Source organism: Chenopodium quinoa, unplaced genomic scaffold, assembly GCF_001683475.1.
Source record: "Chenopodium quinoa cultivar QQ74 unplaced genomic scaffold, ASM168347v1, whole genome shotgun sequence".
Classification (NCBI taxonomy): Eukaryota; Viridiplantae; Streptophyta; class Magnoliopsida; order Caryophyllales; family Amaranthaceae; genus Chenopodium; species Chenopodium quinoa.
The window spans coordinates 1635444-1707532 of record NW_018745024.1 but is presented as its reverse complement, the minus strand read 5'-3'; the positions used below and the strand labels follow the sequence as shown (position 1 = coordinate 1707532).

The window sequence follows — 72089 nt, the reverse complement described above, 5'->3', positions numbered from 1 at the left end:
GAGAAAGGTCTTTGAAACTCGCAATTTCGCTATCAAGTGGGTCGTACCATGGTGGAAAATAGAAAGGATGGTTGGTGTTAACAAGAAACCTTTCTGCCGTCTTCCAAGCTTGTCTCGTGTGACTTATTATTACCCCTGTAGGGTAAAAATACAATACGACTTGCTTCAGAATATTCCTTCCGGGGATCTTCGTCCTCCCTATGAGTACCCTGTTTCTCAAGAAGTAGACAGATTTGATGCTTACTGGAGTGCTAGACCTTTATGGGAAGTGATTACCCAAAAGGTTCCTCCTTCTTTGCCCAATGATGTGAAGAAGTGGTTGCTGAAGAAGCCTTCGAAGGATTCGAAGAAAGGTCAGGGTAAAACTGATGTGAAGAGTCGTCTAGGTGACAGGGTGACTTCTGCCAAGGAACGCTTAGTTGCAAGAGTTGAATTCAAAACACCTGCAATGCCCAGGAAGAAAGGTGTCATCAAAGATAAAGGGAAAAGGAAAGCTGACACCACAGATAAGAAGACTTGGGTGGAAAAGAAACATGAAGTACTAGTTGAAGGGGAGACTATCTATTCTAAGATTGAATGTAGGTCCTCTAAAGGATGCCTACTAGCTAAAGTTATGGATGAGGAGGAGGCAGCAGATAAAAATTAGAAAAGAGCTAGAAAAGAAAAGAAAAGATTATGAGCATTGCTTAACTTTCAATTTATTAGACTTAGTTTATTTTTCATTTAAAGTTAATTTATTTCATCTTTATTTAAATTCCATCAATAATGTAATTTTATTTTATTAATGAAATTTCAGTTTTTAATTAAATTATTTACTTTAAATTTATTTTATTAAAGCAATGAAAACCAAAATAATTGATTTAACAGAAATTCTTCGAGTACGAAAGTCGAAAATTTTCCGAAAAATACCGAGATTTGCCCAGGATTTATTTTCAAATTGGCGCCGCTTATTTGCAACTGGCGCCTGCTTACTCTGCAACGCCGATACTTCGCCGATTTTTTGTCGAATTTTTAATTTAAATCTGGGACGCGAGAATGTCGAAAAATAAGGTGGCCGCACCCGTAAAAGGTTGCCTACGTATCCTTTTTTAAGGAATCAGGCCGAACGTAGCTCTCTTGAGTATCTTACTCAAGTAATTATGGGTAGTATTTCTTAAGTTGGTCAAGATTTGTCATGTTCGAGAATTCATTGCCATCCATATCAGTTAGTTTTGTTGCACCTCCTGGCAGGATTGTTTTGACAATGTAGGGTCCAGACCAATTAGGTCTAAATTTACCCCTTGGATCTAAAACATTTTTCCTTAGTGCTTTTAGCACCAAGTCTCCTACTTTGATATTTCTTGTCTTAACCTTCTTATTAAAATTCCTAGTCATACGAGTCTGGTAACACTGAGTGTGATGTAGAGCTTCTAGTCGTTTCTCATCGAGTAGAATTAATGCGTAGAGATGGTATTTCTAGTTCAATAGCTTGTACGGCATCCATTCCATATACCAAGGAAAATGGCGTATTTCCTGTTGATGTACGGATTGACGTGTGATAACCCCACAATGCGAAGTGAAGTTTGTCAGGCCAATCTTTATTAATTTCGGTCATTTTCTCGATGATAGTCTTTAAATTTTTATTAGCTGCCTCGACTGCTCCATTTGCTTGAGGTCTATAAGGGGAAGAATGATGATGTTGAATGCCATATTTTTGTAGCAATTCTTCACATTCGGCTTGAAAGTGAGTTCCATTGTCACTTATCATTTCATGTGGGACTCCGTATCGACAAATAATATTTCTCTCGATATATAGTGCTACATATTTTGCAGTGAGTTTAGCGTATGATTGCGCTTCGACCCACTTTGTGAAGTAATCGATTGCTACTAGGATTTATTCGTGGCCTCCTGTTCCTGGGGGAGTGATTTTGCCAATGATGTCAATTCCCCATGTAGAGAATGGCCATGGCGATGTGTAGGTGTAGAGCAAAGATGGAGGAACGTGTTGTAAATTGGCATAAATTTGGCACTTGGGGCATCTTTTTACGTATTGATGGCAATCCCTATTCATCGTAGTCCAACAATATCCTTCTCGCATTATCTTTTGGACTAACATTTTGCTATTTATATGTGTTCCACATATTCCTTCGTGGACTATCCTCATTGCTCTTTGTGCGTCCTTCTTTCCTACACATAAAAGAGCTCGACCCTTAGGTATCCTTTTATGTAGCTCGTTGTCTATGAGTACATATTGGGAAGCCAAAAGCCTTAATGCTCGTTTTGCTCTTTTGTCAGCATAAGGAGGGTATTCTCCTTTGGTGACATAATTGAGTATGTCCGTGTATCACGGTGCTTCTTCTTCTTCTTCTTCTTCTTCTTCTTCGCCTTGGACTACTTCGTCGTCTTCTATAGCCTGGACGTATGCTGGTTTGTGCCTTTTTTCTATAGTTAGAGGCATTTGCTCGATTTTCGTGGGAATCCTAACCATTGAGGATAATCTTGCCAAGGCATCAGAAAATTGGTTTTCTTCCCTAGGTAGATATGTGTATTTTACCTTCTCTAACTGATCGGTAAGAGTTTCCAGATAGGTTTGGTAAGGGGCTAGGCTTTCGCTCCTTACTTTCCACCTTTTAGATATCTGATTGATGATCAAAGAAGAGTCTCCGAATATCCTTAACTTTTTTACTCCCAATGCCAAAGCTGTTTCAAGGCCTACCACGCATGCTTCATATTCAGCAGCATTGTTGGTGACGTCGAAATCAAGCTTTATGGAGATTGGAACATGCTCTTCTTTAGGTGATACTAGTAATACTCCAACGCCACATCCCTTTTGGTTCGAGGCTCCGTCGAAGTACAAGGTCCAAGTATCATCTTCAGTGACCATTAAGTCTTCATCTGGAAATTCATTGTCTTGTATTGGCGTCGAGTCTTCTATTGGAAAATCTGCTAGAAAGTCTGACACCACGGATCCTTTGATAGCTTTTTGTGGCATGAACCTTACATAACACTAGGCTAGATTGACTATCCATCTTGATATGCGTCCATTGAGTGTGGATTTCTCAAATAGATACTTGAGTGGATCTAATTGGGAGACTATGAAGACGGTATGCACTAGCATGTAATGTCTTAACTTAGTTGTGGCCCATACTAAGGCGAGGCACAACTTCTTGAGCGGTGTATAGCGTGCTTCGTATTTGAGCATCTTCTTGCTTAGGTAGTAGATTTCATTCTCTTTACCTTCTACTTCTTGTGCTAGCATAGCTCCCATTGTCTCTTTGGTAACCGTCAAATATAACCTAAGAGGTATTTCGGGAAGTGCTGGTGCTAATACGGGAGGATTTGCGAGATAGGATTTGATCTTTTCAAAGGCTTTTTGACACTCTTCATCCCATAATACTAGTACATTCTTCTTGAGTTTCTTGAAGATTGTTTCACATATTGTCGTCAGTTTTGATATGAACCTACTTATGTATTGCAACCAGCCAATAAATCCTCGAATCTGTTTCTCAGTCTTGAGCGGTGTCATTGACATGATTGCTTTGATCTTGGTTGGGTCTACCTCTATTCCTCTAGAGCTTATGACGTAACCCAAGAGTTTGCCTAAGGTGACTCCGAAAGCACACTTAGATGGATTCAACCTCATATTATATTTTCTTAGCCTTTCAAAAAATTTCCTTAAGGATACTTGATGGCCTGGACAGTCTCTTGACTTTACAATCATGTCGTCGACATATACTTCGACTTCTTTATGCATCATGTCATGGAGTAAGGTAGTTGTTGCACATTGGTAAGTAGCACCCGCGTTTTTCAACCCGAATGGCATTACCGTGTAGCAGTATGTGCCCCATGGTGTTATAAAAGTTGTTTTCTCCATGTCTTCTTCTGCCATGAGAATCTGGTTGTAACCTGCATATCCATCCATGAACGAGACGAGCGCATGATTTGTCGTGTTATCTACCAGAATATCGATGTGTGGCAAAGGGAAGTCGTCCTTTGGACTTGCCTTATTTAGATCTCGATAGTCGACACACATTCTTACCCTTCCGTCTTTCTTCGGAACTGGGACGACGTTGGCAACCCATTCGGGGTATTTGGATACCTTGATGAAACCTGCAGTTATTTGTTTTTGAACTTCTTCTTTTATTTTAAGAGCTACGTCAGGTTTCATTCGACGTAACTTTTGTTTTACGGGTTTCATTCCCGGAATTAGTGGTATAGTGTGTTGAGCTATTTCTCTATTAATGCCTGTCATATCTTCATATGACCAAGAAAATACATCGATAAATTCTTTAAGTAAGTTAACCAAATCGGTTCTTTCTTGTTTATTCAATGTTAATCCGATTTTAACTTCTCTTTTATAAGTTGAATCTTTTGAGATATCAACTGTTTCAGTTTCTTCAATTACCGGTGTTTTCTTTTCGAGTGTTTCCATTTCTTTAATAATTTCTTTGTCTTTTTCATTGTTAGTTAAGCAATGCTCGTCATCTTGGGTTAGAGAAGAACACGAGAAGTAAGGAGAATGAGAAATATTATTATACTCTGAGATCATTACATCAAAGAGTGATATGTCCTCAGGGATTGGATCACTTACTATCTTATGAGGAGAAATAGGAGGGGGAGGTGTTACTACGAAAGACTTAGAAGACTCTAAAGGGAAAGACTCTAACTCAGACTCAGACTCATACGACTCTTCAAACATCGGTCCTTGCCCTGTCGTGATGGATATCTTCCTTCCGCTTGGGGTAGTCACCTTGATAGTCTTGCGCCATCCATGTAGGGATCCTTCAGCTGGAGTGATTAGCTTCGAGGGATCAAAGCTTTCGCTTTGTAGAACTGTTTGAATGAGCGAGGAGTTATCCTCTTTATAAGTTGGCTCATTCTTTTCTTGCCCAAACAGTAATCCCATGACGTTAAAGTCAAAGCATGGGGGTGCTTTCTCCTTGTAGACAGGAGTTGGGATTTCACCAGTGAAATAGCAATCCAAGAAAATCTCGAATCTCGGTTGTCTTATGTCGTTTACAACAAATGGCTCGGGAAATTCATGGCATGGATAGTCCTCTCCTTCTTTAATAAATTGACCATTAAGCGTAAGAGGGTACTGATCCATTGGGATTGCTTTCTTTTGAATGCGAGCCTCCCTACGTGCTTTTGACTTTTCCTGGGCTCGCTTGAGATCTTTCCCAGTCGGTTCGAAAACAAGTCTGAAAGTGTCTAACTTAGGGAGGCCAGGTGACTCCAGCGGTTTTGCCATTCCTTTCTTCTTTCCTAGGGCCATCCTAGGAAAATGTCCTTGTTTCTTCAGCATGGCATTGACAATCATGTTGGAATGGGGGTCATGGCAAAGAGGGGTCCTTTCATCCTCCTGGATTAAGGAGAATTCTTCATTAAAGCCCCATAAATCTTCATCGTCCTCATCGTGCTCCACATAATGATCGGATTCTCTATAGATTTGATCCTCATAGGCGAAGCATCGATGGTGATTGGAATTCCTCCAACTATAGCTTTTACTTGTTGGTGGAGAGATGAAGGGACGGCCTTTAGATCATGAAGCCAAGGGCGTCCCAACAACAAGTTGAACGAAGCTTTAATATCTACTACTTGGAAAGTAGTAGCATGTTCTATTGCTCCTGCCGTTACATTTAGGGTAATCTTGCCAAGAGCTTGACGACGAGTGTTGTCGTAGGCCCTTATTCCTTGTGTAGACGGAGTTAAATCTTCGTCCCTAATGTCGAGCATCCTCGCAGTTCTAAGTGGACAGACGTTGATGGCCGATCCATTATCTACAAGAGTCATAGGAACATTCATCCTCTTGCAAACTACTGTGAGGTTTAATGCCTTGTAATGTTTGTAACCTTCTGGGGGTAAATCTTTATCAGAAAAAGTGATCAAATTAATCGGACTAGGAAGGTCACTTGTGAGGAAGTTGGCTAATCCCTCAGGAGTAGTGTCAGAATCTATCCCAATTTTGTCCAAGGCATTCATTACAGCCAACCTATGTTCTCGAGATGTTGCCAGAAATTTCCATACATTCATCTCAACCTTTGTCTTCTTAAACTGCTTAACAATATCATTGTCTTCAATGATAGGTATGGGAACATGTTGTGTGGTTGGCATAGGTTGTGTTGAAACGGGATGTTGCGTTCTCCCGGATCTTGTGAGGACGTCTATCGATGAGTGTTCTTCAGCCCAAATGTCATATGTGGTGTATAACACAGAAGGTGTAGCTCCTACTAGGTCCTTTAGATAGACATCTTCTTCATCACTGTCCCAAACTCCATTAATGGTTGCATCCTCTTCTTGTTGAACTTGGACTAGTCTCTTTTCATCAATCATTTTCTGAACCAAATCCTTGAATTTGAAACAGTTTTTTATAGTGTGACCCCCTGATTGATGATACTGACAGTAATATCTATCTGTTCTTTTCAACGATTCGAATGGTCTTGGTTCGAGAGGTTTGATCTCACCGCTCTCGGAGAGCATTTCAAACATTTGTGCGTATGGGATCCCGATTGGAGTGTAAATTCTATTGCTCTTCTTGTAAGGGAAAATGCTTTGCCTCGTAAGTCGTTCTCACTGGTGTGAATTCCCTTTTAGGTTCATCTTTCGGAAGTGGAACCTCATCACATTTCTTTTGGGTTTCCTTTATGGCCTTGAGAGCTTCACGTAGTAGATGTGATACCTCCATCATAGACAGTGTGAGCAATTGTATATCTTCCTTACTTGCCAGCTCTGGAAGGTTATCCTTGACATCGAAAAAGATTTCCTCTTCCTTTTCTATGGCATGGCTTTCTTTGACAGGTCTAATGAGAGATGAAGGGTCAACCTCGTTTTCCTCATCAGAGATAGCCAAGGTATGAGCGAGAGGTGCATTGTCAATGCTTGGCTTCTTACTGGCAGGGGGCAACGGCAGCTTGTTGTTGACGATTAAGTCTTGGATAACTTCCTTAAGCTTCCAACAGTTTTCGGTGAGATGGCCCCTACCTTGGTGATACTTGCAGTATGCATTGGGGTTCCAATTAGCCGACCTCTTCTCAACTGGTGGGTCCCCAAATGGTCCAATAGGAATTATAAGACCTTTTGCATTTAATCGATCAAATGCGGTGTCATAACTCATGCTAATAGGAGTAAAGTTCCTCCTAAATGGTTTCTTCTGTCCTTGATTGTTCATAGCAAAGACTTCCCCTAAATTAAAAGTGCTAACGTTGTTTGAGTGGGCGGTTTTGGAAGAAGAAGGATTGTCGTTCTTCTTTCCTTTCCAGCCACTGTTGGAGTTATTGTTGGAAGCTTTTAACTTACCCAAGTCGTCTTCAATATTGATCCCAATGTCATAAACGACCTTGGAGGTATGGAGATTATTTTGATATTTGAGATGCTTGGAATATTTTTCTTGAAGATTTTTGATGAACAGCTTCACAGACTCTTTTTCACTTGGCACCTCAATCATCTTAGCTGAGGTTTCAGACAGGGTAAAGTCGTATCCCCTAATCAAAAATAATTACCTAAATCCTCTAACTAAGGTAGATAGTGTTTGGGGGTAAAAATACCCCCTATATATGTGTACCAATGCCACCTCGACACGTGTCCGCAAGCTCAGCGCTCAATGAGCCAATTAGAGCATGACACGTGTCACTCAATGATAGAAGGGTGAAAATGGGCTCTAAGCCCACAACCCTAGAAACCGTAAAACGGTGGGAAGCCAATCTACTTAGGTTAAATAACCTAAGAGGCACATATCCCAATACTCTATAAATACTGATCATTACATCAGTTTCAAGGGATCCAATTTCTCTCTCCAAGGGCAATGCCCCCCACAATTACTCTCCCTTCTCTCTACTTTCTCTCTCTAAAATACATTATTTCGATCACTGACTTGATCGTTGGAGGCGGACCTCCGCCCCCCCCCCCCCGGGGTTTTGCAGGTGACTGGGCCGTTCGAGTGTTGCATTGCAAATCTGTCTCCCGCGGGACGTACACACCCTCCATTCGGGTACGTACAAAAAACCCCAAAACATTTGGCGCCGTCTGTAGGGAGACACATTTGTAATGGCACAACGGTAGTGGATCACCGACTCAAGAGGGTAGCCTCCTTCGGGAGACAGCAATTGTCATGAGGCCGGATGTCAAGTACAACAGGCGTCATGAGGCTGAATGTTGAGAGTCAGGCGGCCAAAAAGGCCTGTTAGACTAAGATATGCATTTTTTATTCTCACAATGGAAGGTTAAAGGGCAATGTCGTTTGATCTAAGTTGGGGGGATGATACATTAGGGGTGAGACGGCTAAATTGGCTAACTCCACTACCCTAATCCGACCAATCTAATGAGTCGGCCGCATGCTTCACAGCCGGATGTATACATACGCAGCCGCCTGCTACTTTATCTATTTATTCCACTAGTTTTGATAACTAATGGAATGAGCTAATCCATTTTTTGTAAAAAACAAAAATAAAAAATAAAGGAGTGAGCCGGTCAAATTGGCCAACCACACTATTTTATTTCTTTAGTGAGCTGACAAATTACATCCTCACTAAAGAGCTACTCCCACCTTTATAAGTAAATGACAGCTATAACATACTTCATTTACTAGAATCCACTAGTTTATTCAACTGATGGATCAAGCCAAAGCACATCACTTGCAAAATATTAAGCAGCTAGCTTAGTTGCAACATGATACTTAAACGGCCAACTAGCAAGTAATACATGCGGCATTATTGTAATGTCTAATCTTTATCAAACAAATATCCATATATCTAGATATATGAAAAGCCGCATGCAGCATTTGCGTTTGAGGTCGAAAGTCGCTATTTCATAGAAATGGAGTGTCATCTCTAGTTCGTGAGACGTGAGTATGTCTTTCAAATAAAAGCAACCAGCCGGCCCAAGCTAACTCCATTATAAGCGGCAAATATGTCGACTTATATAATGGAGTCAAGCGGCACTTAGAAGGTGGATGCCTGAGTGATACAGCCGGTCAGAGCTATCAATGGTGGCAGCCGGTGATCACTGTGAATGGTGTCAGCCGGCCCAACCGACTGCTCTGTTCCACAATCAAGCACCTTGCTGCAGGGGCTGCTGTTGTTTTACTTTGTTCTCCAAATGAATCCGGCTGTGTGGCTGCCTTGTTAATAAAATAAGGAAGATTGCGGGCTGCTTGTTAATAAAAAACAATCAATCAAGACCGGCTGTGGCATCGATTCATTGAGCTCAAGCCCGACTGCCATAAAGCCCGTCTGTAAGCTAAAGCTTGAAGCCCATTATGATATCTGTTATACAGGCTCACCCCTTTGAAAGCTTACTCAAGCAGCTGCAAATAGGTGAAGAGCAACTGAAAATCAAACGATTGCCAATGCCGACCAACCTTTGAGAACTTGTGTTTGAGCTTGTATGAGTTAGCACAGGCGGCAAATTAAGTTCAAGACAAGCGGCATGAAATGACAAATGCCGCATGGTACTACATCAAGGAGCTTGTGATATCTCCGGCTCCGATTCTTAAAACTTTTAAAGCAAATCAAAGCCGCGCCAAGCATTGAATGTTTGAGGTACCAGTATAATAAATTACTGATTTATTCCCTTATAATAATAATTATAATGAATTTTCATTATAACCATTATTATTATTATTATTATTATTATTATTATTATTGAATATTGATTTATTAATTCAATAAACTAAGTTTGGAACTTAGTAGCAAATTCAACGTCCAAGTGACGTGAGGCCAATGGCCGGATAATAAACTAAGTTTGAAACTTAGTAGCTAAACTAACGTCCAAGTGACGTGAGACCAATGGCCGGATAATAAACTAAGTTTGAAACATAGTAGCGAATTCAACGTCCGAGTGACACGCGGTCAATGGCCAGATAACTAAAATAGGCACAAAACCGCTTAGTGGCTATACAGCCGGTCTCAACCTAGACCAGAGGCCAATGGCCGGATGGTTGCTTTTTTCGTAAAATCGTCTGTCCCAACATGGACAATGGCGTCCGGCGACACCCCTCCGGGTGCAATCGTCGTAGAAAGCACTCTATCGTTTGTTTTACGTACGCATGCAGGCGGCAAAAATTGAACGACCTCATTGGTCAACTCATAGCCGCCTGACCTGGGTAATCTAAAGAACGACCAAGTCTTCGGGAACCGGATGTCCAAAAGACGTCAGCCGGTGATCGACCAAAGTTCTAACCTAGATTACCTTCCGAAATTATACAAGTCCTCCCAATGGGGTAGAAGGACATTGAGAGTATAATTGGATTACAAACACCCCAGGCGGCCATTTGCTTCCTGCCCTATGAAGAGTCAGGCGGCCATTTGCCTCCTGCCCCCAGGCGGCCATTTGCTTCCTGCCCCATGAAGAGTCAGGCGGCCATTTGCCTCCTGCCCCCAGGCGGCCATTTGCTTCCTGCCCCATGAAGAGTCAGGCGGCCATTTGCCTCCTGCCCCCAGGCGGCCATTTGCCTCCTGCCCCCACCCTGTGAAGAGTCAGGCGGCCATTTGCCTCCTGCCCCCAGGCGGCCATTTGCCTCCTGCCCAGTGAAGAGTCAGGCGGCCATTAGCCTCCTGCCCCCAGGCGGCCATTAGCCTCCTGCCCCAGGCGGCCATTAGCCTCCTGCCCCAGGCGGCCATTTGCTTCCTGCCCCATGAAGAGTCAGGCGGCCATTTGCCTCCTGCCCCCAGACGACCATTTGCCTCCTGTCTTATGGGATGTCAAACGTCTCAAAAATATTCTAAGTCTCCCAAAGGTCATATGACCACCATAGTGGGGCTAAAAGAAATAAAAGTCGTCATCTGTCTAGTTCAGGCGGCAATCACTATTATGATTGATTAACTTAGAAAATACCATACCATTTAAGGTATCAAATTTTCCAAATTAATCAAATCCCTCTTTTATTGAACTAGACATATGCCGCCCATAGAGCTTTTGAACAAGCGAAAAATAAAGCCTTGATTTCGAAAGGAGTAATTCCTCTTGAAAGAGAAATTACCCCTTCCGAGGGGCTAATGTTTGGGGGTAAAAATACCCCCTATATATGTGGACCAATGCCACCTCGACACGTGTCCGCAAGCTCAGCGCTCAATGAGCCAATTAGAGCATGACACGTGTCACTCAATGATAGAAGGGTGAAAATGGGCTCTAAGCCCACAACCCTAGAAACCGTAAAATGGTGGGAAGCCAATCTACTTAGGTTAAATAACCTAAGAGGCACATATCCCAATACTCTATAAATACTGATCATTACATCAGTTTCAAGGGATCCAATTTCTCTCTCCAAGGGCAATGCCCCCCAAAATTACTCTCCCTTCTCTCTACTTTCTCTCTCTAAAATACATTATTTCGATCACTGACTTGATCGTCAGAGGCGGACCTCCGGCCCCCCGGGGTCCGTTGTTTTGCCGGTGACTGGGCCGTTTGAGTGTTGCATTGCAGATCTGTCTCCCGCGGGACGTACACACCCTCCATTCGGGTACGTACAAAAAAACCCCAAAACAGATAGGGAAGTAGGGTCGAACTCCACAGGGAAACAGGTCTTTTTAATTCTAATTAATTAATATAATCTAAATTATCTAAGTAACCAATATTTTTATGAATAAAATCTAAACTACAGAGAATAAGGTCGAAGGAAATAAAGTAGGGAGAAAATCAAATATTAAAAGGCCTAGGGTATAGGTTCACTAATAAACAATATTCCAGGGCAATCATAATAAGCAATCATCAAGCATTGGTTAATCAGATTATAAAGGGATTTCGCTACGTATTATAACCACAGAGTTAATTTACCGGTATTAAATCTCATCTGTCGAATCACGACTTAACCATTTATAAATTAATCCGCCTATTGAAACTAAGCCTAAATATCAATTCTCATCTGTCGAATCTCGAATTAATATTGCTAAACTCATACAATTAAATCTGGCCAAACCTAATTGCATAGCATTTAATCAATCAATAGGAAATCAACCAAGCATTGATAATTAACAAACACAAAATTACCCCTTCATATTATTTATTAGATCCCCATAAACCCTAGAAATTAAACTACTCACAAATCATCATGACTAAACTAATCAAGCAATTAAATAAAAGCATAATCAAGAAAACAAATAAAATAACTGAAATTAAAAGAGAAGAAATTGTTACCAAAAATAAATCTGGAATTAAAGGAAGAATTAAGAACAAAATTTGAGAGAGAATTTAAGAGAGAGAAAAATACTAAGACGAGAGAGAAAGTCTAAGAAAGAAGGTAATCTAATAATTCCGTACAAAATCGTATTTAAATGTTTTCTAAAACAAGAATTAAAACTAACTTAATCAGGTCTTCTAAAAACGCGCGCCCGATCGGGCGAAGGGTCGCCCGATCGGGCGCGCCTTTTTCTTCGCGTTCCTACCCAGCAGCATCGCCCGATCGTGCTAGATGCTCGCACGATCGGGCGCGCCTTAGCATGCACAACACTATGGTTTGCCGCGCCCGATCGGGCTAGAGGTTGCCCGATCGGGTCTTTGCTCCCCTTGAGGCTTGGACTTCGATTGGGCTAGATTTCTCGGCCCAATCCGGATTCCCTCTCGGGTCTCGAATACTTGGTCCAAATGCCTCGGGATCCCAAATTACCGAGCCCTTAATCACCGGCTCTCCGCGATCATGGGCTCCAAAAGTGGTCGTGTCCTTCTAGCTTCCGTTGTTGATCCATAAAGCCCGGGAAAATGCTCCAAGAGTGCAATTTCCTGTAAAATACAACTAAAACTACGAAAACACTAGAACACACAAATTAGTAATAAAAGTGGCCCGAAAGAGCCAAAAACACTACTAATAACGACCAAGGGACGGGGGTAAAACACTATATAAAATGGACATATCAAACTCCCCCAAGCCAAACCTTTGCTTGTCCCTAAGCAAAGAGCTCATCAATGAACATATAAAACATACTTCACCCCAATAATCAAATCAAAAACCAACTATTCAAGGCAAATCTAATGAACATGCTTCAACATCAATCAATCTTATTCATCTAATCACCCTTCCTCCCCAACAATTGTCAAGTAGAGCAAACCACAAGAGCATATAGAATTCAAGACTAGTGCTCACACACTCAACTCTCATTTATGTGGCGAGTAAAGGATGTACTCGATCTCTCTCCAACCAACCCCTTTAATGTGAACAATGCCCTCCCAACTCACACTCTCGTGTGTATAAAAACAATGAACGCTCATCCTACTAGTCGACTCGAAATATGCCAAGTCATAACTTGCATTGATAAACAACACTTTCACATTTACATAACTTCTATGCACAAGGTCGGAAGGTCTTTTAAGCTTGTAATGTACGGCTAGGGTAAAGAACTAGTAGAAAAATAGTAATAGGCACCCCCTATATGGCACCGGTTCAGGCCAAACCGGTGGCCAAAACCGGTCCAGAAATGGGCGGGATTTTAGAAGAAGAGAAAAGGCACCGGTTTGGCCTGAACCGGTGCCTAAAATTAAAAAAGGCACCAGTTTGAACCGGTGCCAATTGAACCGGACCCAATTCAAAAAAAAAATCGCGGCTTACTTCTCTTCTCCTTCCTCTCTTTCTCTTTCATTCCTTCATTCCTTACTGTTTCATTAGAGCTGGGTTTCGAAAACCGGCCGCCTTCAATCCTTCAATCCTTCCTCTCTCTCCCTCCACCACAGTCGTCACCTTCACCGGCGGCCACCAGGGGTTTCGAAAACCGACCGCCTTCAATCCTTCCTCTCTCTGTTTTCCCTTTCTTTCTCTTTCGAAAACCACCTACATAGTTCGAAAAATCCTTCCACCGCCCTGAGGTTGCTCAACCACCTAGCCGCGCCACCCCCTGAGGCTCCTCTACCACCGAGCCGCGCCACCAGCCTGAGTGTCCTCCTCCATTTGCCGTGAGTGCCAGCTAGCTGCTGCCCTAATTTTCTCCTCCACCACCTAGCTGAGCCACCCCCCTGAGGCTCCTCCACCATCGAGCCGCGCCACCGGCCTGAGGGTCACCACCGAGTCTCCTCCTAGCTGCTGCCCTAATTGTCTCAAGGTTTATTTTTAATTTTTTTTTTTACATTATTTTCCAATTATATAATTATATATATTAATTTGTTTTGCATTTTGAACCATTTTTAGTAAATTAAAATTTAGGTTTGAATATAATTTTTCTCAATTTTAGGTTTGAATATAATTGGAAAATTGTGAAAATATTAGAGATTAGTAACCTTGTTACTCAATTAGTTGGATTTTATTATGTTTTAATGGTTAATTTAATGTGTTTTGGTGGATAATTTTGAAATAATTATAAAAAATATATTAACCTTGGTACTTAATTAAATAGGTGAAATTTGGTATTTTACTTTTAATGGTTAATTTGAAGTTGTTTTGATGGATTATTTTGAATAAGTTAGAGATTAGTTAACTTTGTTATTAAATAAGTTGAATTTTGGAATGTTTAAATGGTTAATATTAAGTTGTTTTGATGGGTATATTTGAATTAATTTGAGATTAGTAACCTTGCTTGTTACTAAAGTAGATGAATTTTGGAATGGGTGAATGGTTACTTTTAAGTTGTTTTGATGGGTAATTTTGAAAAAATTAGAGATTAGTAACCTTGTTAGTTTAGCAATTGTTAGTTCAATGAATGATGTGTTTTAGCTTATAAATAAATTAGTGAATTGACATGTTATGAGAAAGAAATAGTACATACCTTATATTTAACCTAATTTTTGTATATTGTTTTTTTTTTAACAGATTTGTGAATTGAAGCACGAGTTTAATTAGCTTGAGGACTACATATATATTGAGCTCAAGTGGGTAGTTGCTATATTGGTATGACTTATAAACTTTACTTAGCTATATTTCTTTCTATTTATCCATTTAATAAAATTTTATTCATGAAATTAAAACTTTTGTATTGTTTAATTGCAAATAAATACAACAATATATAGAATACTTGAATTGCAGCATCATATGCCTAGATACTCGTTCAAGGCTTTCTCATTAGGAGAAAGTCTTGAATAGTCCCCGGTTGGGACTGTTCTTGAATGTGTACTCTCACTTAGGTGGTGAATGTATGTTTTCTTTTCGATTTTAAGGAACATCTTGGCTTACCATTTCCTCACTATGTTCTCTGGGTACATATGTGGGTAATTAATTATCTACATCGTGTACTTGGAGAACTAGGGGGAAATGCTGCTGGATTTTCCTTAAAATTGGAAAGTTGACATACATTCACTAGTGAGAGTAGACATTCAAGGATGGGTTAGGTTGGAGTGATAAGGACCCTTTGGAAACATGCATTTTTTCACTATATGAATGGTATATTCACGTTTTGTACTTGAATTTGATTTACATAAAATATGTAACACTTACACATTATAATTATATGGTGCTATATACATTTAGAGACAATTTACTAAATGGAGAAGGATCGTGGTTGGATGTATGGTAGACGCGATACATTGGAATTTTGGAATGGGGTTCAAGAGTTTTGCGAGAGGGCTTTAGCTTATCAACGCAAACTGGGAGGCAAATGCCTTTATTGTCCTTGTGTTGATTGTAATAATGTGAATGTGGTCGATAGTGTTGAAATCATTAGAGATCATGTATTATGTCGTGGGTTTAGGAAATTATACCATGTGTGGATTTGGCACGGAGAAAGTGGAGAGTACAGTGGGGATCTTGATCGGAATGATGTGCGTGTTAGAAGCAATGAGATTCATGTGGACGAGGAATACGAGAATGATGAGTATATTGTTGATAATGGTGAGGATGGAGCCGATGAAGATCAGGCGGATGAGGTCGAGGATGAACAAGTGGATGAGATGTTGCATGGTGTTGAAGGTGAAGTGTTTGAATTGTTATCGGAGGCTTCCAAAAAGCCTTTGTATCCTGGGTGCAAAAAATACTCCAAACTATCGGCCGTGCTAACACTTTTCAACATTAAGTCGAAGCATGGGTGGACGGACATCAGTTTTACTTCTTTGTTGACCACATTAAGTGATATGTTGCCTGATGGGAATGAAATTCCTAAGTCTTATTATTACACAAAGAAGCTCATGTGTCCCTTTGGTTTGGAGTATAAGAAGATACATGCATGTCCTAATGACTGTATTTTGTATCGAAATGAGTATGAAAAACTGCAGGAGTGTCCACGATGCAAGCGGTCGTGGTACAAGCGCATGAGTTGCAATCCTGGCACGAAGAGACCTCCTGCTAAGGTGTTGTGGTATCTTCCCATTATTCCAAGGTTTAAGCGTCTGTTCTCAATACCAAAAGACGCTAAAAACTTGAGGTGGCATGCAGAGGGAAGAAAGAAAAACAGAATGCTGAACCATCCAGCTGACTCTTCACAGTGGAAGAACATTGATTTGAAGTTTGAGGAATTTGGTAATGAAGTCAGAAATTTAAGGCTTGGGTTGTGCACGGACGGGATGAATCCATTTGGCACTCTTAGTACCCAACACAGCACATGGCCGGTACTTTTAGTGATTTATAATTTGCCTCCTTGGCTGTGCATGAAATATTTTCTTCATTTCTCAACTTATAAACTCCTTGCATCTCAAAAAAACTCATAATCACATATTTATAAGTGTTTGTCATTTGAAATTACATAAAAATTGCCAAGTTCTAAGTTTTTGGGTCCAATTCATCAAAATAAAGCCATTTTGAGCCGAAATGGCTACTCACTTGCCTATTTTCTTCATTTCTCAACTTATAAACTTATACATTCTCAAACCATATCATAATTACATATGTATAAGTGATTGTGAGTTGAAATTTCATAAAAGAAGCAAACTTCTAATTTTTTTGGAGCATTTCATCAAAATAAAGCCAAATCGAGCCGAAATGGCTACTTACTTGCCTATTTTCTTCATTTCTCAACTTATAAACTCCTTGCATCTCAAAAAAACTCATAATCACATATTTATAAGTGTTTTTCATTTGAAATTACATTAAAATCGCTAAGTTCTAAGGTTTTGGGTCCAATTCATCAAAATCAAGGTCATTTGAGCCGAAATGGCTACTCACTTGCCTATTTTCTTCATTTCTCAACTAATAAACTTATACATTCTCAAACCATATCATAATTACATATGTATAAGTGATTGTGAGTTGAAACTTATTATTTCTCAAATTATTTCAGATTTCGAATGGAAGCAAAACTTCAAAGAGAAAGAGGGTGGAGAAGCCTAAAAGAATTGATCAACCTAAGAAGAAGCTAAGTGAAAAACGGTCCAAGAGTGAACAAGCGTCGAAGTTGCACTCTTCGAAAGGTTCACACATGCCACCTACTCCACTTGTTGAAGACATTGTTCTTCAATCGCTCTCTGCTGACATGACCTTTCTTCACAACCGTGCTTGTCATTTGGTCGATCCCATGGAAGTTGCACTTCCTAAGGCAATGTTCCACTATGATGAGGATGCAATTGCATGGATCAGCAAAGAAGATGTGAAGGAATTTCTACGTGGTGCAAAGCTTAACATTTCCCTCATTCAAACATTCATGAGGTACTTCAATGCCCACATAATCTATACTTTTTTCAAGTTATTCAAATTGATGGTGATTATCCTACATATGATAAATTATTCAATGTTCATGCACGCAGAGCACTACAGAAGCACTTAACTGACACTGATTCTCCTTGTAAAGTTGGGTAGTTATGCCCCGAGCAGTTATCCACTACTAGAATCATAGGCAACCCCCATGACGTGTTGTACTATGTTGAACAGAGTATAAGGGAATCAGCGCGTGCGGGAGATAAGTTCATATTCGCCCCATGTTATAGAGAGTAAGTCTAACCATGTCAAATTCAATCGATTTGGCCTCATTATATGTTGACTCCTAAATATTAATTACCTTGTCTATTGTGAACTTATGTAGGGAGCATTGGAGCCTCATGGTGATTTGTAATTCCACTAACACAATTTATCACCTTGATTCAGCTAGATCATCGGAGAAGTGGCTCGTGAAGTCTATATTGCAAAAGTAAATATACATAGCAACCTAGTGATGATTATTGCTAATAATAACTAATTTAGTAATCATACGACTAATCAAATTTGAATGTACTTTTTTTTACTACAGTGTTATGAAGAAGCTACATTGTCGTGCTCCAAAGGGTCCAACATGGAAGACACCGTTGGTAATTTACATGATATTATGATTATCTTGAAAATCTATGTTAGTAAATATTTGCTCATTTCCTTTGCATGTTTCACTGATGTGATTTGTTTGTCATATGCTAGTGCGCACAACAAGAGAATGGACTTGATTGTGCTTTGTATGTGATGAGATTCATGCTTGACATTGTGACTCATTGTACGGACACTCAACAGCTTGATGAGGTAAGTCCTAAAACTTATTGAAATGCTATATTGATGTGATTTCTAGCCTTAGACACCTAATATTATCCAACAATGGCATGTTATGAGAAACAAAAAGGCTATTTCACAAGAAAGGTAGAAAATGGGCTGAATAGAAGTCATATGGGCCATATAAGGGCCATTTTGTGTTAATATGCTCTTTTGATGTGATTTCTTTCTTTATACACCTATAAATAGATAATATTTACATGTTATGAGATAAATAAAGTTCATTTAATAAGAAATGTAGGAAATGGGCAAAGTAAAGTCATATAGGCCATATTCGGGCCATTTTGAGTAATAAGCGTCATAAACCTTAATAAAATTCTCTCCTATACAATTTTAGGGCTTACACACATACAACTACCCAACATTGACATGTTATGAGAAAGAAATAGTTCATTTGATAAGTAATGTAGAAAATGGGCTACATAGAAGTCATATAAGCCCTATTTGGGCCATGTTGAGTAAAATGCGTTGTTAAACTTATTGAAATGCTATATTGATGTGATTTCTATCCTTAGACACCTAATATTACCCAACAATGACATGTTATGAGAAACAAAAAGGCTATTTCACAAGAAAGGTAGAAAATGGGCTGAATAGAAGTCATATGGGCCATATTAGGGTCATTTTGTGTTAATATGCTCTTTTAATGTGATTTCTTTCCTTATACACCTATAACTAGATAATATTGACATGTTATGAGATAAATAAAGTTCATTTAATAATAAATGTAGGAAATGGGCAAAGTAAAGTCATACAGGTCATATTCGGGCCATTTTGAGTAAAAAGCGTCATAAACCTTAATAAAATGCTCTCCTATACAATTTTAGGGCTTACACACATACAACTATCCAATATTGACATGTTATGAGAAAGAAATAGTTCATTTGATAAGTAATGTAGGAAGTGGGCTATATAGAAGTCATATAGGTAATATTTGATAAAATACATATTGTTTTGCCTAATTAATTATTTTTAAAATAATGTTTTTTGTATTTCAAGTTTTGCAAGGTCCAAAAGGATGGTCCGTTGACAATCAAGGAGATTAATGAAGTTCGTGACATGTTAGCGTCTTTTATCACCTTCAACATGTAAATGGCATTGTAATTGTAAATTATTTATGTTAACTTTTGAACTATATAACTTATTATTCATTATATATGTACTTACTATTATTTGTATATGTAAGCAACTTTTTTTTTTGTATTGCGTTTGGGAATATTTATATCTATATATATAATTGAATTCATGTTTTTAATATTATTTTTGTATCTTATTGTAATAATTAATAATATTATTATTATTAATTATTATAATAATAATATTATTAATTATTATATTTAATATAATTGCTGGAATTACAGGTTATTATTATTGCTGGAAACAGGTTTTTTTTTAAATACTATTGCACGAAAATTGGAAAAAAAAAACAAAAAAAAAAAATTGGTGAATAGGCACCGGTTAGGCAGCAACCGGTGCCTAAAATATCTATCACAAAAAAAAAATTGGCGGGAGAGCAGTTTTAGGCACCGGTTGACCGGTGCCTATGTTACCCTATGGCACCGGTTTTGAACCGGTGCCAAAACGTTGGTTTTTGGCACCCCTCACTTAGGCAGCGGTTCAAACCGGTGCCTTAGACCGGGTTTGAACCGCTGCCAAATGCCTTTTTTCACCTAGTGAAGGTAGGATAGATTTGAGATTATGTGAGAGAAAAGCTATGCATTAAGGGAGCCAAAACCTAATAAACCCATGATCAAAATAATGATGATCATACATCTCCATAAACATAACCAACTCCAACAAAAAACCACCAAATACAACTCTAATTATCATAAACAAACCCAACACTCACAATAATCACTCATAAAAATATGATAATGTAGAACTTTGAGTGAAAAACAAACCTTGAACTCATTCTTTTTTTTTCTTTTTTTTTCTTTAGAACAACCTTCAAATAGAACATTTGAGCATTCATTTTTTTCTTTTGCTCTTTTTTTTTCCTTTTTAACTCATATTGGAAATTTCAACTTTGAAACTCAACATATCCATATTTTCCAATCAAAAATCAAAGAACAAAAACTCTTCTTTTATTCCCACAATGTGCAAATAATATGCACACCACAACTCCCTCACCTCACCAACTAATAGCTCCCCCAAGCCAAGCTTGGGACTAGTAACCAATGGGGCTCATATAGGCTTGTAATGTGGCTAAATAAACAATAAAAGGGCACAAGCAACAACATGGGTAACAAGAAGGGAACAAATGTATCTAATACTCTGAAGGCCACCTAAAAGAATGAACGCCTTCGTCCTCCTCATGTGCATAATAATAAGTCATGAAACACTACTCATAGTTGCAAATCAATACTCAAATTCATTGACATACCAGGAATTATGGAACTATCACACATTTCCTAACCAAATCAACTAGTCAAGCACTATATTCACAAGTAGTTGGGCAAGATTGACTCATATTTAGGAATCCAAGCAATTAAACTTCAAATCATGACCAACAAATCCACAATTCTCATTATCAATAACCAAGAATCAAAACAAATTTTTTTCTTAAGTATGGGGCACAGGGAAGTATGATTCATAATTCATTGGAACGTATTTTTCAATTTTTTATTTTCCAATTTTTTTTTTATTTTTCATATATAAGAAAGCAATAAAAAACTACACTAGGAAAGCAATAAAAACTATACTAGAAAGAAAATAAAAAGAGAAAAGGAAGAGAATTACCAAGTGAAAGAACACCCCCCCAAGCCAAATCAAGCAATGCCCTCATTGACTTGGGAGAGTAGCCTACTCCTCATCCTCATCCATCCTCGAATAGCCCCCGCCGTGGCTAGAACCGGCTCCTCCATGGCTAGAGCCACCACCTCCATACCCCGAACCACCTGCAAAGTAGTTAGGGTCCACATTCCCCCAAGCCCACCAAAAGGAACATCGGTCCCATAACCATGGACCGATGAGTAGTCGACGTAGATACCAAAGGCACTTGGGTTCGTATATCCACCCTGCGGATATTGGAACCAATCAGGGACAAGTGAATCGGGGGGAATAGCCCCCCGACGGGCGTAGTCATCATACATGGGGTATAAACCCCTCCCTAGGTTCCTCTCCACATGACCTACCCTTCTATCTAGAGACCCTACTCTAGCATCCAAATCCCTAAACAAACCCTCAACTCTCCCTTGCCCCGTCTCAATCCTATCTAATTGGCTCCTAAAAGCCGAGAAGTCATAAGGGGCGTTAGGGTCTATGTTGTAGTTGGTAGAGGAAGTGGGGATATCGTATGTAAAGGGTTGAGGTGGTGGATAATGTGGTGAATGGTGAGGAGGTGAGTGGTCAATGGGAGAGTGATGGGGTTGAGGTAAAGGGTGAGGTGGTTGCACCTCACCTTGACCGTTAAGCTCAAAAGTTTAAGAAGGCTTCCCCTTCTCAAATTTGGTCAAGGTGGGGTAGGGTAAAGTGAAAGCATTATCCCTCCTACCCGATTCCCGTTGAATCACCCACCAAGTATCCCCTCCCATGACATTAATCCAATTAAGGCTACCTAGATAGGGTAAGTCCATAAGAGTTAGGTCGGCTACCTTACCATCATCGTTAGGGACAAAACTAAGGTGTTTGACCGCTATATGTGTATCTAGGCCACCAAAATAAATAGGTACCCTAGACCTACCCGCCTCGGCCGCATTGGCCACCCGTTGGAAGTGGTTGGCCATTTTGTGGACTATATTGAGCTTTTCACTCCTAGGGATCATGTATGACCCTAGTAATTAAAGCTCATCGCGCCTAAAATTGGCGGGTTCATGCCTTCCAAAAATCGTAAGGCCAACAAACCGTTGCCAAATCTTTGGCACGGGATGTTGTATCCAAGTACCTTTAGCATGTTGGAGGTTCAAGTTAGGATCCCTCGTAAGGGATTGATAGACAACGGCAATGTTGTCTTGGGGTGGTTCAAGAGGCCTATCAGATTTCAACTCAAAAATTTTACCAAACTCTTTCAATATCAATCTAATATCATTATTGAATAACCGAAATTGAACATGAGAAATTAAGGCATTTGATTTTATGACATTAAAACTAGAAACGAATTCTAAGGTTAAATAATCATAAGTATCGTAATGCATGTTAAAGAAACCGCTCATGCCAACTCCTTTGAATAATTTTTCTACATGCTTATCAATTCCTAGTCTATTAAGGGTAGGGTGATGAATGAAACGAGTGGGAATTACCTGTCTCGTGATGAGGTTAAGCATTCTCTGTTTTTGCTCTTGGGTGGTGATGACCACCCTCTCCCATCCCGGAATTTGCAAATCCGGGTCAATTCTCGCCTCTTGGTTCCTTGAGCCTTCCCCCCTCACCGTTCTTGACCTCAAGCCATTGATGGTAGAAAGAATAGGAATTGAGGTTAAAGAAAGAGGTGAAGCCTTCATTCACTTTCTGCTTGAGGATTTCAAGTTCCCTATGGTCAGTCTCGACTTGAATGTTGCACTTGTACCTATCAACGAAAGCGTTTTCTATGGACTCTCAGGTAGAGGTCTTTTCTTTCTCGAGAGAAAAGAACCATTGTTGGCAAACGGTCTCGAGAGATAGTGAGAACAGAGAAGGTAAAACCTTCTTATCAATACCCTTAATACTCATTATTGTTTCGAATGCTCTTAAATGAAAGTAAGGGTTGTCAGTTGCTCTGAATTTTGGGATGTCGTTGGCATTGAACTTCTGCGGAAGAAGATCTTTGTCCACCGAGACCCCTTGTGATGTAAGTTCTTGAAATTTGTAGTCGCTAGACAACTTGCTTAGGCTCTCTTGCATGAGGTCCATCTGTTGTTGCTTCACGGGATCATCGATCTTGAGTGCGAGAAGCTTCAGTGTCTCAGTCACGGTAGCCAGTTGGTTCTTAAGATCATTGACTTCTTCTTGTGTTGCCATTATAGTCTTAGCTTTTCTCTTACGACCTATGGGTTTGTTGAAAAGTTGGACTTGTACGAAGAGGTTGTGTAGACACCCATTTGTGTCTCCCCAAAATCAAACCCGATGATTAGTACCTTTCACGTCGAATCATAATCGAATGAAGCGAAAGTGTGGAAAGTTTAGTGTTGCAGATAGTTTTAATTTATTTTCTCTTCTCTCTATTTTTGAAAACTTATTTTAAGAAAACAGTCAATCCAGTTTGGTTGGACCATGATATGGGTCCAATAATGGTGTAGTTGGATGGGTCTTGCAAAGACCTTTCCAACGATATATTATAAGCCCAATTCCGATGAATATTGAGGAAGTTATGGCCAATTTACCAAACTGGGCCCGATTTGAGCTTTATATGCGGCCAATGATCTAGGGGAGGGCCTAATATGATTTATCATTCCTAATGCAATTAGGAATGGTTTTAGTCTTCTAGATTCTTCTAGAAGGTTCTTTTCATTCCTAATTCAATTAGCATTATAAATTGACTTTTGTTGACTTTTCAGAGTTTTAATCAAAATCAAATAGCATTTTCGAGGAAATTATATGATTTTATCCTCCAGTACGGCAGACTTATCTGATTTTCGAAAATGCGTTAAAATCAGGCTTGGCGCCTGACCCAATGCATTGGCGCCTGGAACCAGGTATGGCGCCTGGCGCTAGCCATTGGCGCCTAGCGCTAGTGTTGGTGCCTGGCGCCAGTTAGCCAGGGCTTGCGCTAGCTCTGTTTTTTGTGCGTCAGACTTTGTTTTTGTTTATTTTATCTTTTTGGCTGATTTTCTCTATAAATAACGTATTAAAAACTCCGTTTCATTCACCAATTCTCACAAATATTTACCTACAATCAGTTTTCATTCATCATCAATTCTCTTTTCATTCATTCATCAATTCTTTCTTTCTCTTTTTCTAAACCTTGCTTTTCACATACAAAGTTCCGCATTCATTAGATCTTGAAACACCTAGCCATATTCGAAGTTTCCTTCGCCCTAGACGTGAAAGGTTTAATTTCTGAGAGTTTGGTCTCAAATCTCTATTTCAATTATTTGATTTAATTGTTTTTTTATTATTTTCCTTGAAGTTACTAACGTGTGTATTTTGTAATTAGAAAGAGGTACGAGGCATCAAAGTAAGTACTTTAATGGTTTTAATTGATATTATGATGTAGAAATCATGTTTATATTGTTATTATGATATTCCTAGTATCATGTTTAGGGAAAAGGTTATAATATTAAATATGCTTATTATGATTGTTACGATGTTTCTTATGTTCAGCCTAATATTTATGATTGTTAGTATCATGTTAGGGATAAAGATTTGATTTTTATTGTTTAGTGACATGCTAGGGTTTGTTATTAATCTTGTTAGTATCATGCCTAGGATCTTGCTATTATTATGCTTTAATATTAACATGAACATGATTATGATTATAATTGTTAAAATTTATGATGATTATGAATATTATTATTATTATTATTTTGATGATGATTATTTTTTTATGATGATATTATGATTAGTATGATTATTATAATTATTATTCATGATATTGATTATTTATCATGTTGTTTGATATATTTTATTTTTATTGCTTGATCACGCCTTTTATGCATGATTAAAGGGAATTGGTACTTGTAACCACGCTTAATAAGATAATTAATAATCTTGTTAGGGTTAATTTGATTATAATTTCAAGTGATCGCCAATAATAGTTTTATTTGTGCATTAATATTCAACCAACATAGATAAACAGGTTTAGGTTAATCCTATTGATTGCATGTTAATTAAAAAGCGCACATGAATACGATCAGAATAAAGTAGAGGCCTATTATTAGGGCAGGTTCAATCTCTTTTAGGTTGGATTTGTACCTTCATCCCCGAACCCTTATTTGGTTCTAGACCTTATGGAGTTGACGATCTCTTGGATCGTTAAGAGGGGTGTAACCTTCACCCTGTGAACGGTTTACAAGTTCCTAAAACTTGTTGGCGACTTTTTTGCTCTATCTTCTTCCCTTTTGGACGCCACCGTACTTTAGTGTATTATCACAGTGGGGTTCAAGTTAGTGGGATTTAAAGCTTGAAAAATATTCCCTACAGGTTGTCTTTGATTAGCCGTCCTTCCTTTCTTGACCACGCGCTGTAAATTAAACCATTTTGCGTTTTAATTACTTGACTCGAATCAACTTGACTTTACGGTTTATTTTAAGGAGAAAAAGAGAAAAAAGGGTGCATATTTTTGGCAAAAATAATGTACATATTTTTAGGGAACTAAGTATAATTTTTTTTTATTGGAGGATTAATATCCGACTTACCCCCTTAAAAAAATGACAGAAAAAACGCGCACACAAGACTCTCTTAAGCATGGTCAAAGTATATGTATTGGTGTGTGCGTTGAGTGTAAGTGACATGCTTGAACTCTTGTGTAAGACCATGGGACTTAGTGCCTAAACTCGATCATCGACTCAAATCAGTACTATTGACAGCAAAATTTAACCGAATTAATTAGCAAACTGATTAATTAGACTCTAGGTGATGACTCGACCAATAATCCGAACTGTTGTCCAGACGACAGGACTGGCGTCGCACCGTGGAGCTTGGCGCCAGACGACAGAGCTGTCGTCAGGCGCTACACTTCATAGTGTGGCGCTACAGCTCAGATCTTGGCGCCAATATTGGAGCTTCGATCTAGGACTGTTTTCGGTGTTATTAGTCAATTGGGGTATGCCTAAAGTCGTACTAGGTCAATTCCGATTAAAATATTAGACTTTAATGACTCAAATTCATTAATTAATTAATTAATTAATTCGGCAAAGTTCTTTAAGTCATTAATTTATTTAATCTCAACACAAGTCAAACAAACGGTTAAGAGAAACATAGAATATATATACGCAACAAATAATGCACAAATAGTCAAGTAGGCACAATATGATGCAACGCGTTTGCAACCTAACCATGGCTCTAGTTCTCTAAAGTTCGGGATATGGTTTAGTCAATAGAGGGTCCATGGTTAATTGTCCGGATGCACCGTGCGGAAGCCTAACCATGAAGGGTTGGCGCGAGTGGATGGGACACCGCGAGTTTTAGAAAAAACTCGCTTCCATGGTTTGGTGAATTCAACATCTCGGATGTACCCTTTGTTGCACGGAGCGTTTAATCGGGTAGATGTAGCATGAATTCCCAGAGGATTATGTCCATATGTAGAACACATATGGGTTTCAGAAAAGTGAGAAAAAATACAATCAGGAAGTAGGATCGAGCAAACAACACGAAAAACCGGTCGAAATTAGAACGCATATTTCTGGCTCGGTATTGGGGGAAATTAGCGCCAGCAAACAGAGACTGGCGCCAGCTTTTAACTATAGCGCCTTGCGCCAATACTAGCGTCTGGCGCTACGACTAAAATGTTGGCGCCAAGCTCTGGCCCCTGACGCTACTTCCCACATGCCTCAGCACCTTTCTGTGCTCGATAAAATTTTTCAGTTTCGCGCGGTGTCATTTTAATCCTAGTTGTGAAAGATATTTCTCAAATTTCCTACGTGTAAAATCCTATGTTTTTAACTCATTACGGATGGTCTTTCAAATGAGAACTTTTTTATGCATATGACAATAATATTAATCAAAATTACGCACATGAAATACTTAGAATGTTTCGAGTCTCATCCACTCATTCTAAATCATTGCCGAAACAAATTCAGGAATTAAAATAGAAATCCTCCCCAGCAGAGTCGCCAAAAACTGTAGGGAATAATTTTAAAGCTTTAATCCCACTAGCTTGAACCCCACTGTGATCATAAACTAAAGTACGGTGGCGTCCAAAAGGGAAGAAGATAGAGCAAAAGAGTCGCTAACAAGTTTTAGGAACTTGTAAACCGTTCATAGGATGAAGGTTACACCCCTTAACGATCCAAGAGATCGTCAACTCCATAAGGTCTAGAACCAAATAAGGGTTCGGGGATGAAGGTACAAATCCAACCTAAAAGAGATTGAACCTGCCTTAATAATAGACCTCTACTTTATTCTGATCGTATTCATGTGCGCTCTTTAATTAACATGCAATCAATAGGATTAACCTAAACCTGTTTAATCTATGTTGGTTGAATATTAATGCACAAATAAATCTATTATTGGCGATCACTTGAATTATAATCACATTAACCCTAAACAAGATTATTAATTATCTTATTAAGCGTGATTACAAGTACAAATTCCCTTTAGACATGCATAAAAGGTGTGATCAAACAATAAAAATAAATATAATCAAGCAACATAATAATAATCAATTATGATAATAAAATTATAATCATCATCAAAATAATAATAATCATCATAAATAAAATAATAATCATCAAAATAATAATGATAATCATCATAATCATCATAAATTATAACAATCATAATCATAATCATGTTCATGTCAATATTAAAGCACAATAATAATAGCAAGATCCTAGGCATGATACTAACAAGATTAATAACAAACCCTATCATGTCACTAAGCAATAAAAATTAAAGCTTTAACCCTAACATGATACTAACAATCATAAATATTAGGAAGAACGTAGGAAGCATCGCAGGAATCATATTAAGCATATTTGATATTATAACTTTTTCCCTAAACATGATACTAGGAATATCATAATAACAATTTAAACATGATTTCTACATCATAATATCAATTAAAACCATTAAAGCACTTACTTTGATGCCTCGTACCTCTTTCTAATAACAAAATACACACGTTAGTAACTTCAAGTAAAATAATAAACAAAACAATTAAATTAAATAATTGAAAGAGAGATTTGGGACCAAACCCTCAGAAATTAAACCTTTCACAGCTAGGGCGAAGGCAACTTCGAATATGGCTAGGTGTTTCTAGGTCTTGTGAATGCGGAATTTTGTATGTGAAAACAAGGTTTAAGAAAGAAAGATGAATGAATTAAGAGAGAATTAAAGATTGCGAATGAAAACTGATTGATGATGAGAATTCGTGAGAATTGGTGAATGAAAATGGAGTTTTTAATACGTTATTTATAGAGACAATCAGCCAAAAAGATAAAATAAACAAAACAGAGTCTGATGCACGAAAATTAGAGCTGGCGCGAACCCTGGCTAACTGGCGCCAGGCACCAACACTAGCGCCAGGCGCCAATGGCTAGCGACAGGCCTGGTTCCAGGCGCCAATGCCTGGAGTCAGGCGCCAAGCCTGTTTTTAACGCGTTTTTGAAAATCAGATAATTTTTCCGTACTGGAGGATAAAATCATATAATTTCCTCGAAAATGCTATTTGACTTTAATTAAAACTCTGAAAAGTCAACAAAAGTCAATTTATCAATGCTAATTGAATTAGGAATGAAAAGAACCTTCTAGAAGAATCTAGAAGAATAAAACCATTCCTAATTGCATTAGGAATGATAAATCATATTAGGCCCTCCCCTAGATCATTGGGTCGCACATAAGGCTCAAACCGGGCCCAGTTTAGAAAATTGGCCATAACTTCCTCAATATTCATCGGAATTGGGCTTATAATATATCGTCGGAAAGCTCTTTGCAAGCCCCATCTAACTACAATACTATTGGATCCATATCATGGACCAACCAAACTGGATTGGCTGTTTTCTTAAAAATAAGCTTTCAAAAACAGAGAGAAGAGAAAAAGAAATTAAAACTTTCCGCAACACTAGACTTTCCACACTTTCGCTTCATTCGATTATGATGCGACGTGAAAGGTACTCATCACTGGGTTTGGTTTTGGGGAGACACAAATGGGTGTCTACAACCCTCTCGGCAGACCCACCACCAAAACCACCTCCCCTACCCAACCCAACTACTTAATCCACCTCCTCTACCCATTTTTCGCCCACCACCGAAACCGTCCCTTTCCAATATGAAGGGCTGCTATTATGGGTTCCGATTTTAGAGCTAATTTGTGGGCGTTTGAAGAGGTTGGTTTGTGGTGTCTTCCGGCGGTTGTTGATGCACTTGTGGTGGGTGGCTCGGTTTATTGTGATGGTGGGTTCGTTTGGTGTTTACGGCGATGAGAATGCTTGTGATGTTGTTGCTAATTTGTGGGTAGTGCGATTGCAAAGGAGAAGGAGGAGCGACAGCGCTGCAATTTCGGTGGTTTCGCGGGCTGTTGCTGGGGTCGAGTCGGCCAAAAACAGGGAAGGAATGGACATAATTGGGAAGGGGAAGGATGTTGGTGGCCAGAATCGGGGTGGGAAAGGAAGACAGTGCCGGAATGGGTAGGGGGCCGGTGGTTACGTACTGCCGGAATCTGGGTTCATTTGTTTTTTTTTATTTTTTATTTTTTATAATTTTTTTTTATAATTTCATTTCTATTTTTTTTTTAAATTTGACCAATCACAGGATGACACATGTCTAGTAACTTGTAATAACAGGTTAAATGACCGGTTAGGACCATTTAAAGAGGATGAGGTATAAAGGTAGGATTATTACAAAAATAATCGAAAGATAGGATTATTTTCGGCAGATGAGGCAAAGGTCGGATTATTCCGAGAAATTTTTCCAAAATTTTAAGGGAGAAACTGAATTGAGTGTTGATGGTGTTCCTATTGAAAAAATTGTTGAATCAATTGTGGGTAAAGCTTCCAAAGTTTGAACCAACCATAATATGTTTTCACCTATTCAAAAGCTGCTGTTTATTTTTGTTCACCTAGCTATCATTCCAAGAACCCAGCATAGACACGAGGCTAATCACCTTGATGTTGTGCTTATGTATTTCCTTGAGAATAAAACTCAGATAAACTTTCCATCTTTGATGATCCAGCACCTCACCCACTGTCTTGCCAATCATTTAAAGGTTGGGTATGCAAATTTGATAATTACTCTTCTTGAAAGCTGTGGAATTTCCATGACAAACTATGAATCCCTTAAGCTTAAAACTAACCATTATGTCCAACCCAAAACACTTGAAGCCCGAAACCTAACTGTTGTTGAGGGAACTACTCAATTTCTTTCCAAATCCCTTTCTAAGCCTAAACAGGATGAGAGTAGTTTGAAGAAAAAGGAAGATGAAGAATTGGATAAGTGGTTGGAGGAAGAGGACAGTGAGAAAGAAGGTGAACATAAAAAGAAGGAGGTGATTGTGATGTCAAACCAAAAGGGTACTCAAAGCTCTGGGAAGAGAAAGAGTACTAGGTTGGCAATAAGGCCAAAAGGGAAGGACAAGGCTGAGTCTGCTGCAGTTGTTGATCTGAGTGAGGAGAAAAACAGTGCACCAGGGGATTAAGGGATCCTTGAAGAGAAAGCTGGTTCTCAGGGGGAACAAGGCATACCTCAAACCTCTGTTGAAAAAACATTTCCTACAGGTTCAGGTTTTGCTGCCTTCAGCACAGTGAGTTCCACCTTGGAACTTAAAGCTCTCAAGGAGACAGTGCAAAAGCTAGTTGATGTCCAACCAGGTTTGGTTCAAAGGATTGAAGCTCTTGATGAGAAGGTAGTGTCAGACTTGGTGAAAGCTTCCACATAGCTCACCTCAGCAATGCACCAGAGCACATCAACTCTCTCTAAAGGGCAGGATGATCTTTTATTTGAAGAAATTGGAGGACTTGGTCATTGAAGAGGTGCCAGAGAATGATGCTGAAGAAGAGACCCAGTCCTCCGCCCCTAAAGCATGATGTTTTTCCTTCTGTCTTAGCTCTAAAACTTTATCTCTTTGTACTTGGTCCGAATTGAACTTGTTTTATTTTGCTTCTTTTGGTTTGTAAACAATTAAACAGGGTATTTTCTTTTGTTTTTGATGTTTCTAGAGGAACATCAGTTTGTTTTTATGGATGTTGCTTGCTTGCTTTATGACTATTTGCATACTATTTCTACCTATATGTGCTTTGTTCTATGCTTTGGACACAAACCATTACAATGGTGTTGTGTTTAGATATATATGTGCATTAATTTTTATGAAAGCCAAAAGGGGGAAAAGAAAGGCAAACTCAATTGTTGACAAGCTTCTCCATCCATCTGCATACTAAGGTATATAAGGTATATAATTTAAATTCAGTTCCTTGTTATTTGATATGTTCTAGTTAAATATTTTTAGTTCTGTTTTACTTGATTGTTACTTCTTTATTTTACTGAGTTTGCTTAGGTTTGTCATTCATCAAAAAAGGGGAATATTGTTGACCTTATATGTTTTGATAATGACTCAAGGAACCTAAGCAAACCTATTACAAGTTTAACTCTCGTTTTTAGCTTTGATTTATGACAAGTTTATGCTATGAAATTCTTGAGTGAGAAGGGAGCATGGAACAAGATCAGAGCTAGATATGGAAGAATAAAGATATCAATCAAGTCGTGTTCCTTGAAGAGAATTGAAGCTCCAGAGTTGAAGCTTCAAAGGAAAGTTCCTTGAGTGAGGAACTGCAGCTTCAGAGTCGAAGCTTCTCAGAGTATCAAGGAGTCTAATGTATTTTATCTTTACTTTAGGCAACTTGTATTTGTGTTAAGTACATTACAATTGATAGGATTTAAGTGGATTTAATTTTATTTGATAAAGATTTTATTTTCCATATTTTAACTTGTTTTAATTTAATTTCGAAAAATATCTTTTGAGTTAAAATATCTTGTTAGTTAAAAAGATTTTTTGTTCTAATTCCATCCTATTATTTTGGAAAATCTGATTTGGAAAATATTCTTTATAAACGGTTGTTTTACTTGGTCAAGGAAGTTGAGAGAAAATAGGAAGTTGTAAACCACTTCCTTGTAAAGTGCTTAGCTTGCTGCCCAAGCACCCACGAATTGCACTTCCTTGTTTTAAAGGAGTTGTGGTTAAGTGGTGATTAAGGCAACTACAATTTAATTGCCTAACTCTTTATAAATAGCCTCGGTTTTCAGTTGGAAAAAGTACACTTGAGCATTACAGTCTTTTAGCTTTTAAAAAAGAGTCATAATCCACTTAAGTCCTTGAGTGTTTTTGTACTTAGCAATTTAGAGTTTAATCTTTGAGTTGTATTGGGTTAGAATTTGGGGAAACTCTAAGGGTGTTTTATTGCTTTGAGTGAAGCAAGGAGAAAGAGAGAGAGTTTGAGAGTTCGACTGATTGAGGGATAAGTTGAAGGGAGCTTAAGTTCATAGAGGAACTTGAGTTTAGAGTCTTAATTTGTAATAGGTTGTTTGCCCTATTATTATTAAGAGTTGAGTTAAAATCCCTTGTGATCGTGGTTTTTCTTCTTGATTAGAGCCAAGAAGTTTTCCACGTAAAATCACTCTTTGCACTTTTAGTTTTTATTCGAGTTCCTTTATAAATTCCGAAAAAAATTACCCTAATTCCTCCACAGTAGAATTCACCCCCCTCTTGTTCATTCCAGCCTACAGTAACAACTATTGAACCGCAGTTGATTCAGACTGACGACGCCCGATTGCCAAGAACCATCATCAATCATCTTCCATGGTCGACATATGACCTCTCAACTTCCCTCCTTTCCTTCTCGATTCTTCACAATTCTCAATCGTCGTTTGTTGCTTCACCTTTTCCTGACTTTGACATCTTCCCCTACCTCTCTCCTCCCTTGTCGTTACCCCATTTCCATCACCCAGTTTCCGCCATTGCAGCACCTTCAGCTTTCAGGTAATCTCTCAATTGTTCAATACCCGGATCAAAATCATTCACTTTTCCCCAAATACTTAATGGGTTTTTGTTAAATTACGAATTAATCGATTTAACAGCTGAAAATAACGAAATCCCAGAAAAATTATTGAATACCCAGATCATAATTTGTGAGAATTTCCCCTTTTGTGGGGGATTAATTGTTGGATTTAATGGAAACTTGTTAGTTTATATGATGTTAGGTGCCGTCCAATTAGGTGTATTGGCGGCTTGTATAGTAGTTCTTGTTCCAATGGCGTTAGCAGGGTGGCATTTGAGCCGCAATAAAGTGTTGTTCTTTAGTGGTGCTCTATTCATTTCACTTGCTGTTGCTGTTCATCTTTCTCCTTACTTTCCTTCTCTTACCGACTTTTTCCCTGATGTTTCATCATCATCATCATCTTCGTCTTCTGATGTTTCATCATCATCATCATCTTCGTCTTCGACATTAGTTGTTCTTGAGAATCGTGAGTCTTGTATTTCTTTTCTTCATCGGATCCAGTGGAAAAAACACCCTAGAAATATGAATGTGTCTTCTAGTTGGAAATGGATATTGTCAGATGAGAATGTGTTAGCTTGTGATTTTCAGAAGTTGGGTAGGAAAGATGTTGGGGATCTGCTTAATGGGTCTTGGGTGATGGTTGCTGGGGATTCGCAAGCGCGGTTATTCGTGCTTTCGTTGTTGGATTTATTGTTGGTTGAGGAAGAAATGGTGGCGGTTCGAGGGAGTTGTTTAAGAGGCATAGTGATTATCATTTGGTGGTTGATAGAGTAGGGTTGAAGTTGGATTTTGTATGGGCTCCTTATGTTAATAATTTGACTCACTTGGCATTGGAGTTGAATAGGAATCATAGCTGCCCTGATGTTCTGGTTATGGGTTCTGGTCTTTGGCATATGCTTCATGTGAATAACGCGACTCATTATGATGCTTCGTTGCAGCTTCTGAGTCGTTCTGTGATGCCATTGTTGGTGGGTAAATCTCAACCTCATTTGTTTTGGTTGGGGATCCCAACATTGATACACTCAATGCTGAATACTGAAGAGAAGAGAGAGAGAATGACTAGCGCGACACAATTTGCTTATGGTTTAGGAGTTCGTGGTGCTAAGCTTTTACGGCCTAGTGGCCCGTTTGTGTTGTTGGATATTCAGTCTTTGAGTGGGAATTGTGGGGAAAGATGCACAGAGGATGGAATGCATTATGATGGGGTTGTATATGAAGCCGCTGTTCATGTCATGCTTAATGCTCTACTTATCCAGTCTCAACAAAAATTGTAGTGATGGTTTTGTTATTTAGCTGGCCGTTCTCTGACATTGATCACAGATAGCATCTTTGATGGAGCGTAAGCTTTTGGTACTTTGTAAGAGATTGCTTCATCCCTGTATCTTTGATGTATCTTGGGTGATTCCTGATGTATACTTCTCTACGTTTTGGATTAACTTTTAGCATGAGTTTTGATTTTCTCGTAGTGGAGAGATCAATTGCTTGATTTTTCTTATAGCTTAGTCAAACATGTATTAGTATGGTATACTTACAAAACTTGTATGCTATAGGCAAAGGGGAACCCTTAATGTTTTTCATTCATTCGAGTTAGAAGCTGTATAAGTATGTGGTTGCACTGATGGAATAACAATCAAGAGATTTTTTAAAACCTTTTTTCACTTCTTGGAGATCTCCCTGTTCTGGCGTTCTTTGGTACTGTATGACTGTCACTAGCATTGCAAGCCTGCTTGATATTGCTACAATAATTTAATAGTCTTGGATGATGTAACAGAAATATTTTGCTATCCGTTGAACTTGCCGGAATCTGTCGTTTGTAATTGTGACTTGGAACTGAGCATTATATCTTCTCTGGTTGCAATATAAGGATGGTGTGGCATCAAGGCGATCAATCACATCAGCCATTCTGGTATGTTGTATTTTTAATTTTTGCTCAGCTTTAATGGTGCCAGTTTAGTAACGGAGGTTATGCATGTCATTAAAATGTTAGATATTTCATGAAACGGTTGTTGAGTACACTGAAATTATATGATTATACTAGAAATTTGGTAATCAAGAGCTCCATTGACTCAGAATTGTGTGACAGTGCATCCACATGATGCATCTGTAGAATGTTCTAATATTTTCTACTGGAATTCAAGTGCAGAGAGAATTGTTTTTGTCTTTCTTTCAATTAGCATAGGATGATTAATCATTTACTTCCAATCTGAATTTCCACTATTTCCTGCACATCCAAAAGTTAGAACAAAGTTTCAATGATCTAGAGCAACATGTCAACGAATGATGTTAAGAGTAACTCCATGACTAGTGTACTAGTAATGACAGATAAATTGGGCTAATTCTATAAGTTAGCAGTAAAAGTATAGCCCTTGGTATCTAATTGGAAGTCATGCAGTTTGTGACACCCTAATTTTTGCTCTAATGTCACATTCATTTCCCACATTTATGACAAGTTGTAGATGTAATTAATTCTCAAACCTTCAATCAAAAATTGAATCTCTCCTTACTTTATGTATTTGGTCCTGTCCTAAATATGGTTAATAAGGGCAAATATACATACAACAGATGGTGAAGGACACCTTCCTTCATGAATGAAATCTACAAGGGTTAGGAGGAGGAGCATTGCCTAGGAGGAGAGTGGAATTTTTTTTTTACTGTGTGTAATTTTTTATGCATCCCTAATGTGAATTACGAAATTTTATGATTATTTGTGGAGGACCTCCTGAGCTTGGGATATTTTGCATAGTATTTGTCCTTGTATATTTATCGTAAATGTTCATCCACGTATCTTGCCTCTTGACATATAAACAGAACATCACATACGTAGCTAGTATTCTATCGTTGCAATGGATAACTATTTTTTCTCTTTTGTTTTAACAGAAATGTCTATGAACATATTCCAGAAAAACCAGATTTAAACTTATCATGAGTTGTGTTATTGCTGAACTTGACATATGTTTTTTTCAATCAAAATAAAGGCAAATGAGACTGACCTATTGGCCAATTTCTTGATCAGAGCCAAAATATTAGTGACCCCGTTTTAATGAGTTGCTGAAAAAGAGTATAAAGATACTGCCTACCTTGTTTATGGTATGGTGTTAATTGTTGTTGGTTTTTTGCCTATACCAGGCCAGAGGGGCAGACCTTAAACTTGATTCTGCATCTTCTAAAAACTCCTTTGTTGTTGGATAAACATACATTTTAGATTTTCATGTGTATGTTATTTACAATATGAAATGTACTGTATAATTTAGTTTGAAAAAGATAATACATATGGTCAAGTTCCAGGAACCCTTCTTCAAAAAAAAAAAAAAAAAAAGGAACCCTCTTACTGGAAATGTTTTGCTGAAAGAGGCCTACTAATGGCATGTTGAATTGCATCTTTGAATGTCTTTGCTAAAGCAGCTTTGCTTGGAAGCTTGACCTTGGTGATCAATAGCAATATGATTCTGTAGACCTCTATCCTCATATTGCACTTTTATTGCTATGCTGAGTACCAATGAGGATGTTGATGATAGCTTTCGATGAGGGTAAATTTAATTGTGTGAAATTTTTGTCTTTCTCTTGATGGTGATGGTAGTTTAAAACAGTGACTGTTACATCAGAGACTTTTGGGCATGCTTGGATAGGGGATGATACATTAAGGGGTAATAAAAGTCAAACTTGAAAAAACATATAATTAGAGGTGGTGTTGTAAAAGACATGGTGCTCACAAATGGAATAAGGTAGTTGTGCCATGAGGAAAAGAGAGAGATGGAGGAATTATTACTCTCATAATGAGGGTAATAGTTACCCACCCTCCCCCTAGTGTAACTATTACCCCCCAAAATGAGGGTATTGATTCCTCTTTCTTCACCTCACACGATACCATCACTATATAACTTTTCTTACAATCACACCATCACTATCTCCTTCTTCCCTATTTTCACATTCATTTTTCTTAGTTTGACTTTTATTACCCTAGTAATACATCTCCCCCAATCCAAGCATGCCCCAGACATAATTGCAGGCCCTCAAGGTTGAATATGTCTTCTTTCATCTGATATTCAAAAGCATGAACTATCCAAGCACACTAATATAATTCTTTCAGAAGCCTTCTTTTCTCTGTTAGTCTTAAAAAGAATTTTTTTTAAAGATCCTTTTACAGTGTGCTTGGATGAATGGATTTCTTAGTAAGAAAAGGTAGGGAAAGTAATGGATTCAATTCTAATTGTTTGGATCTGAAATGGCAAAGTGAAGGCCAGATGATTGGGGTATCGTATACCCTTCCCTTTCAAATATTTCCGGAGTTGAAAGGATGTGGAAGGAAAACATAAGTCCATTTCTCCTTTTCCTTTTCCCTTTCTTGTTTCTTTTTGTGTGCTTAGAGGTGATACAGTGAAGGTTGGGTGGAAGAAATTGATGTGTAACAATCCTGCACCACCAAAATGTTCGTTTATCACCTGGTTAGCCATTCTTGGCAGATTAACAACCTGTGATAACATGCTGAAAATTGGTTTTTCTTGTGCTCAGCCTGGAATACAATTATTTTGTGTGCGAAAGAGTTGAAAACGCGTGATCATCTCTTTTTCAAATGTGATGTTTCTGGTAATGTTGCTACGTAGCTCTTTCTCCTACTGTATGGGAAGCAGTTCTGAAGTCGTTACATATTAGCAAAGCTCCTGAACCATAGACCTCTGAGTTGATGTTTGGGCAGAATACGCTTTCTTGTATTTTTCTTACAGATGGGATAAGTTTAACTTCCGTGGTTCTTTTATTCAAATAGCTTCTCAATCACAGGCATGATATCAAAAGCTGCTAACTCTAGACAGCTAGCAGGTAAACTAATGTTGCAGCTGAAATCAAACGTGTCAATTTGCATAATGCAGTGAATGAGCAGATTTTAAGATTGTCAATACACTAATACCTTAACTCTCTTCAAATGCTATGTGAATTATTTTTACCAGCATTTATTTTTTGTCTCTCCAAGAAGAAAGAGGGTGAGGAATAAGTGACTTAAAAAATGAACAATCGCCTTATTCTAACTAAAATAAAAGGTTTGGTATGTAGTAATACCGAATCCTTTTGGGACCAAGTCTTATACGAATATATATATATATATATATGAAGGACGAAGTGCAGTTAACTTCCATTGGGTGAAGTTATGCTAATAGTCCTTCATACTCATCATGAATTGACCGATGAATTTTCAGAGCTGTAATAAAACTTTACTCTGAAATTCAGTTGATCCATTCCGCGTTTACATCGTATTTGGCTCAGAATGTGAACACTTATTGTCGTTTCACAGAGTAGAGCGTACAGGTTATGCTTCTGCTGAAGGAGTAGAATCCCATTGGGAATTCCCTTCTTCAGTCATTTGTGCGCCAGGAGAGGTTCACTAGACAGGTTTTTTAAACAGCTGCACCTTTTTTGCTCTTTTTGGTGATGTGGAATCAGCACCAACACAGCTGTTCTCAATCATTTTTCAACTAAATGACTAATGCAATGGCTCAGAATTACCAACATAGAAATTACTAATAGACAAGCAAGACGATCATTGTCTCATGTGTTTACACTTTACAGGTTGCATTAAGCAGAGATTTATTTGAATAGATATACTTTTGACTCAAATACTCAATTTTTGTACAGATCATATTTGTAATGCCTTGGATAGGGGCTATCCAATATCTATTCGACTATTCACGGTAGAATATTAAGTTTGATAAGTTCAAACAAGTTCTCGAACCAGTGAATCCCTTCATCACTGAAAGAAGCCAAATAGCCTCCAGAGGACTATCAGACTAATTTCAGTCACTAGTACAGATCATCAAAATCTAACCGTTCTGTTCTGACTTCTTGTACAACGTGACTCATATTTGGTACTGAATATTATAGAGTTAAATACGAAACTTCAAAAGCGATTAATTTCAATAAAACTGCTTTGACTAACTTTGCTCAAGCATAGCTTCCCTCATACATTGTTTAGTACAATTACATTACCACTACCCTCAAACAAGGGTTCAGTTCAAGTGGTTGAAAACGGACATGAGCCACAGTCAAACAGCTAAGCCAGTATTCAGCTTGTAAACATTGCTCTAGGTTCAATAGGTGTACAGTGTACTAGTCTGCTTATTATGAAGACAGTGAAAAATGAATGGAAAGGGTGCATAATATATGCAAGTGTCAAGACTGATAAACCTCAGGAAGCTGAAGCCCTACACTGGCAGCTGATTTTCCGAGTATCCTTTTCATCTCATCTGATCTGTCCACAGCAATGTTGTAGGAGAATAGGAGCTCCTAAAACAAAAACGAGAAGATCATGATAAAATTAGAAGATCAGTGCACCAATTGGTGTAGATTTTGTAGCAGAGAAGCAAAAAAGAGGGAAAAAAAAAAGCAATAATTTATACAGTATGGATAATGTGTAAAGGGACATAAGCAGTCATAGGTCCTAGAACAATATGAGCTGAACATATTCACCAATATTAATAAGATTTCAGATGAGATGCATAACCGATGTCACAAACTTCGTAGATACTGTTCTTCAATCAGTCATCTAACATCAAATCAGTCTGTAGATATCACTTCCTTTCCCCCATACCATAGCAACATTGAATCAGGACAACAGTTCATTTATGCATTCTTTTAACTACGCATTATTCAGAAAGAACAATTTACTGGGCTCCGAAGTCATTAACCACCCCCCCCCCCCCAACATTTGTCTAGATGGAATGGTCTACTCAATTTGTATGCAGGTTACCTGATATAAAAACCCAACCCTCTAACTAAGATTTTAAGGAACCAGCAAAACAAAAACAACCCACGATATAGAGAAGAGAGAAGAATATTCACAGGTATAAAGATATACTACAAACTAACACGGAAGAAACAAAAACAAAAACAACCCACGATATAGAGAAGAGAGAAGAATATCCACAGGTATAAAGATATACTACAAACTAACACAGAAGAAACAAGTGATGGTTTCTTCTATGAATGTCTAATTGTTTATAAATGAAATTCGACTTCGCATAATGCAAAGCTCTAGAATTGTATACCTTGTGATGATGGACACTATCAAGCAAGAAAGTATAATCATTTGCCAGCTTCAATTTATTCTGTATAGATGATGGATCAGACAATTGACGGTTCTTCTTAAACTCTTCCATCATATAATCACTAAAGTGCCTTTTGTAGTCTTCCTGTCCAATGTGCTTCTTCACAGATTTGAGAAGTTGCCTACAAACTTTCACAGCATGAAGTCCTTCTGAGCCCATTTCTTTTTCTTTCCTTCTTGGTGTTAATTATCTTCTCGCTCCCCTCCTTTCTAGCACAATTATACCGAATGAACAAGCCTGTTTTTAGAAAAGGCAGCTACCACTGTCAGAAGAACAGAATTTATTCCTGAAGAAGTTATCATTAACAGTTAACACGACAGGAATAAGATCAGCAGATATAAATGATAATCGGAGTTCCATCTAGTCAAATTCATTTCTTCAAAGCATCTTGATCCCTAAATTCAGTGTACATCTCTCTCAAAAGAAAGCACATAGATGATAGCCAAATTACAGTGCAGCTATTCTTTATCATGAATTCATGATACTTCGAATGTATCAAGATCAAACACTAATATGGAAATCGTTCATTTAAAATGCTCGAGTTTTGATTCATTGTATTCTGCAGTCAAGCATTCTAAATTATCAAGAAGATGTAAACTTGTAAATGGTAATCGAACATGACACGACCTACAAATCATCAATAACAAACATGCCCTAAATAATCACATTGACCCAATCCCTCAAAATCAAGGATTCACGACCATTTCATCAATATTCCATTTCTAAGGTCACAATTTCATAGTTTGATCCTAACATTGAAGGATTAGGAACCAAATTCGACTCGTCTTATCAAATAAGGCTCAAAAATTTACTAAAAGTTCTCTCGCTTAATAGTATCAGTATCAATGTAAATCGCTGGTTATAATCATTCAGAACTAGATTACTTATAACAATATTAACAATTAGTTCAAAAATCCAAGTTAGAAGAACCCTAAATTGACTAATTAATAATCTAACAATTACTAAGACATTGAACAAGCAAACATTAAGTGAACACCGATTAACAATCAAAGCCTGTTAACCCTAATTCGCCCCAAATAAACAACTAATGCCATAATTGTTAACCCATAAAGCAATTAGACCAAGCTGAAATTGGTATACAATGATGAAAAATAAATTAAAAAATCATCGTCTTACCTTAGGAGCTGCTTTAATGGAGGAGAGAAAGCTCAGAAGCCACTTCAATGAAGAAGAGAACTCAGAGTACGCTTCAGCGTATGAGAGAGAGAAGGCTTTTAAAACAGGGAATTAGGAACCTTACAACTACGGGTTAATATCGGGGGTGTTAATGAGCATAGCTAGTTCGTGTATGGTTCGAGTTAGGCTCGAAATTTATGAGACGTATGAACCAACAAAACTTGGCTCAATAAGTTCGTGCTCAAATTTTTACAAACATAGTCGTAAGTTTGTAACATAGTTGAGAAATTAGAAATGTAGCACAAACATATTTGTAACATAAAATTAAGTTCTAATTTTCGAAATAAAGTTTTTATATTAAATTGAGATTTAAAATTTTAAAACGGCTATTTCACCAAATGCCACCGATTACTTTAAAAATTCACCAAATGTCATCGGACTTTTCAAAATTCACCAAATGCCACCCAGTTTTTTAAAAATTCACCGAGTGCCATTAATGACCAACGGTCGTTAACTCTGTTAGTCATTAAGGGTTAATCATGACACATGTCATGATATAATTGGTCCTTTTATCTTAATTCATAAAAAAAAAAAAAATAGAAATATTTTTTAAAAAAATCCCAAATTTTGTTATATAGGGTCGGGGCAGAACCACGGTGGGTCAGATTTTGAAGGCAACCTCGACATTATCCCTAACATCCCCGTCATCCAACATGATCCAAATGCCTCCCCTTTCACCGGAGCCGCCGTCGCAACTGGCAATTCTGCCCCACCTGACCCACCGTCGACCCCAAAAACCACCCACACAAACTGCCACGAGCATCAGCAGAGTTCGAGTGAAAGGGTTGAACAATTTGATTACCCCTTTGATGGGTTCAACAGCGTGAACTATTAAAGGGGTTAAACGAGGGAAATAATGAGGGCGAAGGAGTAAAATGGAGGAGGAGATTACCTTTTCTAGGACATCGGGAACTGTGGTGTGAGGTAAGAAGGCGGAGATTAAGGTTGAGCGCCGCCAATTCTTGCACACCAATTTGGAATTCTGCAAATCCTTGGTTTTAAAAAGTAATTGAGCGATTGATTGAACTATTTCAGTGGGTAGATTTGACCAACTCCGGCATTTATTGGTGGTTTTTGGGGTCGGGGCGGCTGTGTGGGTTGTTTTTGGGGTGGCTGATGCTCGTGTTTGTGGTTTTATAGGGTTGGGGTAGTTTGTGTGGGTGGTTTTTGGGGTCGAGGGTGGGTCAGGTGGGGCGCTAAATGGCCGGTCGGCCGATTTTCGGTGGTTAAGGTGGTGGTCGGGCGTTTTCCGGTGAGATAAGGGGAGGGGCTAGGGTTTCGCGGTGGTGGGGGTGGCTGGGAAAATTTTGGGTTTTTTTTTTTAATTTTCTGTTTTTTTTAAAAAAATTTCTGTTTTTTTTTTTATCAATTAAGATAAATGGACTAATTATATCATGACATGTGTCATCATTAACCCCTAATGACTAACGGAGTTAACGGTCGTTGGTCATTAATGGCACTCGGTGAATTTTTAAAAACTGAGTGGCATTTGGTGAATTTTGAAAAGTCCGATGGCATTTGGTGAATTTTTAAAGTACTCAGTGGCATTTGGTGAAATAGTCGATTTTAATATTGACAAAGCTTGTAATTTGCTAAAGTTTGAATGAAAGTATGACAAGGTAACATTGCTCATTGTTGCCTCACTCGATTGTCCATCCTAGGGGTGTCAATTCGAATGATCGGATCGGGTCAATTTTTAAAGTTAAGTCGTACTAAATTGTTATGTCCACGCGAATCTAAATCTGAATCGAATATTTTTAAGACCGGTTTCGAATTGAGTTGGGTCGGGTGTGTTTTTGACACCTCTAGTCCACCTAGGGCTATTTGGGAGTTTTGGGATAGAGAATCACATGTAATTCTTAGTCTTCATTTACTTTGTGAAATTTTGGCGGATTGTTTGTTGGACCTAGAAATAAACTAGTCAACTTAGAAGTGATCAAATTTCAAGTTGCTTAAAGTAAGCTCATTTGGTGCTCATTTATACCACAATGATTAGAGTTCTTTGAGCTTAAAACTAAACTATCACATCATTCTACAAATGAGTATCTTATGGTGAAACCCAACCTTTTTGGATCATAGCTACTTACAGAGTTATTGTTGTTTAGGATTAGAATAAATTTGATTCACCTTTAAAAAAAAAAAAAAAAAATAAGGAGCTGCACTATAAAGCGCAGTAATTTATTCACATACATCTTCTGTTTGATGTTGTTCTTAGTTGCTATTTTATAGACTTTTCAATACACATCTTCAAACATCAATATCACTAATAACATATATTTAAATTTATTTAAGTTAACTTGTATTATTTTGAAACTACACATGGTAGAGAATTTTACAAGACCTTGCACAAACTCAAAGTGTGGTTTCTTATACATAAATAAAAATATCAATAAGAAAGGGAGGAATATTGCAAAATTGATTTTGTTACTTCTTGATATTTATGTGGCTTGTCAATCTCACATATGAAATTTCTGCTGTAGGGCATCCTAAAAAAACCATTAGACACTATTCATTTCACATCTTGGATGATACTACAATCAACTTTATGCAAAAAGAAACTTAAAATTCTGCATAACGTCAGTCTCTGATGTACAATGCTTCATCATTGTAGAAAGCGTGTTGAATGACATATAAGCTTCTCATTCTACTTCGATCCACAATGTCACAGCATGCTTGAAGTGGTGTCTGGTGTCATGGAAATATCCACTCCAATATTGGCAAGGCCTCCAAATACAAGGTGACATTTGCTTTGGCTTTTCAGAAATATCTCGATAAATGACTTGTACAGGCATACCTTCATACATCATAACAAACTGTTACCATACGCTCCTCCAAGATAGGCTTGTCATATCTTGTGCACACTATAACCAGGATCTTCTACGGTCAAGCTTTCCTTCCAATTCTCGAATTCAGATCCACCAAAGACAACTTGTTTTATGCCAACAAAACTTCCCATATGGAACACCAAGCACAAGAGTTAATCTAACAGTTTATATAAATCCTCTAGTATATATTAAGGAGAGTAGGTGATGCACAATGTAGTGCAATTCCTTCAAGCTATGTTACTCAGACACTGGTTTGAGTATTAGGTGTAGGTAAATATCAAAATGGTTGTTACACAAGAATGTAAAAATCAGACACGATACACTATCAGCTAGAATTGGACATGGTTGCAAGGACAAGAGTCACACAACATATACAGTACATGTTCATGTTTAGAAGACTTTGTGTGAGTTAAAGCATACAGATACATGCACACATCTTAAGCTGACTTGATTTTTAATTTTTGTTGAAACACTTATATGAAACCTACTTGTGATTTGTGAACACGTATCGCACTTATTCTTATCTTCATTCTATTTTTACATTTTTTTTCTACGATTATGAAGTTCAAGAAAATTGAAGTGTAAGAGTGGGCATGAAGTGTTGTATAAGAATCATTACCCTTGTCAGAATGTTGATTGTTAGACATGGGTAGGAAGACAAGCTGAAGAGCCAAACATAGGCTTTAAGTTGTCAGAAAAAAAATAGCAATACTACATATGTACATATAACCTCTAGACTCCTTTCCATTATATATACGAAGTATCCTATATATTCCACTTCCATCATCAGATTTTCATTTTGCAGTAATAAGATTACATAATTTGATAAATAAATTCATCTAATCCCTCACGTATACATTAACAAGGTCCATGATATGACTGAGACTTTAACAATAAGATAGATGGGGAACTGGGGAAGGTATAAAGCCTTACTCAGAGCTTATCTGTGTCAATGCATTCAATAGAACATCCAGAAGCAGCGATTCACTTGTCCCAATATCAACCCTGGCAGCATATTAAGAAAAAATAAGTAATTACACCACAAATTCTATAGAACCTTGCAGTCTGTTACACGTAAAGAAGATTCAAGCTCAAGCATAATCACTTTCAATTTGAATTAAACTCCGTACCATATTCGTGCCACATTGTCTTGAATCTCAAGATCCCCTATATTATAAAAGGTGGTCGGATCAACATTCGCTCCTTGGATAGCGTCATAACTTAGTCTTTTGTCTAATGGAGATTGTGATAACTGCATCAGAGACAGAAAGCTTTTGAATTAGAAAGTACTGTAATTGTAACCTACTTACAAGTAAATTTCAAGGGCATAATTTTTCCTCTCTATGTATCTAGTAGTTGCATTAAGTTGATAAAAACTAAAAAGAGAGGTGGCCTTTCTAATGCACGAAACAAAACTTTGTTATTAGGATGTTCATGAACCAAAGAATTCATAGAATCATCAGGAGCATGAATATTTGATAATTCATGCAACTAAATAATAAACAAAGCTAGTTTGTATATACATCAATGCTGCACCCAAGAACAATTGAACTAAGAAATTGCAGAAGTACCATCAACTTTTGGCAAGAGTACATATCTCCAACATCACACTAAATATCATGCTCCTGAAGAAAAGCATTACCTGCATATTCAGTGAATTGCAACCACCAAGACGTCCAATGATGTGCCACGACCGAATAACCTATAAGCAAACATAATTATATATTTATATGAAACTACTTCCATTAAACTAGATTCATTTAGCATCATATACCCTGTCTTTTGAAGAACAGTGACTTACATCGCAAATCAAAGAAACGTCTTTTTGTAGTGGAGAATTGTAAAATTCAAACCATATATATGAATTTGTGAAATCAAATCTGCCAACCACCAAAAAGATTAAAATGAATAAACAGACTTAATTCAGGGTTACACAAAACAAAACAGCACTGCAAAGAATATTACAGGTATGTAAAGAAGTTTGATTGCTGTTTGAGACATTAGACTGTTAGCTTTACCAAGAAAATCAAAAGCAAAATGGGACTAACAGCACAAGAAACTAACATGTTACCACTTAACGGATAATCATCCAATCCATGTTAAATACAAGCTAACTCAAAAGTTATTCAATATTGTCCGTTACAAGTAACCCAGGTTAAGTAAAAGCCAACAGATTTTGGACTACGACGGACTAAGCAGACTAGAAGTTTGGACTTGCAACTCAAATACAATATTGCCATAGTGTGCAATGAATTTGCACAAATTACACATTAGAAACTCCCCTTACTTAACTACAAGTCTGTGATTAAACAAAACTTGAAACATAATCAACAAACGGTCACTATAAAGAAGCTGTGAATATAATTTCAAAGACGATAGCCCAAACTTACTTGTTGAATGTAACTTTCATGGGTGAGCCAGAACCAGTTTTAACTTGCAATATCTTGTTCTTTTTTTTCCTCAACCTTTCCTCCATCTGAAACATCATTCATACCACTAAGAGCTCGAAATCACATTAAAAAAAAAAATTAAAAAAAAAAATTAAAAAAAAACCATGACACTACTTCTCATCCATCACTCAATGTAACAGTAATTAATCAACTAAATTCACCAAATAAAGTATACATATTGAAATACACTACAAGATATAACCATGAACTTCATAGAATCATAGGAATTTCAATCTTACTTTGGACTGAGCAGTATCCGGATCATCAAGGCAGTTACCAAGAATTTCAGCAAATTCCGGGTCCCGGTCATAGTCTTTCTCTTCTCCTCTTTCCCTAAATCTCTTCTGAGGTCCATCAAGCTCCTCCTCATCATCCAACACCTCGAATTCGCTCTCCGAATTTCGGGTTATCAGCTGTTTCTTACACCCTTTCTCCAAGAACAAGATTCTAAAATCCCAATTTTGAGTCTTATAATTTCTGGGTTTTAAACATTTCCAATTTGAATATCCAAATTTTGGAAAAAGGGTGAAATTATTATGTTGAAAGGAAGCTAAGCAGCCTGCAGTCTTGGCTAACTCTAGAGGGTTTCCACCATAACACATATGCAACATCTTCAAATTAAAGTTCATGCCAAAAAAAAATTACTTAATTAGAAGTTGTAAACATTCATAAATTCTAATCAACAACTAAGAAAACCCAGTTCTAATCTGGATTTTGGGCAGTGTTGGAAAGTTAAAAGAAAAATGCACAACATCAAAAATACTTTGAATAAATCAATTGTACAAAATTCCAAAGTGCAAATGGATAGTTCAGTTAAGCACAAAGATAAAGAAATTTAGAGAAATTAAGAGCATAATTGAATAGAGTGTGAAGAAATGTGCAGGGAAGTTACCTTTAAGGAGAAGGGAGCACGATGAAAGGGATGAGTTTATAGTTTCGTCAATAGGAGCAGAAGATTGGTTTTCTATTTTTTCCTTTTTTTTTTTTTTTTATGGGAAAGGTTGGTTTTATCACATAATATGAATTAAGAGCATGCATTGTGAAGAAAAATAAAATTCTGGAATTTTTTTTTGATCCCATCAATAAAAAAATACCAAAAACTGGGCCCGTGTGAATATTTTTGTGAATAAGTTCACAGTGTGAACTTTTTTACAAAAGTTCATGAAGTTTTTGGTAAAAAATTACCATTGGGATAAAATTTTCCCCAAACTATTTCTTCATGTAACGAATTTTATCACCATTGGAAAAGCTCTAAATGCATACCTTTTAAAAAAAATGAGTTAAGGCATAATGCATAAGCTTATGGGAAAAAAAAAATTATGATCATCTGTGTTTTTTTATTTTTTCAAACAAGTTATCATTTATAAATTATAGCCGTTTTATATTTTTTAATCACAAAAAAATCTACCATTTAAATAAACATAGGTGTCATCATTTTAAATCTATTTGATCGTTGCATTTTGGGACTTCTCTGCTTCACGCTACTTTTTGTCTCTTTTTACTGTATTTCTTCCTATTTTGGCTCGTGGGGTGAGGGAGCTATTCCTTTCCATGGAAAGAATTGGGTATTATCCTCCCATTAAAAAGATCCTTATAGCAATTACAAGCTAAAAGGATATATATCCTCTTGATTGTTGATGCTCTTAGTCCCTCAACTTCAAAGTGTGGCAAATTGGTCCTTAGAAAGTTGAGGGGACTAAAAGTACTCGAATACCAAAGTTGAGGGATTGTACATTCCAAATATAATGGTGAAGGTGTATGCAATAAGGGTCATTTCCGTTGAATATCAAGCCTTACTTAAAAGAATGTGATAGTTATTTCCAAGATTATGAAAACCAATTAACATCACAACTATTATTTATCTTATGTTCACGGAAATGTTCATTAGATTTAGTTTTTATGTTCTTTAAAGAATGTGAAAATTAACTCTAATAAATGTGAAGTTATACTTAGGGCATGTTCTCATTGACTGAACTCGGCTGAACTGAACTGAACTGAACTGAAATGAATATTTTATAAGAGAAGGAAATTAGGAGCTGAACTGTACTGAATTGAACTAACCTGACCTGAACTGAACTGAACTGAATTTCAACGTAAGAGAACAAACCCTTAGTGCTTGTTTGGTTGACACACATAAATTCGCGAACTTTCAAGACAAGATTTTCGTACATTTTTCTTCTACGTATTCAAGTGAACATGCATCCATACTTCAAGCGAACTTTGTTTCTCTCCCATTATTAAGCCTTGAACTGTTATTCTCTGAATTTAATAACTTTAAATGTTGAAATTACATTTAAACAACCAAATCATAAAGTATATTTACAAGGTATCAATTCCAAAACTTTGATCTTTATACAAAGTGCTCCTAAAGTAGAAACCATCTACCACTCACTCTCATTCTCTCAACTTTGTTTCTCATTCAAAAAGCTACAAAAAGACAAACACACATTCAAACAAACACCCAAACAAGTGAAACAACTAACCATCCTTCTTTAACATTTCTTCTCCCTTTCCCTTTCTCTCTCACTCCCCTCAAATCTCTCTCTTGTCCATAATAATGCCATTTCATTCACACTCCCTCTTCCCACTCACTCCATCACTCCTCCTTCTCCTCCTCCTCCTCCTCCTCTCTCTCCTCCACCCCTCCATTGCACACTACAACCCACCACCCTCCTCCTCCTCCCCACTCCTCTCCCAATGGGAGTCAGCGAGTGCAACATACTACGCCGCGGCAGACCCCCGCGACATCGTCGGTGGTGCATGTGGTTACGGCAACCTCGAAAAAGCCGGCTACGGTAAAGCTACTGTTGGGTTGAGCACTGCTTTGTTTCACAAGGGTCAGATCTGTGGCGCTTGTTTTGAAGTTAGGTGTGTTGAGGATCTTCGGAATTGTATTCCGGGTACTTCTATTCTTGTTACTGCTACTAATTTTTGTGCTCCCAATTTTGGGTTTGCTGCTGATGCTGGTGGTCGCTGCAATCCTCCCAATAAGCATTTTGTTCTTCCTATTGAAGCTTTTGAGAAGATCGCTCTTTGGAAAGCTGGCAATATGGCTGTTCAATATCGAAGGTATATATTTATTCTTTTGGTTTTTTGGTTGTTTAAATGTAGACGGGATTAGGGTATGAGTAGTTCGCGAGACTTTAACCAACTAAGCTAGTTGACATACGGGTATATTTATTTTCATTTGCTTATTCTTTTGGTATTTTGGTTGTTTAAATGTAGACGGGATTTGATCCGAGGTACTGGATATGAAAAACTTTAACTAACTAAGCTAGTTGACGGTATTTGTGGGTTTGTTTTGTTTAGTTGATGTAGCTTGATTGGAATTAATTCAGGTGCTCAAGTTTGATTATTTTAAATAAGTGGTGCAGTTGAAAAGGGGGTTTTGTGATTATGGTTGTTGGGAATTTATGAGATGTTGCAGTCATCAATTGCATGTGTTATAGTGTAATTGTCTTGATAAAGATGCTAATTGATGGTAGGTTTGTTGCATGTTTTTCGACCTGGGTTCGAAACTTCTTAGGCTATGTTCTATCACTTAACCTCCTTATTTGAACTTATTGTGAATTGATACTATTGAGCTTACCTTAATTTAGCTGATTATGAAGTACAGAAAGTAGGGAGATTAATACCAAAGCTAGTCCTTGATCGAATTATCAATTTCAAGGACTAATTGTAGACTATGTTCTTTACATATTGGTTTTTCTTAGCCCCCTATTGCTTGTGAAATACAGGAATTTGTGTAAATTTGGGTGTGGTTCTGGTAATTTGAATTGGCTACGGGTCAATTTTGCAAAGTTTAGGTAGATTTTCGTACTTGAAGAAGGGTGATGCTTCTTCTATAATGACAAGCTTGCTTCAAAGATTTTAGATTAAATTTTGTCATTTGAGAAGAATTTTCTTTGCCTTCAAAAGGTTAGTGCTCACTCGTAGTTTAAAAAATCGTTAATTGTATATGCTAAGCATGTGAAAAATTTCATGCTCCTTACAAACCTTGACAGGGGAATACGAGTATAATGATCTTTGTAGTATTTCCTAAATGCTTATAATTTCCTAAAATAGGAGTAGATCATGATTTGATCTCCCGAGAAACTGAGATATCCTCTTTGAGCCGACATTGTCTTAAATTCTAAATCGTGGGGGATTGGGACAACTGCTATTTACTTATGAATGGAGTATGCTGTACCACAGCCAATGAGCTAAGTTTGATACTGCTTGATACAAATTTACCTTTCTATTCAGATACATTCATCCTGTATTCTATATTTACTATATGATGGATTGCACATTGTGGTGCTTTTACAGAGCCTTCATAGAAGAGTTGTAGTCATAGTACTCATTAAGCATTATGGGTTAAAATGTTATGAGCATATGATAACATTTCATCCTAAATCGGTGGTCCAAAATTCTGTATGATTCTTCATACTTTTCTTCTTTCTTCTGTTCATGCTTGGTACAATAGTTCATCCAGTAAAACAAAGAGGAATAAGTCGGATAACATCCTTGCATTCAGTTGATTTGGTGCTCACGTAATCTATTTAGGCACTTTATGAGTTAATGGTCTCAATACAAGGTTCACAGAAGTTTTAAGAAAATATATCTTAGAAAATTCCCTAAATCACTCAATGCAGTCTGATAATAATTCTAAATTCTTCCTGCATGTAAGCTTTGGAGTAGCTTTTCTTATACTCCCTCCATGTTTTTACATATAGTTTTAGGCAATTTAATTGACTTAAATAAAATAAGAGGTAAGTGGGGTAGTTGGAGTATTAAAAAATTATAAAAGAAAGATAGTGGGGTTAATAGTTTATTGAAAAGTAATGAATGTGAGAGGAAAGATATAATAAAACAAATAGTAGTAGGTTTGGATGGGGACCATGAAAGGAAAGAGATATAATATTTTAATGTGGCTTTTTTCCAAAAAAGGAAGTGTAACACTTATTAAAACACGGCCGGATTTGGTAAGTGTAACACTTATTAAAACACGGAAAGAGTAGACTATGTTTGGATAGGATTATTTGGAGGGAAAGTGAGGGATATTCATATAATTTCCCTTATTTGATAAAGGGCAAGGTTCCCTTTTCCATAAACAAAATCCCTCCATTGTTGGACAGATTTGGAAGGTCACTCTTTCCCTCCCCTCACCTCTCTTTCTCTTCCCTCCTTTTCCTTCCCCTCCCTTTCTCTTCACTATTGTTATCCAAACATAGTGTAAGACCATGTCTTAACTTATCTGTCTAATTATAGGGGATAAAATAGATAAACTTGTATTAAGGACAATCTCTATTTGATCCACCTCCTCTTAGTACTCCATAGCCTGTTTGTAAGAGCTAAGTGTGATCTTTGTAACATATGCTATGCATTTTCAAATTTTAGAGTTTATAGACTATTATTAATGGCATTCCCTTGGAAATTTCATGAGAAATACCCATTGCAATGGATTTTAGCCATCAAATGGCCAATGATATTCTATTATTGAAATTCATTAGGTGGCTTATTTGATACCCTTCCTAACGCTTGAACTCCTTTTGTGGATTATCTTCATAGTTTTACTGGGAGGAGGAAAAGTTCTAAACAATGTCCAAACAACTAATTTCACGAGGTCTTGTAAAACTAACAGAAGTGTAGATAAGTTGTTTTATTTTTTGAGAAGATTGATTGAGGGTATTAGCCTCGTAGTCGTGGGAGGATTTACCAATCGTTGATGGAAGCACAACTTCCATAATTATGTCTTCTTTCACGAATTTTTGAAGAAATAAGTTAAAATGGAGCTTGGAGTGGCTAGGAGATGATTTAAAACTCTTACAAATGAGGTAACCTTGGAAGGATGAAATTTCTCTCACATTATCAGCTATGAGGCTAAATTCTCTTTTCTTTCTTCAACACTTTTGGTATACAGCAGAGGGAAAGAATCTGGCGAATGGAAGTTTGATTTAGGACAATCTGTTGTTCTCTGAATGTGCTAAATTTAGAGTTTAAGACCCCTGAATTAAAAATCTTGGGCGGACTAAAATTGCCTTTAAGTTCAAAATTTATCAAGCGATTAGTAAAATGTATGGCTAGTATGTTCTAGCTGGCATTTGTTCTGTCCAAATGTGCCTAAATACCAAGATACACCTGCAAGTCCAAATAACCTGCAAGCAAAGCCTGGGCCCATGTTAAGAAAATCAATCTTAGCGATATACTATCCATGCCCATTTCATATTAAGTTGAGCAGTTATATTGTTGAGGGTGCTAATGCAGATATTGGGCATTAAGAAGTTGGGTTTGGAAGAGTATGTTTGAGGGGATCATGGTTGGCGAGTACAAAATGTACCTGAGCCCATATTTGAGATTTTAAGGCTTCAATTGTCGGCTGTTTGTCTATCAACTTTGAGGAAGAATGCTCGTGTCTCTTCAACATTATTGGTGAAGAGTTGTAAAGCCAAGGGGAGTGATGGAAGTGTTTGATTCAGGGTAATCTGGTGTTCTGTGTAGATGCTAAAGTTAGACATACTTTCAGAATTATAGATCTTGATTTGACTAATATTGTCTTGGTTTGATTAGAAGATGTATGGCCATTATGATCTAGCTTCCATTTGTTCTGCCCAAATGTCAAGATACACCCTGCTAGCCCAAGTGACCTGCAAGCTAAGATATGGTCAATATTAACTACTCTTTTAAGGAGCATTGCCTTTTTGCTTTCAGACTACTCCACTAAAGATTATTAAGAGTGGCAGCAGCGACCATTAGATCTTTTTTTTTTTTTTTGGTTATCCGTCTACTGGGACATCAATGCAGTAGAAAAAAAATAACAATTTATCAACTATGTAATGTACACGGTATAACATCTTCGGTTATGAAAGTACTTCACAATTTTGGTAAAATCTTTAGCTGTCTATGTATTGTTTTCTTAATCTGTTTGATATGGAGTCATGCATGCTTAATATAGCTGGATGACCATGTTATCTCGTCTCTTTTTATGTTGTTACAAACTGAGTTACATGTGTGCATGGAACCTGCTGGTGGTGTGCTTATATTCTTTCAGAACTCCTCTTTAAGAGTGTATTTTACCTCAAAACCACACCAGTTTGTTGTGTTTCCATGTAGTCTATCTTTTTCACTCTGCAGCAAATTAATTCACATATAACAGCTAGCAATTCCATAGCTTCAGATGTACAGCATGTACTGGAGTCCCATACCCATTCATTATCAATTGCCTTCAAACATAGAAATAAATTTTGCCCTTTTTGACAATTAAATTACTTTGATATTTCGATGTAGAGAATTGCAATTAGATGCATTTAATTAAAACCAGTAGATACCAAAAAATCAGTTTTTCTCCATGTTATACATTTAAATTTCTGAAAGATCTATGCAGCAAACTACTTTTTCCGACTGCCTGTTTAAGTGTTTGTCCTTCGATTATGAGCAGGATCCGATGCAGAAAGGAAGGAGGGATTCGGTTTACCATCGATGCATCTGGAGTATTTATGTCTGTTCTCATCAGCAATGTTGCAGGGGCAAGTGATGTTACCGCCGTAAAAGTTAAGGGGTCACAAACTGGATGGCTTCCGATGTCAAGGAATTGGGGACAGAACTGGATACTCAATGCTAATTTGGAAAAGCAGCCTCTTTCATTCGAGGTCACTACAAGTGATGGGGCTATTCTCAAATCATATAATGTAGCTCCAAGGAGTTGGAAAACTGGCCAAACATTTGAAGGAAAACAATTCGATTAGAGAGCTACAATTTGTGATCTTATACTACGAAATTATTGGATTAGAGTTCAGTTGTATAAGCTATTCTTGCACCACCTTCATTAGTTAGGTTAAACTAAAGAATGAGCCAAAGGCTTAGGATAAATTCTAGATCTCTGTATCATTGTATATGGATGTACACTATTCCCCATTTTTGAGGTAAATGGAATTTATGGCTGGTAGGTCATTGCCATCTTCTTTACTCATTTACCTTTAATACAGTACTTTGCATTACAACCTGGAAACCGAGCTCGACACTAAGTATTACAACCTGGACATCGATCTCAGTACTTTGCAATACAACCTGGAACTCGAGCTTAATAGTTTGCATTACAAGTTTACAATCTGGTAATAGACCTTAGTAGTTTGCATTTCTAGTTTACACCTGGAATTCGAGCTACATAACATAGCTTCCTCCGGTGAAACTGAATGTGAAGCATGCTTCAGGGCCTTGATTCCTTGAAATACATCAGGGGATATGCTTCTGCTGAGCACAACACCCTTGCTCAAACATGAAACCACGGCATGGTTAAGACTACTAAGAGGATAAGCACAGGAGACCTGAAGTAGAAGCAGCAGTCATCTATATAATGTTATGTACTACAATCAATCAGTCAAAGCCTTACTCCCATAAGAGGAGAATGTTATGTCACTACAGTTTGCCAAAATTCTTAACAGTCTCAAACTGATTTTAATCCTGAGCGCTCATACAATGCCTCTCATCTCTCATGGATTTGACTAAGCACATTTACAATTTAGCCTTCAACCTCAATTGTAATTACAATATTTTCTCTAGACTTTGTTAAAGTTTTATGTTTATTAAAAATCCCAAAAATATTATACTCCTTTTTTTTTTTTTAATGTATCAGTTTGACCAGCACATTTGTCAAGACATTACTTTGACCATTAATATTTTTAATTGTCTATTAGTAAAATTGTAACAAAATTATATTATGAAAGTAGACATTGTGACAAATCTAATGATATATTACGTAATACATAAAAATATTTATTTATTTTATAATAGCAAAAAAAATTAAATCAAACATGACATGTGAATAATGCAAAAGTCAAATTGATGTATTTAAAAAACAGAAGGAATATCTACATTAATTTTAAAATATAAATAGGGGCATTTGATGGACCCAAGCTTAATCAATGCCCAAGAAGCCCAAAACACTAGTAAACTAAACATATTTCAATCCCCTCGCTTTGTCGCCGCTAGCGGCGTGAGCCTCGACCACCCCTCCCCCGCAAAAACCATCCCTAGCGGCTAGGGTTTCGAGGGTGGTAGGAGGGCCAAGCGACGATTTCGGGGGAGAGGGAGATCGAGGCTAGGATTTTGCGGGGCTAGGGGTGGTTTTTGCGAGGGAGGGGTGCAGCGGTGGTTGGGGGAGGTGCGACGGTGGTCGGGGAAGGCTCGGCGGTGGTCAGGGGCGGCGGTGGTCTGGGATGGTTTTCCGATGGTGTTGGTAGGTGTGAAGGTGGGTAGGGAATGAGAATGGGAAAGTCTAGGGGGGTGGGGAATGGAGTTGGAAGGATTTGGGGTAATAAAGAGGGTAAAGGGAATGAATAAAAGTGCTAAACAAACACCAACAAAGGGAATCGAGCCAGCTAATTCCTATTCCCTTTCCTGATTACCCCCAACCAAACGGACCCTTAGAAACTTTACTTCGAGGTTTAGAAAAACTGTCATATTTTTTTTCTATATGATGACATATAAATAATTTTATTTAATTGTTGTGGAACATATTTAAATTTGATTATCACGTACAAGACAAATTCTTCAAATTTCAAACAAACCAAATACAATGCAAAAGAAAATTACTTTAAAAGATGAACCAAATATTCAAGTAATTCAACTAAATAAAGCTAAAGAAAATTTCAAAATAACTATTAAAAATAAAAATATGTCAAATTTGTTTAATTAAGTAAACAAATACAATTTCCTAATATATATATATATATATATATATATAAACAAATACAATGTACAGTATAGTAATAGTAATAACCCGAGACAAGTCACTCATGCTACTCACTAGTATTTTGTTATTTGATGGACATTAATAAACATAATTAATCATATCACAAGATATTTCTCACAGTAACCATGGCTTTAACAAATACTTTTCTTTTAAAAAAAAGGCGCTAAAATCTTGTGTTAAACAAATTTGCTTTAATTTACTTTTTTGAGCAAAATTTTACCCTTACTAAGGGCCTATTCTCATTGACTGAACTCAGCTGAATTGAACTGAGCTGAATTGAAATGAAATGAATATTTTATAAGAGAAGGAAATTATGAGCTAATTAAACTGAACTGAACTGAACTGAATTTCAACGTATGAGAACAGGCCCTAAGTTATCCTCCAGTAAATCAATTAATCATATATTAAATTTAACATTTAGCTAGTAAGACTTCAACTCAAAATCTATCCCTTAATCAATACTAAAAGTCGGCTTTGGTGACTTCAATGTGTTCCGGGCGACCTCTGGTAACTTGTATTTGGGTTTGTAATGGTTTATCGTCTAACTAGATACATATACAGTCAAATAGTCAATGCACATTAGCTGCCCTTAAAATTTTTTCGAGTATAAATGCTCTTATGCTAAAGTTAGTAAATAGATGATATGACTGTAAAGCTAATTCACATGGTTGTAGGTTAAGAAATTTCGTACTTAGAAGTGAATATATTGGGGTATTTATAGAAAGCTCCAAGCAAGTTTCTCGTGGCGGTCTTGTCAAGTGGGTGGTAGGTGTCCACGTGGTCAAAAGCAAGTCTCCACAAGGCTAGTGAAGTATGTTGATGTGGGTAATGGGCTGGTATAGATCATGATAATAAAATACAAAGGTTCAACCCAGTCACCTAAACCTTATCGATATCATCCTAGACTCTTTAATCAATCTAATATGTATCCTTAAAATTTAAAATGTGAGCTTTTAACGCCTTCATCATGTACTTGTAAATATTTACATTTATCTTTGTTAGTACATATACACAATGTGAATCATATACATACTCGTGTTAGCTAAACTTATCTCTATCTATATCCTACTTATTGTCAAATTTTGAAAGTGAGCTCTCATTGTTAGAATCCAAAATCCAATAAAATCAATACACTTACAAATTTGAATTAAATTGAGGAACAACATGAAAAGTAAGTTCTCACTTTTCATTATTAGTCAATAGTCATTACATCTCTAATCAACACAATTATTACTATTGTTTAGTCTTTTAATAGTTGTTACCACTTATAAAAACTCAATCCCTAAAATAGTTAACTTTTTGTGTTTTTCTATTTTCATGTGCCACATAAAATTAAATTTATCAAAATTATGTGGTATTCAAACATTGAAAAATCAACATTATCTTGTTTTTTCTATGTTGGGCCATGATATTGTGACATCTGCCTATCTAGCTACTTCTTGGTGTTGGATCACACCGTGACGGTGATGACTTACAGCCAGGTAAATAGGGCCCACTTACCAATATCCTAAATAAACAGTTATTAATATATTATCAAGATATTAGCCTTACAAATTTTAACCACATTTTTATTCCTAGAATACAGCTAAATGGTCCAAACAAAGGGGAAAAAAAAAACATAATAAAAAGAATATCTTAGATAGATCTTTATTTCTCTAAATACTTGGCTCCTGTTGGACTAGGACCTTTTTACTTTAAGACACTTGGAAAGTCCCCATCATTACTGTTGTTTTTTTTTTTCATTTATTTAATTTACTCTGGTCCATTATATATATTGCCCCTTGTATAAATAAAAATTATTATTTGTACACTTGTTATAGGCTTTTTTTTTTTTTTTTTTTTGAGGAATTGTTATAGGCTTATTTATTTCGGCCCTGTTCTTTTCACCTTACAAAAATAATATTAAGTAAATAAAATAATTTCAGTTCACTTCAGTAAAATTCAGTTTTCTTAAAGAAGAATTATAATAGAAAATCAGTAAAAATAATTTCAGTTCAGCAAAAATAATTTCAGTTCAGTAAAATTAATTTAAGTTCAGTAAAAATAATTTAAGTTCAGCAAAAATAATTTCAGTTCAGTAAAAATAATTTCAGTTCAGCAAAATTAAGGTGAAAAGAACGGGGCCTTCTTCTTATTTTAATTTATTGTAGATAAAATATTAAATTAATTATTTTTCAAAAAAAAATAGAAAATTTCTGACAAAATAATTGTATTCAAAGTATAATTTATGACAATGTTGTATTTTGTATAAGGTTATATTCAGCTTAACTTATTGAAGTCTCCTTTGGGTTTTTTTTAAAGTGTATTGGTTTGACTAGCACATAGCAATATGAAGATGAATTAAATAGAGTAAATTATTGTATAAATGAGATTTGTTGAGAAATTAAAATTTTGAAGAAGATATAGTGCATCCGTAGTTTATTAAAAAGTTAAAAATGTGAGTTGAGATAATATATAATACATAGTATACAATGTACAATATCATTTTTTTAATATTATATATAATATAATTGAAAATCATGTGAAGATAGAGATATAATTTTGAAAAAAGCTAAGGGTATGTTCTCCTCAGCTTAAGTTCAGTTCACTTCACTTCATTTCCTTATTTCCTTCTCTCATAAACAATTCATTTTAGTTCAGCTCCAATTAGTTCAGTTCAACTTAGTTACGTTCAGTTCAACTATGTTCAGTAAATTAGAATAGGCCCTAAGAAGAAGTTGTCTTGTAAAAGTAGTGCTTGAAAGTGAGGGATAACTCAGGTGGCTAGAGCTTTCTCTCAACTTCTGATCATCTTGGGATCAATTCTCATCACTCGCTTTTTAACTAACACCAAAATATATAAGAAAGTGATGCACTTAAAGAGATAGAAGGGAGTATTAGCTTTATAAAAATCCATAATTTAACTTTTGCACTATTAACATAGACCATTTTGATCTTCGACTTTTCTTTATGCACAAGTATAGTCATGTTGATGCTTGTTAGAATCATCTTAATGTATAGTTTTTTAATATTTTTTTATATAATTGCTAATTATTGATAAATAAAAAATGGGAAAAATTGCTAAAAAAAGTACATCCCTTAAACGGCTATCATCAAGACAACCTTTAAATTAATTCCTCCATTTTTTTAGTTGACACCATTTGACTTTTACAATATTCACACACTAGACTTTGACTCCCTTTTGCGCTTTATAGATACGAAAAAACATAGTATGTGGGATCTTGTTTGAATCGTCTCGATGTATATTTTATTAATATCCACTTTTTACAATTTTACAATATTAATAATTAAAGATATTAATTATTAAAAACATGCGTTAGCAAGCGTGATGATAGAAAGGTGTCAACTAAAAAAACGAAGGTAGTATTTCTTAATATATTACAACATTTAGGGGCGTCTTAAATTTAAGGAAATTTTGTTTTTTACCACCTCACAAAAACACGAAAATCTGTTTTACCACCTCCCAAAAAATAAGTATTACTTTACCACCTCATAAAAAACACGAATATAGGTTTTACCACCACTTAACGGTTTCCACCCAAAAATTCCGTTAAGTGTGGCCCACAGTAACACGTGTCAGCATTTTATTTGTTAAAAAAAAAAGAAATTAAAAAAAAAAACAAAAAAACCTAAAACTACTCCAGCCACCACCACAGCGCCACCGCCGTCGCCTTCCCCCAACTCACCACACACTCCCCGAAATCACCACCCGCGTCACACCACCATTCCCAACCCACCTGAACCCTCCTCGTCCCTTTCCCGCAACCGAAACACCCCCCAAAACCATCAAACCCAAAACCCTCCTTCCCTAATACGGTCACAATTTCGGCCACAAATGGCCGAAATCGGCCGGTTTTGGGGCTGAGTGGCCTTAACCGGCCGATTTCGGCCATTTGTGGCCGGAATCGTGGCTGTTTTGGGGGGATTCGTGGTCATTGAAGGTTGTGGGTCGGTGGTTTTGGGTCGATTGCGGTTGCGGGAGAGGGAAGGGGGCGTTCAGGTGGGTTGGGAGAGGGAGGGGGTGGAACCGCGCCGCCGGTGGTAGGTTCAAGGGGGCAGTCGTGGGTTGGGCGGTGGCGCTGTGGTGGTGGCTGGGTAGTTTTAGGTTTTTTTATTTTTAAAATTTTTTTCTTTTTATTTTTTATTTTTTTTCTTTTTTTGGCCAATAATAACACGACACGTGGCTTTATGGGCCCAGTTAACGGATTCCTAAACGGAATCAGTTAAGTGGTGATAAAACCTATTTTCGTGTTTTTTATGAGGTGGTAAAGTAATACTGTTTTTTTGGGAGGTGGTAAAAGAGATTTTCGTGTTTTTGTGAGGTGGTAAAAAACTAAATTTCCTAAATTTAAATAGGTCAAAAGTGGGTGTAACTTGGTAAACAGGTTAACTAAGCCACGTGTTGCTCTATGATTGATTGGCTTAAAAGAATTATTCAACTCCTTTTCTTTTCTTTCTCCTCCCCACAACACTACCATTGTTACAACTCCAACAGCCCCCTCTCCCATCCCCACCATCAGTAATGCCCCCTCTCCAGCCTCACCCTCGAAACCTATCCCCTACCCAGCTCCACCCTCGAAATCCACCACCTTCATTCCCCTCCCCCCCTTCCGATACATACCCCTCACTTTCCCCACCCAAAACCCTCCTCGATCCCCTTCCTCATACCCAATTCTAGCCTCTTTCCTCCGCCTCAAAAATCACCCCTCCTATTCTTCATTCCTGTACAACCGCCCTTTCACTAACCCCAAAAACCCACCACACTGGGTTCGTGGTGTTCATCGAGGGAGAGGAAGGGGGGTTCGTGAAATTATAAAATTTTACCTTTTCATCATTATTATGATTTTCATTTGAATAATTTTCTAATTGTATGTTTTAATGTACTATAAGAATTAGCTTACCCACTTTCTACTAGTACATATGAGTAGAACAAATTTTTTTGTTGAGGTATAAACTTCCCAAACAACACATGTAAGTGTCCCACATTGAAAAAAGAAAAGAGAGTTTGACACGTTATAAGGCTGAGGACTTGTTCTCTTCATTTGAAACAGTGATCTGGTCATAACTTTTTAAGGTCTGATCTAAATTTTTCTGATCTAGCCTGGTTTGATCTGATTTAACAATTTGACTAAATTTTGACTGCATTTCAATACTAATCTATAAAGAAAAATACTATCAAAATGGATCTTGTTAGATTCGTCTCATCATGAACTTTTTAAATATATAATTTTTATAAATTAATTAATTAATTAATTAATTAATACACAATTAACGATATTTAACGATAAGTAAATGATAATCAAAAGTTCTGATCTGGCGTAATCTGAATCTTTCTGATCATCTGGTCTGATTTGATCTGAATTTATTAAGGAATAAGTAATAAGAGTCTGTTCTCATTGACTATAGTCATTTGGATGGTTGTGTGTAGAAGGAGTTAGGATCCTTTGTTAAGGATCTGGGGTTTGCTATAATGTTAAGAGAGTTACATGTTATGTTGTTGTTGGGGGGATGAGTAGGAAGTTGGCCTTGGCTAAGGTGAAGTGTGTATTTTGTTGGAGTGGTATTTGGTGTCTTTCTTTTACCTTCTTTGTAATGATTCTTGTAATAATTACTCTTGAAATTTACTATCCGAAGTAGGCGCCCAAACTTTGTTTTGGGGTTTCACAAGCCTCGACGTCGTCAAAGCTTTCTTACCAACAAGGAAAGCTATTGAAGAAAAGGTCACAAGTTCAAGTGACCTGTTTGAAGATCTTACTTGGTGGTGAGTTGATCCCGCCAAGAAAGGAAATGCTAGTCATGGTCAAACAGTTTCAATTCTCTCCGCTACTCTCTTTAATTTAGGGTGTGTTTTATGCTTCTATAAGGAAATCCCCATCTGCAATATGTCCGGCCAAGTCCAATTTAATGTTGTTTTTAGTATCAAAAGTTGTAAAGGCTTAAGTTTTAAAAGCCAGATTTTCAATTCTCAAGTTGTTTTAATTTCGAAGTTGGTAGTGGTAAGTCTTAGTTCTTATTTGGTATGTTGTAAACTCTGATTATATACATATTTTTTGCTTTTGTCAAAAAAAAAAGGAAACTAAAATAGTACAATCATTAATATCGTTTCATATAGTAAGAATTTATCAAATACGACATTATGTAAATTTATCTGGAATAATATGAAATTGTATATAAAAACAATTTAACTTTTCTTGTAAAAGTATGGTTAAAAAATCCATAAATTTTTATATGTGGTTAGTCACAGTGCCACGCGGCCCACACTGTCTGGCCAACCATCTTTAGGGGCTATTTTGTTAATCTTATAAGGGTTAGTCGATTAATCTTACAGGAATTAAATCGTCAGTATTATAAGAGTTATTCGGTCGGGAATAAAAGTGTTACTTTATTATTTGTTACAAGTGACCACAACGTGCGTCCGTCACACACAAGATGCGGTAATTATAAAATTTTACTGTATAACGATTTTAAATATACCAATAAATATATATAAAGTTTTCATAGGATATAATGATATATCCCATAAATTAGCATACATTTTAGCTTTAAATCTTTAGATAAAATCGTACAAGTGTTGAAAGTAGGACCAAAAGGGAAAAAAATCTAAAACGATAGTTAAAATGACATTTAAAAAAATTTAAGAATACTTCGTATTTTTTACCTAAACAATATAAAAATAAAAAAGAACACAAAAAAAATACTAATAAAAATTTCCGCCCCTCTAAACACTAACCTAATTAGAGAACTAACGTGAAAACATAAACCCCCAACAACCCTTTTTTAGGGCCCCACTTTTTCCATTCCCAAAAACTTATGGCCACAAAATTTTCCCCCTAATTTCCCTTTTCTTAAATATTCCTCTTACCTTAAAATAAAATACATTAAAAAAGTGGACGAGAAACGTCTACAAATCAACCATATCATAAGATATTTAAGTGAAATTCCAATTTTACCCTTTTATAAATGTAACGTGGCAGTGTAAATTAAGAAGGACGGCAATTAAATATGACGTGGCCAAAAAGTGCACTAAAATTCCACCTGGATTTTCTCTCTCCTAATTTTTCAATCCTCATCTCTTTACTATTGGCCAAGTATTTTCCTTTTTTCCTTTATTTATTTGTTTATTTAAATTTAATTTTTGTCTATTTTTAGCGGCTATAGATATTTTCCCGGTGGTTTTAAAATTTTTTTAGTTTGGTGATGATAAATATCGTTTTATTTATTCTGGGGGGTCATCTAATTATTGCGATTTTATCTTACTATTGTTGGAATTTATTATTAGTGGTATGGTACGCGCGCGAGTGGAATAAGAGTTTGGTACGCGCGTGATTAGTGGTTACACGTGGGAGAAGTGACAGCCATATGAAAAATCTCACAGCTAGCATTTTGTAATTTTTTTAAAAATAAATTAAATAAAAAATTGTAGGTGATTTAATATGCTTGCCTTAAGCGCTCCGCTAGAGCCGTATTTCTTCTACGCAATATTCCTCTTTAACCTCAAACAAAAAAAAATAATAATAACAATAATAATAATAAAATTAGGGTGTTTTTTTCATCTGGTTTTTACTTATCTAATTTAACTAAAATTATCATAATTTATTTGAATTTAGATCCTATTTTGTTCACCTTATTTTCATTTATTTTAGTGAAAATAAGTTCAATTAAGAGTTAATAAGTTCAAATAAGTTGTGATAATATTTAATCAGGGGTAATTCAATTTATAACTAAAATAAGTTCTAACAAGGATTAATAAGTTCAAATAAGATCATATAAGTTCAGATAAATAAAAATCAGGTGAATAAATTACACCATTAACCGAATAGAACATATCTGAATTCATTAAAACTTAATTTATTTATATTTTAAACTTGGATAATCCTTATGAAAACTTATTTTTCCTAGATTGAATTTATTTTTCTTAATTTGAATTTATCTTAACTTAACTAAACTTATTAGGTCCGATATAAATGAAAATAAGGTGAAAATGCCAAAAAAATAAATTTTATTTGGGTCAGGGATTATGTGCTTCTGCTCCTAGTACCCTATTAATTAAGCTTGTATGCGTAGGTATGAGTGTAAAAAAATTGATGTATCTAGAATAAGCAACTATGTTTAAACTAGCTCTGTTATTTGATTTTTCAAAGATATCATCATCCACGCACTTAAATTATGATATTGGTATAATAAAAATTATTTTATTTTATTTATTTATTCTTCTAAGTTATAATATGTTACAATTAACCATTGAAACACTTTGTAGCTACAAAATATACTCTTAATATATTAGCTTGAATATTTGATGTAGCAAGGTAAGCTATAGGGTATTGTAGCTTACTTATTAATATAATATAGTATATATTTTAGATATATTATAACAATAAATTAAATCAAGATTATAAAATTTATTACTATCTCTGATTTTTTTTAGTTGTAACTTTGGAACACCCTTGCAACTAAGAAAAACCAAAGGTAGTACATTAAATTATTCGAAGTATAATAAAAATTCTCATGGAGCTTTAAATTAAAATGTTAATTTTCTGATTAATTTATTACAACCATCCTCTTCCTTTAATACAGTAATTCAATTCGTACAGCACTTACCTATCAAGGGTTTCTTAAACAACGTTTGTTGTACTGTTTTTTCCCCTTCTATACGCCCTTTTGATGTATCAAGATAATTGTCTCTTAGTATTCCATGTAATTAATCGGTACGTAGCTTAGAATATCACTGAGATAGGATGGATTTTTAGGGGAATATGGCCCATGTAAGACTATACGAAGTATGTAAAAATTCTTTACCCATATGAGAAAAGTTAGAAAATTTATTTTTCTCCTTCTTCCAAACAAATGAGATAATGGAGCTCGAGCTAACGACCTTAATTAAAGTTACAAAGTGAGTTTTTTCAGTTTTCACCACTTTCATCAAGCAGTTTGGTTATCTTGATACAAGTATTTACGCATTTTTACTTTCCATTGTAACACGTAATAAAAACCTTTATTTATTATTTTTTCATATATGTTCAGTGAGCTACAAGGGTGGACGTGAGGAAAATCGATCTCAAAATATATTAGAATTGGTAAGGAAGCTCTAACTACTTGAGTTATCCCTCACTTTCAACACTACAACTTCTTGATTGCTACTATATTTTTGGATCCAACTTTAAGTATTACGTTTAATTTATTTTTTAACACATTATTATTTACAAATTCGCCAATATACATCTTAAGTTGGAGTGTTGGACTACCTAGTTGAGAAAGTCGAAATAATCCATAAGGCTATGTTTGGATAGCAAAAAATGGAAGGAAAGGAAGGGAAGGGAAAGGGAGGGAGACAAACTTCCTTGTTTGGATAATATGTTGGGGGGAGGGAAGGGGAGGGGGAGGGAGGGATCCATTTTCCCTCAGCTCCTCTTTTAATAAAGATCATCCCTTTAAAATTGGAGAGATTTGGAGGGAAAATGAAGCTCATCATTTCCTCCACTTTCCCTTCCTTCTATTTCCCTCCCTTCCATTTCCCTTCTAATTTATTATCCAAACATAGCATAAAGGTTACGCGTTTGAAGATTGGTAGAATATATACGTTGTATTAGCCATCTCTTCTTTTACTATATGCCTACTTATTATTAAAATGTAAAGATAATTGGAATATGCCCTTACGAATTCCTTGTCTTTTTTATTTTGTAGATGATTGTCTTTTATCCATCTTGCAAAGTTGCAAAGTTCGTACAACCTCTTTTAACCAAATTAGAGGTGATGAACATTAGTCCGACCTCTAGTTCAGCCCGATTCGGCTTGAAAATAGGGCGGGTTTGAATAAGGTTTAAAATATATTTTTAATTAAAAAGATCGAATTTGGCTCGAAAAGCCCGCTACTTTTTTGTAGACTTGGACACGAGGTAATGAGGTATCATGTTAAGGCCCGCCCCGACCCTATTTTTTTATCACCTCTAAACCAAATTCTTCACAGTACTTCTTAAAAGTTACTCCCTCTGTTTTTATTAAATACTTGCTCCATTTATCCACGCGAGTTTTAGGAGAAATTGGAGAAAGTAATAAAATATGGAGGTAGTGGGGTTGGTGGAAGAATAAAAAATTGTAAAAGCAAAAGTAGTGGAGAAATTGGAGGTGACAGAATATGAAATGAATAAAATATGATATTTGTTGGGTCCACTAGGTGGTAGAAATGAATTAAATATTGTAAAAACTTTTCAAATAAGGAAATCGAGCAACTATTTAAAAACGGCCGAAAAAGGAAAGTGGAGCAAGTATTTAAAAACGGAGGGAGTACTAAAAATAAGTTTTGTAAGTTGCTAGATTAAGATAGTAAGAGTGAGAAAGCATTAAATATACAACAGAAAAAGAGAGTTGATTTGGGATATTTGGAAAAAAAAAAAAAACTTACTAAAAAGGGAAAAGAAGGAATGTAATTTTGAAATACCTAAAATAGAAACCAGGAATGTAATTTAGGGATGGAGGGAGTAATAAATTAAGCAGAAATTTCACCAAATGACACTGAGCAATTTAAAAATTCACCAAATGCCATCAGACTTTTCAGAATTCACCAAATGTCATCCAGTTTTTAAAAAATTCACCCGGTGCCATTAATGATCAACAGCCGTTAACTCCGTTAGTAATTAGGAGTTAATCATGACACGTGTCATGACATAATTGGACCATTTATCTTAATTCATAAAAATTTAAAAAAAACAAAAAAAGTTGAAAAAGAATACAAAAAATTAAAAAAAAAACCCAAATTTTCCCAGCCACCCCGACCACCGCCAAACCTTGACCCCTCCCCTCATCTCGCCGGAAAACGGTCGGTCACCACCGGAACCACCAACAATCGGCCGGTCGACCCTGTAGCTCCCCACCTGACCCACCGCCAACCCCCAAAACCACCCACACATCCGCCCCGACCCCAAAAACCACCGAATAGGGGTTATTCCGAATATGATTTTCTTCGATCCCGTGTTATTTTCCCTATAAATAGGGGTCGTATCTCCCTATTTTCAAATCATCTATCATCAACAATCACCATCATCTCTATCTCTCTCTCTAAAAGCTAGAAGCTTTCTCTCTCTGTATTCTTTTCTAAACCTTCCCTCTCTCAAAATTCCTCATACATTAGTTCTAAACACAGCTAGCCAAGTTTAAAGTTGTCTTCACCCTAGACGTGAAAGGTTTGATATTTCTGAGGGTTTGATCCCAAATCTCTATTTCAATTATTTAATTTAATTAATTATTATTTTCCTTAAAGTTACTAACATGGGTATTTTGTTATTAGAAAGAGATACGAGACATACAAGTAAGTAATTTAATTGTTTAATTGCTTTATTGATCTTTTGATATAGAAATCATGTTTAGATTGTTTTATTGATTCTTAGTATCATGTTAGGATGTTATATTGCTTCCTAGTATCATGTTTAGGGTAATAACTAAAATTTCTAATATCAAGTATGATTATTATGATGCTTCCTATTTCTTTCCTAAGTATCATGTTAGGACTAAAGTTTTGATCTTTATATGCTAGTGACATGCTAGGGTTTGTTGTTAATCTTGTTAGTATCATGCCTAGTGTTTCGGGGTTTTCTTGATGTCCTGCGGGAGAGTTACAATTCCGAGACTGGAACCGGACGCCTGTACCTGCAAAATAACGGAGACTCCTGAGAGCTCCGCCTCCAACGGTCAAGTTAGTACCTGATTAAGGAGTAATTAATACGGAAATTAAAGTAATAAGATCTCTCTAGGTGAGAGTGCTTAGTGTTGGTAATCTGCGTCGTTAGCGAGATTAGCCGGTTGTTGGTGTTCCGTAATATTTCTGTTCTTCTCTGCTTGATTTCTTGATTCTTCAATTCTTTGATTCTTTGATTCTTTGATTCTTTGATTACCTAACTAATGAGGATTAATTAAGTATTTATAGCCTTGAGAAGCGTGCCACTCTCTAGGTTTAAGGTAAACCTAGGGCTGATCGGGCCTCTAGACTGGATTGGGCCTTGATGGCCGGTTTTCCCATTTGGCATGGGTGGACACGTGGCGTGTCTAAATTGGTCCGTAGAGGACGTATCTGTGATTGACACGTGGCAGGCTCCTGTTGGCCTTCGTGAAGGACACGTGGCGGAACCTGGTTGGTCCACTTGTCAGACGGTGATTGGTGGATAAAAATCCCCTAATCATTTGCCCCTCACAGGTGGCACGTGACTGGTCACGTGTCGCCTGTGACAGGTGTCGCACGGTGACAGGCGACGGCCTGCTACAGGTGTCACCTTGCAAACGGCCGAGAGATTTTCCCGCCCAAATTTTGAATTTGGAAGCGACCCTTCGCCTTCTCACTTTGCCTATAAAAGGAAGTGCTGACTTCGGTCATTTTCACATTTGAGAACTTTGCGAGAACATTCGGACCCCTGAACTTGCTCTGACATTTCGGACCTTTTCTGCCTACCGCCTGTTCTGACAAGCCGACTGCACCGGACTTCCAGGACTTCATCAACCATCACTCGTTCAGGTAACTCAGTTCTCTTACCCTTAATTTTATTTTTATTTTTTGAAATGGCACCACGGAAGCACACGACACGACCTAAGTTAGTGATCAGCCGGTCACCGGGGACGGCTGAATCTAGGACTAGGAGTGCCGCCTGCCCTTTTCTGGACCCATCTTTGCCCTTTATACAAAGTCCGACTGTATCTGTGTCTATGCAGAACGTGATGGCCAGAACGAAACAGACTGCTATGATATCAAACTCAAACGGCTCCTCCCAAAGAGTGCTCCTTAGTGAAACATCTGACCAGGCGCCAGATGTAGAATTGAAACGAGGCGACTGCCAAGCCGACAGTTCTGAGAGAGGGGCCAAGGTGGTCCCTTCCCCTCTTACCGTTGACATGTCTAATTTTCCTCCTGCTCCTTCTAAGGGAGAGGAGGCGGGCCCCTCTGGGAGAGGGGAGGAGTCGTCCTCTTCGGACTCGTCAGAGGACGAGTCCGAGTCCAGCTCTTCTGGCCACAGTTCTCCAGGCTCAGAAGAAAGACATAGCCGCCTACAAGAGGCGAGACTTTCTCATGCAGTTGAGAAGGGGGACAATTGGGCGGAGCCGTCCGCCTCTTACAGAGAGGAAAACGCCCCCTACTACTGCATGGTACCCCGGGGCCGGATCGCAACCATGCAAGACAACGTGGCGAGCTTTATTGCCAACCACAGAATGGGCCCGGAATTTTTACTGTTCGTGCCGGATCCAGAAGACACTGTCGTCTGGCCGGCTGGTACTAGCTACGGTGACGGCTGCTTTGGCTGCTATGTGGCGGCCATCAAAGCTGGACTGCGCTTCCCATTACATCCGGCTGTTCAGCGGATTTTAGATGGGTATGATCTGGGGTTATGGCAGTTAGCCCCCAACTCTTGGGTAAACGTACTCGGCTATGTGGCCGGGTGCGAAATGTACGGGGTGGAGCCAAGCTTTGAGGCTTTCGCCCACATGAACTATCTCAGCCGGACCCCTAAGTCGGGAGGTACCGGCTGGTATCAATTAACAAGCCATAGGGGTTACCTCATGACGAGAGGTAAGGCGAACAAATGGAAGGATTGGCGGAACACCTTCCTTATCATTGAGGGTTCAGACACGGAGCTGAACAAACGCTTTAACAAGTGGAATAGGGATCCGCTGACGAGAGCATGCCGCCTGTTCCCCCAAAGGCTAAAAGAGAGATCCTAGACAAAGGACTCTTCAAAGTAGAGACTAGGGTGAACTCTACTTCAGGGGTACGAGAGCAAGTACCCCTAAACTGCGTCCCGAGCTTCAAGTGGCTCTATGACGAGTACTTTTTGGCCGCCTGTGGCCTCAGCAGTCGGTGCTCTAGAGGTAGCCGGCCTGACAAATACTCTGTTTTTTCACGCCTTGTTTACTTGGGATTTTTACTAACTTTGCTGTTTATTTCTTGCAGCTGACGCCATGAGTAAAATAACAGCATCCAAGACTGCGGCGGCCATGTTGCGGGCCTCGCTCATGAAACAGTCGTATGCCGACTCCCCCAACAAGGAGGCACCCTTGGTAAGCTTCGAAAACTCTTCCTCTTTTAGTTGTCTTATGCATATACTAACTCTTTTTGTTTTCAGTCTGGCACTCCAAGGGCTTCTTCCTCGCAACAGCCGGACCCCAAGGCCCGGAGGACGACTGTTGCAAGCTCTCCTGGGTCTTCCAGGAAAACAGTGGCGGCTGAGAAGCAGCCGGCCACTTCTTCTAAAACCCCGGTGGGGCCGCCTAGATGTATGGACAATCACTTGTAAAAACTCACCCTTGCTTCCTTCTTGACTAGGTCTAACTTGTTTTTTCCTTTCGCTTAATGCAGCCGGCCCCCAGGGGCTTGACTTGGTTGAGGTAGCCAAGTCTATGGTTAAAGTAGTTCCTCCATCTGACAGGGAGGCGGTCAGGGGTGCCGGCACCCTTGACCTTGATGGGATTTCAGGGGTCCTTGCTGAGGTATACTTAGCATATTTTTGAGCTTTTGAGTTCCGGGACGCCTGTTATCTTTTCTGTTTGGAAACTGACGCCTGTTTTTCTTTGTACTTAGGCCCTGCTCCGAGTCAACAGCCTTCGCAAGCCGATTGATCGGAAAAACAAAGAGGTAAAGGCCGCAAAGGCTATGGCCGCCTCCAGCTGTGATAAGGCAATGTTTCAAATTGCCCAAAATGAAGTACTGACCATTGATCTTCTTTATTATCAGGCGCAGGCTACCGCCGCTGTTCGGGCTCAGTTAGAGGCGGCCCAAAAGAGGGTTGACGAGCTGGAGGCGACCGTCACCAACCTTAAGGCCGAGCTGAAACCTCTTCGCCAAAAAATGCACTCTTACGAAGCCATGGAGAAATCTTTGGCCAACGTAAAAGAACGCCTGATGAACCAAGAGAAGAGTCTTACCCAAGAGCTCTCGGAAAAGGCCGAGCAAGAGAAAAAAGAGCTCGTCCGGGAGATGGTGGAAGACTCCGCTCAAATCCAGCGCATGACCTGGGAACGACTGTTCCCCAGTGCCGACTTTGCCTCATGGGAAAGAACGTACCGCCAGTGTTCGGAAACATATAATCAACAGATCCTGGCGGCTGCTGAAGAAGAGGCATTGGAAGGTGCGTTGGAGGAGGAAGAGCCGGTCGTGGCGCTTGTGCCACTTGGGGGTAAGGCATCAAGAGAGGGTGCAGCTAAGGCCGAGTCCAGCAAGAAGAGTGCTGACCAGGCGGCAGCTGCTGATACTGAACTGCCCCCTTCTTAAGCTTTAAGTATTATTTCCACGGCCTGCGTGCCGTTTGCTTTGTAATTACCCGGCCAGGGGGCCGGGGTTTTGAATATTCTGCTGGTCTTTAATGACCGGCTTATTTTTAATCAAATTTTTGTTTTGGTTCAAATTTGTCTAAGTATTCCATATCTAATATCCCTTTGTTCACTAGACCGACTGTTGTGTATGGCCGAACGTTAAGACAGGTACAAATAGTAAGTATGCCGCCTATGCCCCTGGACGACTGGTGGTCTGTTTCCAGGGTAGATGATCAGTCGGCCATGTATTCAATCGGTATTCGAACTATTTATTCAATCGGTCTGACCAAGTAAATAGTATTACCTAGTCGCCAAGGAATTAAGTAGGAAAACAAGCGGCGGGTACCGGTTGTTTCCCTTTATTGCCAATGTTGGCTTTTAACTCGTAATTTGTTAACCTAGCAAGAGTATTGGTTGAGAGCCCTCGTTTATAAAAAACAGGTGGACGACTCATACCTTTTAGGCTCCATACTAAGTTTGAGTGACTATTAAGTTAACATAGGAGTTACTTAGTCTTCGTCACAATCAAGATTGAGTAGTAGAGGTACCAGGCGGCGTAGGCCGGCTAGACCCCTTAATTCGCCAATGTTGGTTGGCTATTAACTCAATAGGTTACTTA

At 37.4% G+C, this 72089-nt stretch overlaps 3 protein-coding genes and 1 pseudogene across 3 annotated transcripts; 2 read left to right on the top strand and 2 right to left on the bottom strand.

The window, feature by feature from the left end:
• Positions 1–32567: 32567 nt before the first annotated feature.
• Positions 32568–34537, top strand: LOC110708264 (annotated as a pseudogene).
• A 4249-nt stretch (positions 34538–38786) lies between these two features.
• LOC110708263 lies at positions 38787–41270 on the bottom strand. Its single transcript, XM_021886357.1, has 3 exons — positions 41121–41270; positions 39924–40220; positions 38787–39162 (listed from the first exon to the last, which is right to left on the bottom strand). The coding sequence occupies exons 2-3, from the start codon at positions 40140–40142 to the stop codon at positions 39049–39051; spliced, it is 333 nt and encodes a 110-aa protein (XP_021742049.1). The 5' UTR covers positions 40143–40220; positions 41121–41270; the 3' UTR covers positions 38787–39048.
• A 2317-nt stretch (positions 41271–43587) lies between these two features.
• On the bottom strand, positions 43588–47685 carry LOC110708262. Its single transcript, XM_021886356.1, has 8 exons — positions 47348–47685; positions 46695–47066; positions 46396–46481; positions 45807–45885; positions 45648–45707; positions 45136–45257; positions 44939–45010; positions 43588–44128 (listed from the first exon to the last, which is right to left on the bottom strand). The coding sequence occupies exons 2-8, from the start codon at positions 47064–47066 to the stop codon at positions 44026–44028; spliced, it is 894 nt and encodes a 297-aa protein (XP_021742048.1). The 5' UTR covers positions 47348–47685; the 3' UTR covers positions 43588–44025.
• A 1006-nt stretch (positions 47686–48691) lies between these two features.
• On the top strand, positions 48692–54401 carry LOC110708261 (expansin-A13-like). Its single transcript, XM_021886355.1, has 2 exons — positions 48692–49524; positions 53873–54401. Exons 1-2 carry the CDS (start codon positions 49013–49015, stop codon positions 54177–54179), a joined length of 819 nt encoding a protein of 272 aa, XP_021742047.1. The 5' UTR covers positions 48692–49012; the 3' UTR covers positions 54180–54401.
• Positions 54402–72089: the final 17688 nt, after the last annotated feature.

Bases quoted from the DNA above. Each gene is read 5' to 3' on its own strand.
- LOC110708261 (XM_021886355.1), top strand. From the start codon at position 49,013: ATGCCATTTCATTCACACTCCCTCTTCCCACTCACTCCATCACTCCTC. The intron at 49,525-53,872 runs GTATATATTTAT...GATTATGAGCAG, and splicing joins ATGGCTGTTCAATATCGAAG to GATCCGATGCAGAAAGGAAG.
- LOC110708262 (XM_021886356.1), bottom strand. From the start codon at position 47,066: ATGTTGCATATGTGTTATGGTGGAAACCCTCTAGAGTTAGCCAAGACT. The intron at 45,708-45,806 runs GTAAGTCACTGT...GTTTGCTTATAG, and splicing joins ACGTTTCTTTGATTTGCGAT to GTTATTCGGTCGTGGCACAT. The intron at 44,129-44,938 runs GTAAGGCTTTAT...CCATATGGGAAG, and splicing joins TTGACACAGATAAGCTCTGA to TTTTGTTGGCATAAAACAAG.
- LOC110708263 (XM_021886357.1), bottom strand. From the start codon at position 40,142: ATGGGCTCAGAAGGACTTCATGCTGTGAAAGTTTGTAGGCAACTTCTC. The intron at 39,163-39,923 runs GTATACAATTCT...TTTTTGTTTTAG, and splicing joins ATAGTGTCCATCATCACAAG to GAGCTCCTATTCTCCTACAA.